This window comes from Talpa occidentalis, unplaced genomic scaffold (assembly GCF_014898055.3).
Source record: "Talpa occidentalis isolate TD23 unplaced genomic scaffold, MPIMG_talOcc4v2.1 talOcc4.15, whole genome shotgun sequence".
Classification (NCBI taxonomy): domain Eukaryota; kingdom Metazoa; phylum Chordata; class Mammalia; order Eulipotyphla; family Talpidae; genus Talpa; species Talpa occidentalis.
The window spans coordinates 640,825-699,424 of NW_023601543.1; the positions used below are offsets into that span (position 1 = coordinate 640,825).

A 58,600-nucleotide genomic window follows, 5' to 3' on the forward strand; every position below is an offset into this window, starting at 1 on the left:
GGGGGCTCGGGCCTCCCGCGCTCAACCGCCCCCTGGAGCCGCTCTGGCCCCGGCCTTTCCTCTCCCGGTCCCGGCGAGAGGCCGCGAAAATCTGGCGGGCGGGCGACGCGCTCGTGAGGCGGGACCCGAGGGTGCTCCTCCCCGGGCGGGGCGGGCGCCGGGCGCGCCCCTCTCGCGGCTTCCGGCGGCGGGCGGTTCCGGCGCGCGCCCGGGGCGGCGGCGCGCGGCGGGGCGGTGGGCGTGCGTACGGGCCGCAGTGGACGCCGCGCGGTCGCCATGCAGCTGACGGTGAAGGCGCTCCAGGGCCGCGAGTGCAGCCTGCAGGTAGCTCGCAGGGCCGGGCCGGGCCGGGCCGGGCCGGGCGAGGGCGGGGCCGGGGAGGCCGGGCGCGGGGGCCGCGAGCGCTGCCCCGCCCGGGACCCGCGGGCTCAACCCCGCTCCCACCCTCGGCCCGGCCAGGTGTCGGAGGACGAGCCGGTGTCCGCGCTGAAGCAGCTGGTGGCGGAGAAGCTGAACGTCCCCGTGCGCCAGCAGCGGCTCCTGTTCAAGGGCAAGGCCCTGGCAGGTAACCGGGGACGGAGACGCCCGGGGCGCCCCGCGGGCCGGTTCCGGCCAAGTGTGACCCCGGGAAGGTGTTGGCCCCTTCCAGCCCGAGCCGCCTCCCCGGGCCACCCGCCGCTGGGCTGACCAACTCCCGGACACTCTCTCCGGCAGATGGGAAGAGACTCTCCGATTACAGCATCGGGCCCAATTCCAAGCTCAATCTAGTGGTCAAACCTCTAGAGAAGGTGTCGCTGGAAGAAAGTGCTGCCAGGAGGCCCGGTGAGGCCCCGCCTGCACCCCCACCCGCCTGGCCGCTGGTGGCCAAAGTGCTGGCCCGCCACTTCAGCGCGGCAGATGCCAGCAGAGTCCTGGACCAGCTCCAGAGGGTGAGAAGGGCAGCCCACCCCCTTGCTAGCTGCTCCTGGCCAATGCCGGCCCCACGTCCCCCGCTGGCGCCCCCTGAACCTCCTGGCCTTCTTTCCTCAGGACTATGAGAGGTCTCTGAGCCGCCTGACCCTGGATGACATCGAACGCTTGGCCAGCCGCTTCCTGCACCCTGAAGTGACGGAGGCTGTGGAGAAGGGGTTCCCCAAATAGGATTCTCCGGGCGTGGGGAGGCGTCCCATCAGGCCGCCAGCTGCATGTAGCATTAAATGTCTTCTCCTCTGGCGATGTGGCTCGTGGTGACGATAGCCGCCGGGCCCCTGGGCCTGGCTCTCCATAGGTGCCAGGCGCCACTCAGAGTTCTTCATCTGGGGTTGCTCCCTCAGGCAGCACAAAAGGTGAGACAGCGAGGCCACGGGGAGCGAGTGGGGGTGCCCGACCTGAGTCCTGCCAGTGTCTAGAAGTGCCTCAGGGTGAGAAGGGGAAAGGGACTCTGGAAGGCTCCAAGAGATGGGCTTGGGATTTCGACTTGAGCCCACAGAGTATAAACCCTCGCAGGGCGCCTTCCCAAGAGCGGAGCAGCAGCTGGCCCCTGCTGCCCAGCCCCATCACCTGACCTTGCGCAGGAGGCCAAGTGACGCTCAACCCGGGGCCCCCACAGCAGCAGCTGCCTGCGCGCCCATGGAAAAGCAGGTTGGGGCATCAGGGGTGTACATGGGCCCAGACAAGTTGACTCTGCCTCACTGCGAGGGCCACAGCTTAAACCCCAGTTTCCTTCGCCCCTCCTCCAGCTCAGACCAGGGGCTCCGCACCCACCCCCTCCTCCTGTTTCATACACAAACAGGCCTCGAGCAGCGCTCCAGCCAGGCATGGCGCAGAGACGAGGCGTCCTGGCTCCTGGCATTGCAGCAGCCCCTGGGCGCCTCCTCTGCCTGTCTTCTCCCGGACAGGGGCTCTTCTCGCCGCTCAGGTGGCAGGTGGCTGACATGAGGCCACTCCGCAAGCGGCTCCCCAGCTCAGCCTTGGCGCCCCTGCCGGCCCACAGCACGGAGTGGGGCGCTTCTCTGCCGCGTGCGTGGACAGGGCTTCCACTGGGCGCAGCCCTCACTGCCTGAGAGAGCTCGGGATGCGGGGGTAGGCAGAGCATAGACTGGGCAACCCCAGTTCTCCCCCTGCGTTGTGCGGGGGCACCAGAGGCCATGTAGGCGCCTGTTCCTCTTCCGAGGGCACCCCGGGCAGCAGAGGCTGGAAGGGAGCCGCTGCGCAGGACGCCAGGAAGACGGACAGACGCGCGGCAGTCGAAGGCTTCAACGAACAGATGAAGCCCTGGCCTCCCCAGGGCTGGGCCCACCTAGCCGCGGCCGGGCAGCTCAGCGACTTCCCAGTGCTTTTCTTTTGAGTCAGGAAATGTGTGTTGAAATTTCAGGTAGCTCTAAAGGTGAGTGCGAACCTTTGACTTCTATCCGGAAGAAACTATGCCAGGCGCCTTCTGGCCTCCAATGACTGGTTCCTCCATAGAGGAAACTGTTCAACAATAAAGGAAACGGATTGGCTCACAAGGCTGAGAAGTCCAAGGGTATTGGCAGATGCGCTTTTCACCAAGTACCTGGTTTCTTCCTACCTCCCCTCTGCGTTCTGTGGTGCCTGCATCGTCCGGCTTAGGGACCCAGAGACAGCCGCCTGCCGGTCCCCCAGTGCCCGCCGCGGTGAGCTGCTTGCTCAGATGCCCAGCAAATAAAAGCTGTCCTCTCAGTGCTCAGAAGGGGGCTGTGCCTGCAGTCATTGGCGCCTGGGCAGGGGTGAGCAGGAGAACAGCTCTGGTCTGGCGGAGGTTGTGCGCGTAGAGGGGCAGTCAGATTTGGGGAGAGCTGAACGGTGGCCCCAAACAGCAACTCTGCTGCAGGGGAGCGACAGCCCGGAGCCTTCCAGACACACTCTGGAGATGGTCACTGAGCAGCGCCTCCCGGGCCTGGGTGACAGCACTCTGCAGGGTAGGTGCTGTGTACTGGGTGACTGTTCCCAGGTGTTGGTGCCCCAAAGGGGCAAAGTCCAGGGTGTTTGCTGCAGCCACACCAGCCAGGACCCAGTATCCGGCTGGGCTATCCCAGAGGCTTTGAAAGGGAGGCAGCTGGCTCTTGAGGAATTGCAGCGTTGGAGACACCAGGGCCCAGGGGCATCCCCACCGTGCCCAAGGGAGACTTGGTGTAGGAATCAAGGAGACATTTCCAGAAAGGGGAGGGGGTCCAGCGCTGCCAAGAAGCTATGTGTGGGCAGGGCGGAGCCACCTCTCCGGCCTTGTTGGGGTGAGAAGTGGCAGCAGGAGTGAGGACAATGACAGTGCCCCTGTGGCAGGAGTAGGGAGGGCACGCCATGAGGCCCCGGCAGGAAGGGGCATCGCGAGAGGAGACAGAATGGCATGTGGAGATGGAGCAGCCAGAGGCTACACCTGGTCTCTGCGCCTTGACACTGGGGGCGGCCCTAAACACAAACACCCACCCCAGGCGGGGTGGTCACAGCAGGCACTGACCCCTCTGAGCCAGGGGTCACCCAGCAGGTGGGGGCTAACTGGCCACTGTGGGGGGACGTGGTGCAGCTCTCAGGCCAGGCTGTCTGGTAACCCCTGCTGATGGCAGGACCCAAGCTAGAATGGCCGGAGACACAAACAGCTGCACCCGCCATCAGGTTGGGGGCGTTTCCCTGGGGCCCGGGGGATGGTGGACTCAGGATGGCAGCATTTGCTGGGAGCTGGGCCCCACTGAATTGGAGATGCCCTGGCAGCAGATTGGCTGTGCCCATAATCTGCCACCTCACAGGCCTCTGGTGCAGACCCGGCCAAAACCTGCTAAGGGGGCCTGCAGCTCCCGGGAGCGGGTACCACAGTCTGGGTGGCCTCCCTGGCACAGAACTGTGCTCCTTGCTCTCTGCCCTGCTCTCCGGCCTTTCCCACCTTCACTTCTCTGCTTGTTCCTCCCATTGCCTTTTGGTTCTTAAGTCCCTGCCAGCTGTTCACACTGGGGGGTACCCAGGCCTAGCCCACAGCCCTCCTCTGCCTCCCCTCACTGTCCTGCGCTCCCCTTGTGCTCACAGCGCCCTTTCTCCCGAGCACCTGCCCGTCTCTCTGGGGCCCAAGGGCACACAGGGCTTGCAGTTGGTAGCTCTGGGCCAGGCTTTTAATGACAGGAAGCCACCTGTGCCTCTCCTAGCTCAGCCTTCTCCACAGGCTAAGGCTGCCCCCCCCCCAATCAGTTGGTGTCCCCAAGGGAAAGGTGCACTTTCCCTTCCCTATGCACAAGGACTCCAGGCGCTTCCTGCAGACCTGAGGCAGCCTTATGTGACTCACCTCTGTTAGCCCAGACCAATGCCTCTGCCAGCCAAGCTGCCCTGGTGGCTGCAGAATGGCTGGCTGTTTTCTGGTTCTTTCTACTTATTCACCAGCATTTCTCTATGGGGACCTCTCCGTTCCTCCTTCTCTCTTGATTATCACAATAGATTCTCTCATTCAGCAACTTAAAATCCCTGAGTGGGGAGCCTCCCTGGTGGCGCAGGGATTAAGTCTCGCACTATCACACTACCACCAGCCACTGCAGCCTGAATTCCATCCCCAGCCAGGAAGCTGACCCACACAGCACAGCAGACCTCTCCTGTCTCCCCGCTGCTCCCCTCAGTGTATTTCAGTGGATCCAACTGTTCTGCTCCCCACTCTGTCTTGGGGAGTCCTCACACACCCCCCTCTGCACCTCTGGCCTGTACCCCAGTTCATCTATGCATAAAGAAATAATCTTTTTTAAAAACCCATGAGTGGGCAACCTTTATTTGGACTTCAGCGTGCACACAGTAAGGGACATAAGCCGAGCGTGCACTGCTCAGTGGAGTTTGAAAGTGAATACACCAAGGAGCCACTCCCCTGCAGAGCAGATAGGGAACCTTGCTGGCACCCCAGTGCCTGCCCTGCTGCCCCTCCTCATTGTCCTCTCCAGAAGATCTCACAGCCTTCCAGGGCTTAAGTTCTGCTAGATCGGCTCCCGGGCCCGCACCCTACACTTCACAAGGTGCTCCAGGCTCGTCTAGTACTTTTTTCTTGGCCAAGCTCTAGAGCCAGCCATTTCTTCAAGGAGCCCTGTTTCCTTTTAGTGGAGAACCTGAGCGTGCAACAAGGTCAGGGGCAGGGCGTGATCACAGCACTGGGTGTCACTGCTTCTAGACTCTAAGCAGACAGAGCTAGGAGACACATTTTCAAGAGTTCATACTGAGATGCCCCATAACAGCCCAGCAGCACAGTTTTTTCTCACCTTCCTTCCCACAGTGAGAATTCTGGCTCCTGACAACAGCGATATATTTATGCATTTGCCCTCCCAGATAAGAGTCTTTTGGAAAGTACATCCCAAATAGTCACACTCCCCTCGGCACTGCCGTGCTGACAGCAAACACGCTTAAAGTAGAATCAGTCTTCTCATCCTTAGGATGTATCCCACAAAGAACAGGCAGACAGCTGAGTTTGAAAGGCACCTGAATTATTTTCTGTGTTTTTTTAATTAAAAACCACCATCCAGGGCCTCCCCGGTGGCGCAGCAGTTGAGCACTGGGCTGCGAAGCTCCCCTTAGCTTCTGCAGCGCCAGTTCGATACCCGGCCGCCAGCGAGAGTCCCACATGGTGCACAGACCTCTCCTGCCGCGCCCGCTCCTCCCCTCGGCAGTGTATTTCATCGGTCTGCCTGTTCTGCTCCCCGCTCTGGCTCTGAATTCTCACCCTCCTGCACTTCTGACTGTACCCAGTGCTTGTATAAATAAATAAATAAATAAATATTAAAAAAAAAAAAAAAACACCATCCACTGTACCCTCTCTGCCCCTGCTCCCACTCCCACCCTGGTAACCTCAGCCCTGTCGTCAACTAGTATCTTTTTATTTCATTTTGTCTGTTCATCTGCTTTGTTTCCTTCCATTGCATATATAGGTGAAATCAGGCAATATTTGTCCTCCTGAATTATTTCACTTTGTATAGTCCCCAGTTCCTTCCATTTTGCTGCAAATGGCAAAATGTCTTCTTTTTACAGCTGAAACGGATGCCATTGTATATATGCACCATGTCTTCCTTAGCCAGTCTTCTCAGTAGGTACTCAGGTTGCGTCCATATCTTAGCTACTGCAAGTCATGCTGAAATAAGCACTGTGGCGCATACAATTGGAGTTGATGATTTCCAATTCTTCAAATAGATGCCCAGAAGTTTATTGCTGGATCATGAGGTAGCTCCGTGTTTAGTTTTCTGAGGAAGGTCCATACGGTTTTCCAAGATGGTTGTACCAATTTTATACCCATCATCAGCGTACAAGGGTTCCTTTTTCTACACACCCTCACCAACACTTGTTTCTAACTAGTCCTTTTGATGTAAACTGTTCTCCCAGGTGTGAGGTGATAGCTCATTGTGGTTTTGATTTGCATTTCCCTAATAAGTGATGATGAGACTTTTCTCATATGTCTGTTGGTCATCTGTATGTCTTCTTGGAGAAGTAGCCATTTAGCTTTTCTGCCCATTTTCTTTAGTTTGTTTTATTGTTGAATCACACAAGTTATTCATACACTTTGGCTATTAAGCCCTTATCAGATGAATATGAACAAATGTCTTCTCCCATCAGTAGGCTGCCTTTTTTTTCCTGCTAATATTGTCTTTCATTGTGCAGACTTTTTCATTTGATATAGTCCCAATTGTCTCTTTTGACTTTCATTTCCTTTGCCACTGGGCTCAACTCCCCACAGACATCTCTATTGCTGATATCATGGAACACAGCTCCTATATTTTCTTAAATATATTTTATGGTTTCTGGTATTTCATGAGGACTTTATTCCATTTTGAATTAATTTTTGTGTATGGAGTTAAAGAGTGATCTAGTTTTATTCTCTTGCATGTGGCTGTGCAGTTTTCCCAACATTTGATGAAGAGAATTACTTTCTTCATCATATGGTTATGGCTCCTCTGTCACAGATTAATTATTGATGCATGTGTGGGTTTATTTCTGGACTCTCCATTCTATTCCGTTGATCCGCGTGTCTCTTTTTATCCAATACCATGCCATTTTAGTTACTGTCTCTTTGTAATATACTTTGAAATTGTGTACTATGATGCCCCATTTTTCTTGTTTTTCTTGCCCCAATTTTCCTAATTTTTTCTCACTTGTTTATGTATACAAATGCAAGGTTTCTGTATATTGATTTTGAAACTGATACTTGACTGTATTTGTTTCTAACAGATTTTTTAATGGAGTCATTATATTCCACTATTATCATGCTGCAGATAGTGATAGTTTCAACTCTTCTTTTCCAACTCTGACTCCTTTTATTTAAGATTTTATTTATTGGGCCTCCCCGGTGGCGCAGCTGGATTGCAAAGCTGCCCGCAGCCTCTGCAGCGCCGGTTCGATCCCCGGCTGCTCCCCGGCCACCGGAGGAGGGTCCCACATGGTGCGCAGACCTCTCCTGCCACCCGCTGCTCTCCTCAGCAGTGTACTTCAGTCCTTCTGCCTGCTCTGCTCCCTGCTCTGGCTCTGGTGAATTCTCTCACCCTCCCGCGCTTCTGACTGTACCCAGTGCTTGTATAAATAAATAAATCTTTAAAAAAAAAAAGTAGTTTCTCCCTCTTAAAAAAAAAGATTTTATTTATTTTTATTTTTTGCATAGAACTGGGGTATGGGCCAGAGGCACAGGAGTATGAGAATTCACCAGAGACAGAATGGGAGCAGAATAGGCAGATATACTGAAATATACTGCTAAAGGGAGTAGTGGGTAAGATAGGAGAGATCTGTCTGCAGGGACATGTGTGTGTCAGCTCCCTGGCTGGGGCTCGAACTCAGGCCATAGCGTTGAAAGTGCTGAGACTTAACCCCTAGGCTACCAGGATGACCCTCCTTTCATTTCTTCTTGTCTAGCTGCTCTAGCTAAGACCTCTAGTACTAAGTTAAATAGAAATGCTGAGAATGGAGAAGCTTGGCCTTAAAGGAAAACCTTTTGAATATCACTTTTGATATATTAGCTGGGGATGTGTAGCATATGGCTTTATTGTGTTGACATATGTTCCTTCTATTCCCATTTTACAGGGTTTTTTAAACCATAAATGTGTGCTGAATCTGCATTGATGTGTGTGTTTTTGTCATCAATTAGATAAGCAATTAGGCTGATTTCTGTCTATTTAGTTTCAGTATTTTTCAACAAATATTTTTGAACATATAAAAATTTTTTTAAAGATTTATTTTTATACAAGAGCTGGGGTGCAGGCCAGAGGTGCAGGAGGGTGAGAGGATTCACCAGAGACAGAGCGGGGAGCAGAACAGGCAGAGGGACCGAAGTACACTGCTGAGGGGAGCAGTGGGTGTGGGAATCTCCCTGGCTGGCCAGGATGGAACTGGCATTGCAGAGGCTGCAGACAGCTTCACAGCGCTGTGCTCAACCCGCTGTGCCACTGGGGAGGCCCTATAAAATATTTTTGAACATATAAAAATATTTACATGAGTTAAAAGTCTAAATTATAGGGCCTCCCCGGTGGCGCAGCGGTTGAGCGCTGGGCTGCGAAGCTGCCCGCAGCCTCTGCAGCGCCGGCTCGATCCCCGGCTGCTCCCCGGTCAGCAGTGAGGGTCCCACATGGCGCGCAGACCTCTCCTGCCGCCCGCTGCTCCCCTCAGCAGTGTACCTCGGTCCTTCTGCCTGCTCTGCTCCCCGCTCTGGCTCTGGGGGATCCTCTCACCCTCCCGCGCTTCTGACCGTACCCAGTGCTTGTATAAATAAAACAAACAAATAAATAAAACATGCCTCTAAAAAAAAAAAAAAAAAAAAGTCTAAATTATATAAAAAAAGGTATAGTCCAAGAAATTCCATCTCCATCTCAACCCCCTGTAAATTACCATTTTCTTTCCTTTAGTGTTTCTCCTTCCTATGGCTTCCTCCTCCCCCACTAAGTGTGTGTGTGTCTGAGAGTATGTGTTCCTTTGCACTGTACTTTTTTCATATAACAATTTACCTGCAAATCATTTTTTTTAAAGATTAATTTATTTATACAAGCACTGGGTACAGTCAGAAGCGCGGGAGGGTGAGAGAATTCACCAGAGCCAGAGTGGGGAACAGAACAGACAGAGTGACGAAGTACACTGCTGAGGGGAGCAGTGTGCGTGGCAGGAGCGATCTGTGCGCCATGTGGGACCCTCGCTGGCGGTCGGGGATGTAACCGGCGCTGCAGAGGCTGCGGGCAGCTTCGCAGCCCAGCGCTCAACCGCTGTGCCACCGGGGAGGCCCCAAATCATTTTTTTATTAAGAGATTTCCATAGCTTTGCTGCCGCTTTTAGGAGTGTTGTATGAGTGTGCCATGGTTTATTTGACGAATGCCCTGCTAATGGACACTGTGTTCATATAGTTTCATGTTATCAACTATGATATAGCGGCTTTGTAAATAGTGTTTCACATTTTTCCGTAGAACTGGGGTGTAGGGCAGAGGTGCGGGCGGAGGGGGCGGGGTGAGAGGATTCACCAGAGACAGAGTGGGGAGCAGAAGAGGCAGATCCACTGAAATCCACTGCTGAGGGGAGCAGCGGGGAGGCAGGAGAGGTCTGCTGCGCCCTGTGGGTAGCTCCCAGGTGGGGTTAGAACTCAGGCTACAGTGGCTGGTGATAGCTTGATAATGGTGAGACTTTAACCCCTGCACCACCAGGGAGGCCGTGATTTAGGGTCTATTTGAGGGGAGAGCTGACAGGACTTAGAGACCTGGGCCAGCTTCCGCTCGGCCTTGTGATTGGAAAGCAGGAAATCAGAAGCAGCCCAACCCTCGCCGTCGGGCCCGCTCCCTTACGACGGGTGGCCCAGAAGGGCACACTGTGAACAATTCGGGGGGCTCCGGGAGAAGGACGCTGCAAACCGGCCCCAATGCCAACCCGCGGGGGGGCCCCTCAAGCGCTCCAGGGCACCGCAGGAAACGCGGCTCCCACGGGACTGTGCGGGGCCTCCCGCGGTGTCAGTGCCGATGTGACCCGTGGGGGCGGGGGGCCGAGCGGGGCCCCGGGGGCTGTCCACGCTCCCCCGTGCCCCGCGATGGCGCCCGCACGGCGTGCCTTGCGGGGCCGGCGGTTTGCTGAGGTGCCTGGGGGGGGGGGTCACATGGGCCCATGGGGCGGGGCTTGGCGCATGCTCACTGGCCGTGGTGCCCGTGGGGTCCTGGCGACGCGGGGTGTTTGCGCAGGCGCATTAGGGTCACCACGTTCCAAGGAGGTGCGCCCAAAGGGATGCGCCTGAGGGGCCGCTAATTGGCTGGGAAGCTGCGGCCTCTGGGGCACCCCGGACGCAGCGACAGCAATGTTCGCGGAGATGCCCCGTGAGTCCGCAGGAGATTGTGCGTCACGCGTGGCGCGAGGGGTGCTCACCCGATAGGCAACCAGGGCTCGCCCGGGCCCGCGGGCATCAAGGTGGGCTCGGCGGAAGCGATACAATGTATGGCGGCATCTCCAGAAGCTGCTGCATACAGGCCAACTAGTGGGTCCAGCTCCCGTCCCCCGGAGGGAGGAAACCTCGCGGAGGCGCCTCAGTGTTCCCGGCGGCTGACGGGAGCGCCTGGCCGGGCGCGAGTCGCGGGGTGGTCGAAGGCAGGAAGGCGGGAAGCGGCCACGCGCCGCCAACGTCTCGGACCCTGTGTGCGCAGGCGCGGAGGGGCGGTGTCGGCGCGGGGGGGGTGGAGCCGGCGGACGGAGCGAGCGGCTCTCTGGGGGCGGAGTCGGAGGCGGAGCTCGGCGGCGATGCTGGCGGCGGGCGCAGGCGCGGGCGGCGCCGAGGGCTCGGACGACCTGGCGGCCCCCGGCAGTCCTGGTGGCGCGGGAGCGGCCGCCGCGGGTGCCGGGGGAATTCCGCGCATCGGGCGAGGCCTGCACGCCCCGGGCCCGGGCGGAGACGCGGCTTCCAGAAGACCGGGACACCGGCTGCACATACTGTAGCCTGCCCCAGGGGGCAGCCGGCGCGGCCGCTGGGGCGGGTCGGGAGTGGGAGGATGGACAGGCTGGGGGCCTGGAGAAGCGGGGTAGCCCAGGCCGCCGGCAGGTGCGTTTTTAGGGCTGCTGAAGACGGAGAACCGGGGCGCCTGAGGGGCGGCGAAACGCGCGCAGAAAGGCGCTGAGGCAGCTAGGGGGCGGGCGGAGCGGGTGGCCTGGGGGGCGGGAGGAGGCCTGAGGGAGGAGATGAGATGGCTTGAGAGGGACCCGAAGCCCAAAATCGTGTGGATGTTGCCTTAACCGTACCCCACCAGCGCACTCAGCGTGCCTTTTCCATCTGCGCTGGAGGCGGAGATCGCCCGCGGGTCCCTGGCCCCAGATGCTGAGCCCCACGGAGCGGCGGTTCGGAAGGAGCTGGCGGTGACCGGCTGCGTCCTGGCAGTGTGAGTGCCACGCGGGGCCCGGTGGGCGTGGCAGCCAGCGTGCGCTCTGTCCGCTAGGGGCGCCCCGCGGGAGACTGGGAGGCCCTCGGGCGTGGGGCCGGGAGGCAGGGGTGCACCAGCCCGCCACCGCCCAAGGGGGCTCCTCGTGGGCTCGGTGCGGTGGCAGCCGGAGGGCTTGCCCGAGCAGGGGAGGAGTTACCACCGCCACTTGGATTTTCTTTCCTTCCCTTTTAGCCACTGGACAGCTGAAGATTCTCGCCTCCTCAGAATTTCCATCATCAACTTTCTAGATCAGCTTTCTCTGGTGGTGCGCACCATGCAGCGCTTTGGGCCCCCTGTTTCCCGCTGACCCCAGCCTGGAAAAGGGGCCTTGCGCGTACCCCGTGTCCCTCCCGAGGCATCCGTCCTAGGGCCCAGCTTCTTGCAGCACTTGCCACTTGGTTGCAGGGGCTTCATCTTTGGCGCTACTGGCCCGCCAGCACTCGGGTTCCCCACATTGTGTTTGCTGCTTAAATGCTAACTTCACAAAGTAAAACTGAGCAACTATTCTGTGTGTGTTTCTTTTCAAATACAGCGGCTCCAAATACTCTTGCCTTTGCCCTCAGAGGGAAGGTTGTACTCACAGAGTTCAAGGTCATTGAAGACAATTTAGGACATGGAAGAAAAGGATGAAAATAAACTGGGCCAGTGTTTTGAATGTGGTGACTATATAGCTTCTCTATAAAGTTCGGCATTACATTTTTAATTTTTTTTTCATTGAGCATGAGCTTTCCCTCTTCTTAAAGTCTTTAAAAACCATTGTGTTCAGATTCTTTTCAATTTTTGCTCCATTATAGGTAATGATTCGGTGGCATTCTTGTATACAAATTCTTGCATGAATGATTGTGTCCTTAGGTAGGCCTTAACAAGTAGAAATGCTATTAAAAATACTTTTTTTAAAAAGGTAGGCTTACTAACTGAACTACTCCGTGAGGTCAGGTCACTGTGGGAGGCGGCCCCTCCCTCCCTCCCGGCTCCGGGTCCCTCACCACTGCATCTCCTCAGTGAGGGATCTTAAGGCCCGCTCGGCCCGCAGGGGCCAGCCCCACAGAGGGAGTAGAAGCAGAGCTTGGGGCTGGCTTGGTTGGGAAGAAGAGGTGCTGGTGCAGGGCTTCAGCCTCCGGTGGGGGTGCTCCCTCCCCGGGATGTGGCCCTGCAGCCCGGAGCTCAGCCCTGGCAGCTGTCTTCCACAAGCAGGTGCACGTTTGCTCCAGGGCGGTCGTGTCGTCTCACCCTGTAGAGCCCACAAGGCACGGGCAGGCTCTCCATCTGCGGGCAGCGGGTGAAGGAGCGTCCTGTTGCCCTCAGTGGCTCTTTCTACCAGAGCCAGTCGTTCTACCGCGCCAGTCGTTGCGCAGCAAGCCCACAGGCTGGCAAGGCAGGGAGGCTGGCGGGCCTCCCAGCCCTGGCGAATCTCCACTCTCTGCTCGGGCTCCCCCTGGAGTCCTGCCCCTCTGCGGCCCCTCGTCCTCTCGTGGCCGTCTCGCCGCAGCCACCTCTGTGATGCCGCCCTCACAGCCCCAGGCGCATCCACTCACGCAGGCCCGCACCACGCTCCAGGTGCCCCCCATCGGGCCCGCGCGCCCCGGGTCCATGCTCCCAGGCGCCTCCTGCATTCAAGGCCGCAGGTGATGGCCACGGAGGCCACCGCTCACCCGACAAGCATCCCGCCGCTTTCCGCTTCCCCTCTGGTCCGGGGCGTTGGGCCAGGATGGTCTGCCGCTGTCCCCGGGAGCGCTCTGCTCTGACTGCGTGTCACCGGAGGCACCTGTCCCTGGGGGCCGGCGGCTCGGCGTTCCCGCACTCGTCCGTGACTGCGTCCTGCCGTGCCGTGAGGCCCCGTGAAGCTTAGGAGTCTTGCCTGGGAGGCGGGCGACATGCCCCCCGCAGTTCCCTCTCCACACTGCTGGAGCCCCAGGCCTGCTGACCCTTCCTCCCCGCCCGGGTGCGTCCCCCTGGTGCTGACCGGTGTTGTCGGGTCGGCCCGAGGGAGCCTCAGCACACACAGGGCTCTCCCTCCGCCCCGCCTCCCGCCCACGGCAGCTGCCGGCTCCGCCAGCCTGTCCCCAAGCGGGCACAGGGCGAACCCTCCAGGCCGCGAGCTGGGGCACTGGCGGGGCTCGCCTACCTGTCGTCAGCTCCCAGAGATCACGGTCCTTCACTGCCTGGCTACACTGTCTTGTCAGGTTTTGGGGGTGCTCCCAGTGGCAAGGCGAGTCCCCTCCTTGTCTCTGCAGATGCATGACACCCCGTTCAGGCATAAAGTCTAAGAGTTTTGGTCATCATGTACTGTCATGTAACCCCCACAATCTACAGCCATGGCGCCATGATGGACTGCTGAGGCTGTGGGTGGCTTTACCCCCCCGGTACAGAACTCCTGTTCCATGCCTCCCCAGGGAACCCCTGCCCACCTCCTGCAAACAGGCCCATTCCTGCAAAAGGGCCCATCCATTTTCAGTGGCTCTTCCCCATCTGGAATTCTCTCAGGGCTCCAGCTGGCTCATTGAAATATCACCGCCGCCCCAAGCAAGGTACTCCTGGCCACCCTATTTTCAGTGGCACCCCACTTTATCCCCACCGGCTGCATGAGGTTAGCCAATGTGGAGGAGTGAGGTCGGGCACGCACCATGACTGTGATGCAGCTTGGGCAGGAAGGTGGCAGGTGGAAGACACATCACAGGGCTCGGAACCAAACAGGGACAAAACCCACCTTTAATCTCAACTGGCTCCCTGGGCCTCCCTGGTGGCGCAGGCAGTTGAGCGCAGCGCTGTGAAGCTGTCTGCAGCCTCTGCGGCACCGGTTTGATCCCGGCCGGCCAGGGAGATTCCCACAGGGCGCAGCAGACCTCTCCTGTCTCCCTGCTGCTCCCCTTAGCAGTGGATTTCTGTCGTCTGCCTGTTCTGTTCCCTACTCTGTCTCTGGTGAATCCTCTCACCCTCCTGCGCGTCTGTCAGCTCTTGTATAAAAATAAATAAATCTTAAAAAAAAATCTTAACTGGCTCCCAGTGACTCCCGTCTGGAGAACAGGCTGAGGGCAGGGGGCAGAAGCAGGGAGACCGACTCACATTCAGGCAAGAGAACAAGGGTGCCTTGGACCAGCTGCAGCCAGGCAGGTGGCAGATGTCAGTTGGATGTTGAAGGCACAGCCACTAGGGTTTGCTGATGCAGCACCTGTGAGCCTGGGCCTCCTCGCAGCCCCAGAGCCTGGCCGTGAGTTCTGAGCTTCTCCCCAAGGACCACGCCACACACTGGCTGTTTTCCCAACATTTATTAGGAAAAAAATTTACATGGAGAAAGAAAAACTCATGCAACAAAAGAGGAGAGAACTGGGTTTCCGGGGCCGGGGGCCGGGAGCCGGGGCCCGACTCATCCGAGGCAGAGGGAGGGAGGAGTAAGGCACTGCCGCCTCGGCCCCTCGGGGTCGGCGCGGGAGGGCAGCTGAGGACAAGGGCCCCGGGCTCGGGGCAAGCAGACAACACCGGGACGTTTGGCAGTGGGCTGTGAGAAGGAGCGTTCTGGAGCCCCAAGCGCAGGTCAGGCCGACGCAGGCCTGGCCTAGCTCTCCAGGTGCCTGGAGAGCACAGGGTCCTCTGAGAAAGGGGGAGTCCCACTCTTCGGGAGAAACTGGGGAGTGCCGCGGGCCAGGTACACAGGGACCCCTCAACACAGCCATATCTGAGGGTGGCTGCAGGGACCTCACCCGCCCCAGGTGCGGCTAATGCTGAGGCCCCCTTCTCAGGACCAGTTGCAGCCAGCCACAGCAAGAGGGGGTGCCATGGCCAGGCCACAGCCGACACTGTCCCAAGGCGTCAGGACAATTCAAGGAGAGAAGATGAGCAAGGGGTTGGCAACCCTGGGGGACGGTGCACAGAGAGGGGGGAAGGAGGACAGTTCAATAAATAGGTGGTTGGGGAGCACATCGCCAGGAGGGCAGGACCACTCACGTCAGCTGGGCACCCAGACAGGAGGCTAGGGGTATTGCTGCTGTGGGGCTGGGGTGCTTGGTCCTGTCACCCCCTCCCCTGCAGGGCCCAAAGCAAGGCACTCATGAAGGGGCCCCGTGCCACCCGACCCGGGGCTCAGCCCCGAGACCCAGCGTGAGCACACAGCTCAGGCCTAAGATGCCCCTCCTCACCCACTGCGCCACCCTTAGCTGTTGCTGGACACGAGGCCGATGATCTGTTCCAGCTTCTGGCGCAACTTATGCTTCCGACAAGAGGCGTCTAGGTCCAGAGCACTGAGAACCTGGGGGAAGAGGCCCCCCGGAGCTGGGCTCTCCTCCTGGGCCCAGCCACTACTCCCCAGTGGGCCCTCCTCCCTCATGCTGTCCAGGACCTGCACGGCACTCTTGGGGTCCCTCCCGGCCATGCTCAGTCTCCAGGGCCTGCTCCTCCTCTTGCTGCCACCTCAGAGCATCTCAGGGCCCAGGCTCAGGGCTGAGTCTCCCCTGAGATGTCACGTGGGTGAGCTCAGCCAGCGCAGGGCGCTCATTGCCCCCTCCCGCTCACGAGTGCTTGTCTCCAGCCAGAATACAGCCTGCGGTGCACGTGCTACGTCCTATATCCCTGCCTGTTGATGTCCCAGGTCACGAACCCCACCAGCCCTCTCAACGGCTGCATGTGCCCGTCTTCTGGTCCCAGCCCCTCTGCTCATCCCCCCATGCCACGCCAAGACAGAACACAGCTCTGGCCAGGGGATCCTCCCCTGAAGCCGTCAGGTCTCAGCGTCTCTGGAGAATGTCAACTGTGCTGGCCTGGGAGCCTGACTGGGGAGGGACTATGACAATCCAAGAGATGGGCACCACGTCCCTCTGCCTCCCGGTGGCACTCCTGACCAACACCCCCCCCAAGCCCGTCTTTGCCACCTGCTATGCTCTCAGGGCTATGCCGCCCAGGGGCCTGTAGGACAGCACGCACCTCCTGGCGGTACTTCGTGACGTAGAAGTAGAGCTCACTGAGCGCGCTCAGGACGTTAAAGTCATTGGCATGGAGACGGGATTGCTCCACCAGGTAGGCATCCATGTCCTGGTCACTGATGGACGCCATCTTGGCGATGTCTCGGTAGTACCTGTGAGGCCGCTGAGTAAGTCACAGCAGCAGGTGTCGCAAAAGCCCAAGACCCTGCTCTGGCTGCCATGCCTGCCTGAGGTGCCCCTTCCTGCAGCCAGCCCCCCACCCAGCCCCTGCATGGGCAACAGGTCAGGGCCCACCTCTCCACCCAGCTCTTGTAGCTGGGGATGTCCTTGGCATACAGCAACTTGTTGGAGGGCGAGTCCTTGCCCAGCCGGTGCTCGGACGTGGAGCAGGAGTCCATGAAGGTCTGGGCCACCACCGACAGGCAGGCGTCCGTGATGCTGCTCTTGTGGATGTCGAACACGAACTGCGGGTTCTTGATCACGTTCACCCAGAAGCGCAGGGGCAGGCTGGACAGATGGGGAAGACATGTAGCTCCCCACTCAGCCAGCCGGTGAGCACCCTCCCATCACCCTTCTCATCCCAGCTCCTGTCTGGTCAGCTTGATGATGCCCAGAGGTCACAACTGTGACAGGCTCAGGGCTACTGGCCTTTGACAAACTGTGTCCATTAGACTTAAGCGTGAGTCGACGGCCCTTGGTCCTCAGAGCCTCCTGGCCCCCTCCACACTCTGCTAGCACCTGGGCCAGGCCGCTAGCATCCCTGCCCTGTGCACCACCCTGGAGGCCTCAAGGCTACCTTGGGTCACCACTCTCCCTTGCCTCAAGCATCACTCCAGCCCGTCCCGCCACCCTGAGGCAGGGCTGAGCCACCGGCCTCCTCCACCCGCCGGGGCCCTGGGTGGCACCAGTTGCTCTTCCAGGTGTGGCGCACATCGGGGTCACTGATCTGTCGCTGGTCAGCCTGCTCATCTAGGAAGTCGAACATGTATTTGATGGCCAGAGGCAGGGCAGAGCCACGGTGGGCTGTGCTGAACACCGTCTCGAAGAGGTCGTCCACGAACTTTTGCAGCGTGCCCTGGGGGCACAGCAAGAGCACCATTGTGACCGCGGGGTCATCCACACAGCACGACAGACCAGACATAGCGGCCTGGTGAGCAAGGTGTCCTGACAGATCCGGCACCAGGAAGACGGGCTGAGTCACCCGGGGCCAGAAGGGCAAGAGTAAAAGCCTTTAGAAAGGCCCTCGGGATTCACATGGCCCAGCACTACCTCCCCAGGCCGGCCAGGCCAACCTCAGGGCCAAGGCCAGGCTAGAAGTCATCTGAGCTCTTTCCCTGCTGCCTGGAGTCGCGCAAAGGCGGAGACTTGGGTGCACTCAAGATCCACCCCTCCCACCCAAGCGACCCATGCCCAGCCATGCAGGCGCTGCAGCTGGAGGCTTCACAGACATTGACATTGCTTGGCAGGAGGTGCTGAAGACACCCCCACTCGCGGTGGCCTAGCCTGTGGACCTCGCGGAGCCGGCCAAGCCCGCCACGAGCACCACGTCTGTGTGCCGCGTCCAGCTACAGCAACCCCGTGGGTGGCGGGCTGCCTGGGCCCTTCGTGCCAAGCACTTAAGTGACTTCTTAAAAGCTGATGCTAAGAAAAAATCCGGGCACTGGGTTCTGTACGCTGGACAGAGTGAACCCGTCGAGGGGCTGATTGCAGTTGTGTGAAGAACAACGGCAGAGTCTCGGGCCAAGGATATCCTCGAGGAATACTTCAAATGCAAGAAATGAGCAAATAAAAAAGTCTGGCTAACCTAAAATAAATAAAATAAATAAACTCGAAGGCATCTGAGCCGAGGCCAGGAGGGCACGGGGCCAACCCACACCTTGGTGGCCAGCAGGCGCGTCAGGTATATCTCGGAGACCATCTTGCTGCCGCGGTCCCCCTCTCGGTGGTCGGCGTGGTCGTGGTTCTTCACCAGGTGCCACAGCTTGGTGCCCGTCTCCTGGTCGGGCGTGATCATTGGGGCTCGAGAGCGGAGGCTGTCAGGGCTGCTGGCTGTGCGCAGCAGGCTCTCTGGGCAGCGGACAGATGTGCCCGTTAGGCCAAGAAGCCATATCAGTCATCGCCAGGGCTCCCATCCCTCTCTGTCCCTGAAGCCCACAGCTGAGGGGCCCACTGACTCTCGGTCAGGCCATCCCACTTCCAGGCTCTGTGGATCTGGAGAGCTGCCAAGGACAGGGTCCAGAGCCAAGCCCGCTGCTCAGCCAGGGGCTCCCCAGGGCAGCTGGCAGGCCTGGAAGGGCACAGGGCCAGCTGAAGACACCTACCGTAGCGGCTGAGGGAGCGGGTGAAGGTGAAAGAGTTGGCCATGTTATAGGCAGACACTTGTTTGGGCACCAGTGCCACCAAGGAGCCATCTGTCACCTACAGCCCCCAAACACAGAGAAGGAGCAGTGCAGGAGGCTGAGCAGCCAAGGGCCTGAGCCTCCGCCTGCCCACACCCTGCAGAGCGCATTCCGGTGGGGGGGGGCACCCTCGTGCGCTCCTAGGAAGCCCTGGGACGACAGGCCCAGCCGCTCACCTGGTAGTGAGCCAGCGAGTTGACCCTCTTCCAGTCGCACTCGATCTTGGTGGTGACGTCCTCGTCCTGGAGGATGACGCGGGCCATGCGGCCCTGGCGCCACTCTGCAGGCCAGAGATGCCACCTGAGGTCCTGCTCAGTCTCCCTCCAGCCCCTGGGTCCACTCCCCTGGGAGGACAGAGCCCAGGTGGGGAGCCTGCGTGCCAGCCACGGAGGCGGGGGCCAGGGGCTCACCCAAGTCCATGTCCTCGGCTTTGGGGCGCTGGGAGTATGGGATGCCCTTGTACACGGCATCGAGCAGTTTGTCCTTGGCCTGGGTGATGCTGTCACAGTTGAGAACCTTTACCGGGACCTGAGCGCTGCCCTCGCTCTCCGGGCACACGCAGTGAAGGGTCTGAAAGCGAAGGGACCACAGGGTGGGTCCTGGGCTGTGCACACATCCCCCGTGCCCACGACCCTGCCCACCTGTGCTCTGCTCACCAGCGTCTTGTAGTCGATCTGCTGGCGGATGAGCTTGTCCTCGCTCAGTGAATAGCGGGCCTCGCCTGTGATGGCATCGATGGGGCCCTTCTCCATCTGCTGCTTGATGGCGCAATAGAGCAGGAAGAGTGGCTCCCCAGCACACTCCTGCAGGGGGGCGGGGATGCACAGCTCGCTGTCTGCCTGACAGCGCCGCGGCCACATCCGCTCCCCAGCCACCCGCCCGCACAGCACACCTTCAGGAACTTATGAAGCAGGAACGTGAACCAGTTAGTAAGCATCTTCTCAGCCACCGACTCAGTCCTAGGGCAAGAGGGGCGCTCGAGCCCTGGCCAGGCAGGGGCCGCCAGGCCGGGGTGGGGCCGGAGGCCAGGGTGGGGCCTGTCCAGGGGCAGCGGCGGCAGAAGGCGGTACCTGCGGAGCAGCAGCTTCGGGTGGTTCTTGCTCTCCAGGTTCTTCTCGATGAGGTCGGCCAGCAGCTGCTTGAGCAGCCCCGTGGCGTAGTCAAGGCGGCTCTGCAGGGCCACCATAGTGAGCGAGGCCACAGTGCCGCGGTCGCGCATGGAGAAGCTGCTCTGGGCCTCCAGCGTGTGGATGAAGGTGAGGACGAAAGCTCGGCTGTGCAGTAGCTGCCCGAAGAGGCGCAGGGCCTTCTCGACGTTGGGGGGTGTCTGTGGGGGACAGCAAATCTCAGCGGGTAGGGCTGTGGCCTGGGGCGTGATGGGGTGCAGGCAGGCCAGGGGGGCTCACGTCCAGCTCCTTGAGCACCGGATGAGCCTCTATGCCTGGGAAAAGCACGCGCACGGCGTAGGTCCGGTAATCCAGGAAAGGGATCTGCACCCCGTCCATGTGGTTGGTTAACTCGTTGATGTCCGTCTGCAGCTCAGCAAAGGCTGGGGAGGGCCGGGGGTGGACTGTGAGCCGAGCAGGAGGGGTGCGGCCCCCACTCCCGCTCCCACCCCACGCTGTACCCCACACCCCCGCCCCGGGCACCTTCCTTGCACTCCAGAGCCACGCGGGACTCCAAGTTATCCATCTGCAGCTGCAGTCGCTTGAGCGTGCGGTCCGCATCCTGCGTCTTCCGCTTGTATGCCACCAGCACGGCCGTGATGGCCAGCAGCAGGAGCCCGCCCCCCGCCGCCAGCCCCACCAGGGCCGGCAGCGTCAGGGCCCGCTCTGCCGTGATGTGCAGGGTGCCCAGCCAGAACTCCAGACCGCCCACCAGCACCTTCGGGGACAGGCACCATGAGTTGACCCCCACACCCTCCCCAAGCGCCCTGGGGCCCTCCCCGAGCCCCACCCACCAAGACAGGCTGCCGGCCAGTCTGGCTGGGTGAGTCGCACAGGAGCTGTGTGTCGGAGACGGTGAGGGCGCATGGCTGGCCTCCGATCAGCACCGTGTAGTTGAGGCGGGAGCTGCCGGCGGCCGCAGGGATCAGGTTCTTGCCCTGGAAGTGTAGGGCACAGTCAGGGAGGGCATCCCCCGGCCCCGCCCTCCCTGCACCTCCCAGGGCCACACCTTCAGCACCACGTGAGAGCCAGGCTTGACATCCAAGACGCCTGCAGGCCCGAGCGGCTCAAAGCTGGGATCGGGGTAGTAGGTGAAGGAGGACCGGTTCAGGGAACGTGCCGTCTGAACGTGGTCCAGCAGGAAGCCGAACTCGTCAGGGTGCTCGCCCTGGGCCCGCGGCTGGGGCCGCCCCGGGAAGATGCCAGGAGCCTTACACAGCATGGCGGTGTCGTTGATCACCTGGCACGTCTGCGGGGACAAGGGCGGGCAGCCCCGCACGTGAGGCCACAGGGGGTGGTGGCGGCGGGGCAGCAGCAGGGGCAGCTGGCACTCACATTGGTGGTCTCGATGCCTCGGTACTTGGCCCGGACCCGAGGCTCCTGAACTGTCAGCAGGTGCGTCCCGCTCACGGTGATGGCAGTGCTCCCGCTGGGGATGGGGGCAAGGACCTCAGGCTCCCTGCCCCACTGCCCCCCATCCAGCCCTGGAGAGCTAGTGAGGCTGCCATGGGACTCAAGGCCCCCCACCTGGGTCACCCAGGGAGGCTCAGACTGCGAGGAGATATCATTTGATGCCCAGGACCCCAGGAGAGAAGCTCAGGGACCCTCCGTGCTGGCCAGGACCCCCATCTTCCCGGGGTCTCACTTGATGATGCTCCAGGCAGGCTCTAGGCGAGTGACGGTGGGGTCCTGGGTGTAGGTGTAGAGCACGCCGGGACTGGAAATGTTGGCACGGTCGATGGCCAGGGTGATGGGGGCCTGGCTGGGGCCCAGGGTGGAGACGGGCGAGATGCACACGATCGCCTTGGCGTCCCTCCTGCCAGCGAGCGGGGTGCGTGGAGGCGGCAGCCCAGGCCAGCCCTCACCCGCTGGGCTGCATCCTGGCAGGCCCTGCCCACGCCTGCCCAAGGTTGGCCAGGCTTCACCCACCTCACAAACTGGCACTCGCCGTCTCTCACGATCACGGTGACCCTGCTGCCCGCGTCCAGAGAGCTGCCAGAGATGGTGAGTCGTGTGCCCCCTGAAGCTGGGCCCCGACTGGGGCTCACGTGGTTGAACGTTGGGGTCTGCGAGACAAGCAGCTTTGAGGGGAGAAGGCAGCAGCCCCGTGCTGGCGCCGGGCCACGGCCCCCTCAGAAGGGGCAGGCTGGGGGTTGCCACGCACCACAAAGTTGTACAGCTGCTCCGACTGCGTGCGGAAGTCAGCAGAACAGTCACCCACGCACAGCTCCACGGGCCCGGGTGGCGGGCTGGGCACGAGCGACTCCTCCATCTCACACACGATCCTAGGAGCAGACACCGTCAGAACCGCAGCGGGGCAGCCCGGCACCCGCACAGCCACACTCACCTCTCGGCGCTGACGTACTCAGCAGGGACGGGGTTGCAGCGCACGCCGGCCACCCGCAGACCCACCTCTCGGGAGGAGAGGCCCAGGTTCTCGCCCATGATGGTGACTCGGGTGCCCCCTTCCTTGGGCCCCACAAGCGGGTGGATCTACAGAGCGGAACCGGAGGCCAGAGGGTGAGCCCAGGTTCTTGGGGGCTGGAAGGGCAAGGGGCGTGGGCAAAGCTGACCTGGGCGATGCGAGGGTGGCTGCAGCGCGCACCCTTCTGGCTCGGGTGCATCCAGTTGCTTTTGGGAACTGGGCAGTGGGCCCGCAGCTGGCACCTGTGCTCCGAGACACACCAGCCACAGTTGAAGCGGGGGTCAGCTTTGAGGCAGAGGCCACAGCTGGGCCGCTGCGCCCAGCACTTGTACAGGAGGGCTGTGGGCACAGAGGGCACTGCTAGGGGCGGCCACCGGGAGCACGCACCAGGCTCCCCCCGCTGGCCCCAGTCTCAGCGCGTGCGGACTCCACCTGGAGGCCCGCGCCTGCGCTCACCTCGGAAGGTGGGAGGCTTGTCGATGGGAAAATCTCCATCCCAGACCACAGAGAAGTCCAGCTCAGCGTCGCCAGATTCGTCGCCGTCGTAGGAGTACTAGGAAGAGGAAGCCGCGTGACCCCCCGAGGCGGGCGGACCCCCGCCCCCAGCTTAGAAGCCCCAAGAAGAAAGAGAAGACTTTGTCCCTGCCCCGGAGGGCCCCAGGGTGAGGTGCGCGGCCTCACCGAGGCATTCTGGCACTGCACGCTGCTGCTGTTGAAGCGCACGGCGGGCACGCGCTGCTGCCGGCCCTGCACACGCACCACACACTCATAGTTCTTCTGGCCCGACTGTGGCTGCGGAAGGTTCTTGGCCCGCAAGGTGAGTGGCTGCATGACACCCACTGGGATGAGGAGGTCCCCACTGGGCAGGATCTCAGGGCAGCCCTAGGAGAGGATGCTCGTCAGCCCTCCCCTGAGGCAGCCCAGCTGGGCCTGCCCTGCCTCCAGGAAACCCAAGAAAGCCAAGCCAGGGCTGGCCTGCGCGCATCGCCCGCCTCACCTCAGGGCTGCGGACCCGGCCCTCCTGGAAGGAGCACTCGTGGGGGTGGCCAGTACACACGTGCCGGTACTTGCACCAGTGGCAGGGGTACGGGCTGCCGACGCACGACATGCACCTGCGGAAGAGGCTGCGGAAATAACGCGGAAGGCCAGGGTGCCCCTAGCCAGCCCTCCCGCCGGACACATGCGGAGCCCAGGAAGAAGCAAAGAAGGCAGCAGCCCCGCCTGTGCGCGTGACCCAGCGGGGCGGCGAGAGCACGGAGCTCAGGGAGCTGGCACTCACGACTGCAGGACGCTGCAGTTGTAGAAGACAAAGTCGGCCTCAGCGAAGCTCATGCCTGTCTCCTTGGAGAGCAGCTGGAGGCGCACGGTGCGCACAGCCCCTGCAGCGAGGCAGGGCCAGCAGTAAGCGAGCAGGGACAGGCCGCCATCCCCCCCCCAGGCGGCCCCAGCCCACTCACCATGTCCCCTGGTGAGAGCCCGCAGCTCCTGCAGGGAGGGTGAGGGGCAGCGCAGCTCCCCGGAGGGCAGCAGGACGGCCTCACTCTCCGTCACCTCCTCAAAGGCACAGCTGACGCCCGCGCTGAGGTCGGGCACATTGCTCATAGCTACAGTCAGCTGGGGAGGCAGAGGACTCAGTGCAGGTGTTCCCCCACCGCGTGCTCCCCCCCGCCACCGCAACACTCACCTGCACCCCAGGCGACGTCACCGACACGTTGTTGGGGCGCACCCGCACCTGGACACACTTGCCCAGCTCCTCGGCAAAGCCACGAGGAGCAGAAGCGCCAGGACAGGCCCCCTCGCGGCAGCACCTGTGGGGGTCGGGGCACAGTCTATCTAAGGCTGCCCCAGGGTCTGCTGGGGGGGGTGCACCGTGGGGGCCTGGACTGGGGGGACAGGGACAGCGGGCCCAGCCCACAGTGCCAGGCAACAGGAGGCCTCGGTCTCCCCTGGGGTACAAGGGACGTCACTCAGGGTGGAGGTTCCGCTCATTAGCTGGGGAAAGCGGAAGGGCAGGGAGGGGGCACTGCAAGGGCCTGGCTGGGAGAAGCGGGAATGCAGACCAGGGCCAGCCTGGCCGGTTCCTCCCATGAAGGGCACCCCCAGTCCAGCGTTCCCCCCAGCCCCACCCCAAGAGGCGACCTCACCTGTGCTGTAGCACGCACCAACCACAGTGCGGGTCCCCGGAGCCCAGGCACGCTTCGCAGCTCAGGTATTGCTCACAGGTCTCCACCGGGAGCTGGCTCACCTGGGGACAGGTACGTCAGCACCCAACCTGCCCCCACCCCACCGCCTATCACCGCCCGCCACGGGCCCACCTGCTTCTCACTCAGGAGGTAGATGTGCCGGTGGTCAGGGCTGAAGAGCAAGTCTCGGAGGATGGGGCTGCCGTCCACCACAGGCACCGTCTCGTACAGGTGGGCCTCCTGCGAGTCATCCACCCGCACCTGGGCCGCGAGACCAGAGCGCGCAGGTGACAAGCCTGCCTGGTGCTGCAGCAGCACCCCCGCACCCAGTGTCTTCTTCTTGAGTCGGGGACCCTCCAGGCTGGGGCCGAGCTGAAGCCAGGACCTGGGGGCTCAGCACCCAACCCACCAGCTGCCACCAGAGACCCCTCGAGGTGTTCCCAGGAGATATGACTGAGATTCGTGTTGCCGAGGGTGGGGAGCAGGGCTGGGTGGGATGGACAGAGAGAGAGATAAGGGTGATGGAGGCATCATGGGGTGAGCCTGTCACACCATTGTGCAAACTGCTAAAAAGCACGAAAATACAGCTGGGGGTGGGGTGGGGCATGGGAGGGGTGTCTCCTCCAAGAAGCCGTTACTCTGCACCCCAGGCATGAGCAAGCGTGGGTCCAAGTTCAGGGGCTCCCGCACAAACCTCCCCAGCGACCCCCAGCGCTCTCCGGAAGGGCTCCGCATCCGGCCCCTTCCAGACTTGGAGCGGGAGGGGCCGCGCCCCGTGTCCTTCCCGAGGCCCACGTGTACTCCCTGTGCATTCGGCCGAGCAAACCTCAGCGCGGCCCTGCTCTCATGGCTGTCCCCAGGGCCACAGCACCAGCAGTCCCGGCGAGGGGGGTGGCTGAGCCCCTTGCCCCATGGGCTGGGCCCTGTGCCGTCTCTCCCAGGGCTGGCCTGCACGTTCTGCCCCTCCAGGCCGTCTCTGCAGCAGCGTCCAGGGCCCCACCTTCTTCAGACTGCCGCTGCGGGTGCCGACGAACACCACGGAGTGCTGCTGGTAGGTGTAGGCGGCCACGCTGGCCATGCCGTCGCTGCTGTCGGCCAGCAGGGGCAGCCCCTCGATCACACGCAGGCCGCCCAGAGGCTGGTTCAACAGCAGCCCGCAGAAGTTGCCATTGATCTGCATGGGCTGGGACACAGGAGGGCACGGTGAGCGTCAGCAGGCAGGGCAACAGCGGGACAGGGGCCATGAGACCCCACGCTCCGAAAGGGAGCAGGGTCTGGAACTCACTCCCCGCCAGCCAAGACTGAGTGTGTGCCCTAGGCCCCCACAGGAAGCTGGGGACTGAGGAAGGAGCGGGAGGAGAGCGAGGACGGTGGCCTTGGGCCTGCAGGATGGGCAGACGCTGGGACGCTGCCGCCGACACAGGCCATCGAGGGACAGCCTGGAGACGGAGCCTGAGCACCAGGCTGGGGCGGCGGGGGTGGGAGTGGGGGGACAGAGCAGGGGTTAGTTGCAAGCGGAGCCCCTGCAGAAGCCAGAGGAATGGCTAGCAGGCGGAAGAAAGACGCCACAGACACAGGGAGAGCATGAGAGAGAGTGGGGACTCCTGAACAAGCAAAGTGGGGTTCCAGGGCCAGGATGCCACCTCCAAGGCCACACCAAACCCGGGACAAGACCGGCAGCAGGCTGGACACTGCAGGCTGGCCAGGGCAGTGGGCCCGCCCAAGCGCGGGGGCGGGGCTCACGGTGTTGATGCAGGGCAGCTCCTTGTTGAGCAGCCAGGGCAGGGCCAGCGTGCCCTCCCCACGGTAGCACGACTGGATGCGGCGGCGGATGTGGGCATTGATGTCGCTGAGCGTGAAGAGGCAGAGGATGGTCTGCCGAGGCGGGCTGGCCCGGTTCTTCTGGCCCTGAGAGAAGACGGTGAAGAGCACGTCCTCGTCGGCCGGCACGCCCAGGGCCTGGGCCAGCAGCAGGCCAGGCTTGGCCAGGTGGGCGCTCTGCACCAGGCGGTACTCCACACCACGCCAGGAGCAGCCGATGGGGAACTCCACGTACGAGTAGAACTCCGAGTCCCCGGCACACATGCGCACGATCTTGGAGGTGAAGAACTTCTCCCCCGCCGTGTCCAGCAGTGTCTGCTGCGTGTCCAGCTGCAGCGTCAGGAAGTAGACAAAGGAGGCGCTCACGAAGCTGTAGACGTAGTAGATGTCGAAGGCAGGGTACAGGGACAGCGTGTCCGAGGGGATCTTGATCTGAGAGGAGACGAACTCATCCTGGTACACCTGGGCAGCAGGTGGCGGAGAGCGCGGGGTGAGGTCCAGGGTCGTCACCCACTTCCGTGGCCTACACGGGCCCTGCTCCCTCGATGTAGCCCACCCAGGGCGCCCCCACGGCCCAGCACCGCATCCAAATGGTCTTGGGGATGAGGCCAGAGAAGCCCCAGAGGGCAGGTAGCTGCCCCATGCCCTGGGCCTGCCCGTCCTCCCACCCTCAGCAGCCTGCCCTGCCCCAGGGACCTTCCGGAGGTGAGCTGGGCAGGGCAAGGGAAGGGGACGAGGGAGGGGGAGGCCGCGCGGTGGCGGGGGGCGCCCACCTACCAGACTGAACATGTCGGCACCGCCCTCGTCGCCGACAAGCTTGCGGGAGCTCAGGGTGGGGAAGTACTCGGACTTGCCGTCCACGGCAGTGCCCACGAACAGCTTGCTGGGTCCCTGGCCCTGCTCCACGATCACACCGGCCATGGAGTCGGGCTCCTGGGCCCCCGACAGGTAGTGTTCCTTGCGGTGGTGGGGCTCGCCCAGCTTGAAGAGGTCGTCCAGGCGCAGGAACTGGCAGATGCCTTGCCAAACGCTGCCACAGGCCACCAGGCGGCGCGCCGCGTAGTCAATGAGCAGCAGCTTGTTCACGTTGTCCACGGGCGCCAGGTGGTGGGCACACACGCGCATGCTGGGGGCGGGTAGCACCGGGCGTTGTCCTGGACGGGCCCCGTGACGTGGGCCCGCAGCTCAGTCAGGTTAGGGGCCAGCTTGAAAATGCGGTTCACCGCACCCACGAACACCTCACCAGTCACCCGGTGCACGGCCAGGTGGGTGAGCGTAGTGTCTGTGACTGAGAAGGTGCGGAAGGGCCTGCGGCTGCCCAGGACCCCCTCCAGGGCCAGGAGGAGCAGTGCAAGGAGGCAGACAGTGGGCATGGCCGGCAGCTGCTCCTGGGGACCGACCTGGGGGGAGACAGCCAGGGTGAGTTGGAGGGACCGGCCCAAGCCTCTCACCCTCCTCCAGCCCCACCAGGTCCAGGCCCCCAGCAGGCCAAGTGACCTGCCAGAGGTGGCGGCCCCTCATCTCATACCCTGCCAGAGCCCCAGATGGTGACCGTGGCTGGGCGAGAGGAGGGGCCTCCAGCAGGGTGCATGAGTGAGCAAGGAGGCAGGCAGGCTTGGGGGCCTGTCCATCATCTCCCGCCCCTGCTGGAAAGGAGCCGAGAGACTTGGCTGGGCCACAACCAAGGGGGCAGCGAAGGCAAATGCTGGGAAAGGCAGGGCAGGAGGCCCTCCCAGAAGGAGACCCTGAACGCCAGCACTGAGGGCAGCCAGCCGCACACAAGAGTGACCGCAGGTGCGCCCCAAGCCACGAGAAGGCGACACCCCAGCTGGGGGAAGAGGGGAGGCAGGCAGAGAACAATCAGGGGGCGAAGGGGGGCCAGTAACATGGCCCCAGGAGCATGGCCCCAGGAGCTGGGGACAGAGGTCTGGGGAATCAAGGCTTGGGACCTGCCGACACCATACCCCACTGCTGGTACCCGCGGACTCCTCGCCCCAAGGGCCAGCCCGGGGGCTGTCTGGGAGCCCACAGCCTGCCTACCGCAGCAGCACAAAGCCACGCACGCCTGGCCCATGCCACGCACACCACAGGCAGAAGTCAGCATGGCAAGACGGCAGCCTGCCGGCCATGAGCGCTCGCCCCCATCCAGGGGTTGGGTGTGGAAGGGGGCCTGCTGGGGGACCCGACTCCCCTGCACCCTGGGGAGTCCCAGGAGTTCTATGAAAAGGCAGCAACATCCCGCAACAGGGCCGAGGCCCTGGGGAGATGGGGTGGGGGCCCTGGGAGCAGATGGCTGGACCAAGGCTTCACCCCCAGGCCACACCCAGCTCTTCAGCCATCCCAGGGGGCAAAGACAGCAGAGCAGTGCCACGGCAGTGATGGGCAGGGCTCTGCACTTCCCTCTCAGCACCCAAGCCCCCAAGGAGGCAGAAGGAACCCCGTTCAAGGGGTGCAGGAAACCAGAAACCCAGGAGGTGAAGAAAGGAAAAACTGCAGTTGCCAGAACAAGGAGCAGGCCCAGCTTGAAAGAGCCCAGTTTTAGCACAGACCATGCAGCTCTCTGGCTTTTGTCAGGTTCACATCCTGGACCCCGAAGGCAACCACCAGAGAAGAAAGGAAGGCCAGAGAGAAGGGAGGCCGGGCCCCACCCTCGCCTCCTTCACTCCCAGCAAGGATCCAAACCTAGGCATGGGGACAGGGACAGGTGGGGGGAGACCCCAAGACACGGTTTGCCGACCCAGCTTCCAGCCCAAGCAACCCCTCCAAGTGGGCTCCAAGGCACACAGGCACACCCAGAGCCTCAGCGTCAGCCCCGCCGCCCAGAGCCTGAGGAGGGGCGCCCCTGGCTGAGATGCGCCCCAGCGCCTGCCCCCACCGCGCTGCCGGCCGCCTCCTCTCGGCCGCCTCCTCCCGGCGCCCTCCAGGAGCACCCCCGGTAGCCCCGCGGGGCAGAGGAGCCGCAGCGGTTCTTGCAAGGGTCACTCTGCGCCACAAAGGGTCCCCATGTGGCAGGGGGCTGGGCGGGGAGTGGCCGTCTCTGCCCGCAGGGCCGGGAGTGCCAGGCAGGCCAGCGCCCGAGGAGCAGGGTCCGACCCCCTCTAAGCCGAGTGGAACCCCAAACTGCCCGCGCCCCGCACCGCCGAGCAGGCGGGCTCCGCATGGGCAGCGGGGGAAGGCGGCCACCTACTTGGTCCTTCGCCGCCGCAGGCTCCGGGTGGCCGCTCGCTGGACACGTGGACGCGACCCCGCACCCCACACCTGCCTCGCTGGCGCGCCCCCGCCACCGCACCCCGCGCGACGCCGCCGCCGCCGCCCACACACTGGGCTGGCCCGCGGCCGCCGGGCCTTTTAGAGGCGGACCGTACCACCGCGCTGGGCGGGGGCGTCCGGGGAGCGCGGGCAGCCGAGCGCGCGCGCGGGGGGCCGCACCCCACCGGGGCCGGGCAGAGTCCCCCGCGCCGTCCCGGGCCCGGGCGAGCAGCCGCGGCCCCGGACCGACCGGCCCACCCCCCTCCGCAGTGGCCGCGTCCGCGGCGCGCGCCCCCTCGCCCCGCCCGCGGCCTCGAGCCACCAGGGCCCGCGCGCGCCCGCGCCACACCCCCTCGGGCCTGGGAGCGCGCCGCCGCCTCGGCCGCGCGCCGGCCCCGCCCCGCCCCGCCCCGCCCGGCTGTCGGAGGCGCGCCCCGGGCCACCCGCGGCCGGCTGCCCAGACCCCGCGGCCCCGCGCGCCCGACGGGCCCCAGGCTAGAGGGCCCGGCGCTGGCAGCAGGCAAGCGCCGGGCATCAGGCCGCCGGACCGGCGGCGCCCACACCTGGCCGGCGTCTGCGGTCCCCGCCGCCTGCGGGCTTTCTCCTTTTCTTTCTCGTGGGCGCGGTGGAGACAGGATTCCGCTAAGTCACTCGGTGCGGACGTGAAAGCCGGTGGCTTGCAGTCCCTTCGCAAGTCGTGGGGGCACCATCGAGGGCGAGTCCCCTTATTCCTGACCTGCACCGCATCGGCCCCTACCCCCATACCCCTGGCGCCCCCGCTTGTCCTTTTTGCCCCTGGCTCCCCGTTCTGCACCCGTGGACGGTATGGGGCCAGGTGGCCCGCTTGAGCCTCGGTGGCCTGCGGCCGTCTCCCTGTCAGCTGCGTCCCCACCGCTGCCCGACAGGCCCGCTCATCTTTTTCCGCCCACAACGTGCCGCTCTGTTTTCCGTTGACCCCGTCGGCGGGCACCAGCGTGCGGGGGTTTCTGTGCGGACACGTTTTGTTCTCTTCCTGCGACCAGTGCGATCGCTGGCTCTCAGGGCAACTCCATTTTTGACATTCTGACAAGCTGGCAATCTCTTTTCCAAGGTGGCCGCACCATTTCACACTTCCCTCGGCGGTGCTCGCCGGTCTGGTTTCCCCCACACCCTGGACAGCACTTGTCAGCCCGCCTGAGTTCGATCCCTGGCCACAGGAGGCAGCAGCCCTCTCCTGTCTCCCCGCGACTCCCCTCAGCAGTGCATTTCAGTCAGTCTCCCTGTTCTGTTCCCCACTCTGTCTCTGGTGAATCCTCTCACCCCCCCCCACACCTCTACCCTGCACCCCAGTTCTTGTATGCATAAATAAATAAATCTTTTTAAAAAACAGTAGAAATTGAAGTTTCCCAGAAAAGTAGAAATTCTTCAAGACCGTAACATAAAAATCCTGCCCGAGTCTCCTTGCCAACCCCCACATTCACATGAGCGAAGCCCTCAATATAGAGTGTGTGTGTGTGTGTGTGTGTGTGCATGCGCGCGCGCGCGTGTGTGTGTGTGTGTGTGTGTGTGTGTGTCCTGTTATTTCTCCAGAGAGCTCTGACTAAAAGGGTGTCTTTCCATTTGTTTAGGTCTTCTGTACTCTCTGTCAATGCTATTTTGTACTTTTCGATCTGCAACTCTTACACTTCTTTGTTAAATTTATTTCTATTTTTTTGTTTTTTAATACTCCTCAAATAATTGTTTTCTTAATTTCATTTCAGATTTTTTTTTAATAATTATCTTTTATCCTACAGCCATGCCAAAATCATTTGCCAGCCCTAATGGATTTTTAGGGGATTCCTTAAGATTTCAGACAGCCAGGGTTGCACCATTCGAGGACAGAGGCAGTTTTACCCCTTCCTCTCCCAAATCTGGATGCCTTGTATTTAATGTTGTGGCCTCAGAGCCCTCCGAGCCTCTCCCGCCCACTGTTGCTTTCTGTCTTCTTTATTTCCTTTTAACTTATTATTTTTTTAAGATTTATTTTATTTCGGGCCTCCCCGGTGGCGCAGCGGTTGAGCGCTGGGTTGCGAAGCTGCCCACAGCCTCTGCAGCACCAGTTCAATCCCCAGCTGCTCCCCGGCCACCAGAGGAGGGTCCCCCATGGCGCGCAGACCTCTCCTGCCGCCCGCTGCTCCCCTCAGCAGTGTCCTTCGGTCCTCCTGCCTGCTCTGCTCCCCGCTCTGGCTCTGGTGAATTCTCTCACCCTCCCGCACTTCTGGCTGTACCCAGTGCTGTATAAATAAATAAATAAATCTTTTAAAAAAGGGATCTATTTTATTTATACAAGAGCCGGGGTACAGGCCAGATGCATGGGAGGGTGAGAGGACTCACCAGAGACAGCGGGGAACAGAACAGGCAGACTGATGAAATCCACTGCTGAGGGGAGCAGCGGGGAGACAGGAGAGGTCTGCTCGCCACATGACTTGCTCCGGGGCTGGCGGGGATCGGACCGGCGCTGCGGAGGCTGCGGACAGCTTCACAGTGCTGTGCTTGACCGCCTGCGCCACCAGGGAGGCCCTTAAGTTCTTTTTCTTCTTCTTCTTCCTCTTCCCCCTCTTCCTCTTCCTCTTCTTCCTCTTCCCCTCCTTCCTCCTTCCTCCTTCCTCCTTCCTCCTTCCTCCTTCCTCCTTCCTCCTTCTCCTTCTCCTTCTTCTTCTTCTTCTTCTTCTTCTTCTTTCTTTTTTCCCCTCTAAGTAACATTGGTATGTAACACCCGAGATGTTCCAGGTGTACAGACGTATATCTCAGCATCTGTATTACTGCTCTAGGCTTGTCCCCAAAGCCCATCTGTCACCACACAGTTCATCCCTTCTGCTTGACCTCTCCCCCTCCCCTGTTCTGGTCCCCACTATTTTGTTCTTGTAGTGTAGGTGTTTTTGTATTTCTTTCCCTATCTTCTGCCTATGAGTGAAATTATAGTGTTCCCTTCCCTGCCTGACTGATCTCACTTAGCATAATCCCTTCTAGGACCATCCATGTTGGTGCAAATCCAGGATTTCATCTCTGTTTATAGCTGCATAGTATTCCATCCCAACAACAACAAAATAGACCACCCAATTAAAAAACAAGTAGCTGAGGGCCTCCCCGGTGGCGCAGCGGTTGAGCGCTGGGTGGCGAAGCTGCCCGCGGCCTCTGCGGCGCCGGTTCGATCCCCGGCTGCTCCCCGGCCACCGGAGGAGGGTCCCACATGGCGCGCAGACCTCTCCTGCCGCCCGCTGCTCCCCTCAGCAGTGTCCTTCGGCCCTTCTGCCTGCTCTGCTCCCCGCTCTGGCTCTGGTGAATTCTCTCACCCTCCCGCGCTTCTGACTGTACCCAGTGCATGTATAAATAAAAACAAACAAACAAACAAATAAATAAATAAAAAACATGCCTCTATAAAAAAAAACAAAAAACAAGTAGCTGATCTGAATAGACACTTCTCCAAAGAAAACAGACAGCCCACGGACACAAAAAACAGCGATCCTCGTCACTCACTATTACGGAACAGCTCGTCAAAACTGTGAGACATCGCCTGCCGCACACAACGGCTGTCATGAAAGTGACAAGAAACAAGTGTTGGGGAGGATGGGGCCGGAAGGGAACACTCGTCCACTGCCCCTGGGCTGTAAATTGCTGCAGCCACTGCAGGAAACACGGTGGTGATTCCTGAAGGAAGTAAGAATAGGAGCCCCATATGATTCACTTACCCCACTTTGGGGCATCTGCCCTCCCACATTATCCCTCAGCAGCTTGCCGTTGGGAAGAGCTCCTCTGTGGCCCCAGCGCTGTGATTAGCAGTATTCATTAGCAGTGCTCCCTCTTGTTCATTATTCACCTCGATGCCCGACATCCCTCCCAGCTGGCCCCTACGGGTGGCGCCTGTGCCCTTGGCACGTGATACCATCGTCTTTATTACTTTTGCCTCAAGAACTTCTGGGCTGTCTCCTTCCCTTCGCTTGCCCTAGACCGTAATCAGGCATATTTTCAAGGAGGCCTGGTTCCTGTTAGGGAGAATAATATTTAGAAATCAAGACCAGGGGCTGAGGCGTGCGCCGTCAGTGCGCAGAACTGGGAAGTGTGCGTGCGTGCGGCATGGCCCCTGTGCCCGCCAGCCTGGGTGTGCCTGCCAATTCCTGTCCTCACGCTCCAACTCCCCGACCAAGGCGCTTAGCTGCCCCCAGGCCAGCAGTGGGAGAGCCATGTGGGCTTTGGGGACATTTGCCGATGGCTCAGGCCAGGCGAGCAGCTGCCTGCCAGGGCAACCCAACCTACTAAGTGGCGTTTGGGGGTCTTTGCGGGTTTGTTTTTCAGCTTCCATTGCCCTGAGACACAGGGCACACAGTAAAAATGCTGCGTTCAGGCGTTGCTTGGGTTTGTTTTGATTTCCTCTGTAGTTATGTTATTCATACGAAATACACTTAGATCACTTCTTTCTATTTATATTTTAGCTTTTTGCCCATCCTGTTCATTTTTATTCTGTGAAACTTCCAGAAGAGGCAAATGCATAGAGACAGAAAGGAGCTTCGTGACTGTGAGGGGCTGGGGACGGGGGCTGGGGACAGACTGTTTCATGAAATGGGCTCTCCATTTGAGATGAGGAATATTCTGGAGGTAGACAGAGAGAGTAGCGGCACCATGTAGTGAATTACTAAGTGCCCATTTAGGAGCGGTGGACTTCCACTTGTTCAGACATCAGCCTCAATGTCACCATGCCAGAAAGTTCTCATCTTCCTTGTTCATTTGTTGTTTCTCTATTTGTTGTTTATATAATACACTGGCGTGCACGTGCTTCCCCCCCCCCCCGCCACCCCAGAATGAAGCACAGCTGAGCAAGACTGGCTGTGCTCTCCGTCATGTCTTCAGGACTTAGCTGGCGCCCACCCATGCTGGTTCTTGGAAATACCAGACAGCACCTGTCCCCGTCTCTGCGGCCAGGGCACCAGACACATTCATCACGAACGAGCAAGCCTCTGGGATGAGGCTGGATGCCTGCCCAGCCTCGCTATCCACACTGGCCCAGCCCTGGCCTGGGATCAGGCGCCTCCCTCGGCGGCCATGGTGCAGCCGCCTCCCCCCACACACACCTGCCTTGAGGAAGTGTGGATCTCCATCCCTGACACTCCCCCTGGTCCTCTGGGCTCCCTCCCACCCCCAGACTCCCAGGGGTGTCAGGCTGCCTCCAGAAACCAGGTCCTTCCTGGGCCTCCCCGGTGGCACAGCGGTTGAGCGCTGGGTTGTGAAGCTGCCCGCAGCCTCTGCAGCGCCGGTTCGATCCCTGGCTGCCGGGCAAGGGCCCCGCATGGCGCGCAGACCTCTCCTGCCGCCCGCTGCTCCCCTCAGCAGTGTGCTTCGTCAGTCTGCCTGCTCTGCTCCCCGCTCTGGCTCTGGTGAATTCTCTCACCCTCCCGCGCTTCTGACTGTACCCAGTGCTTGTATAAATAAATAAATAAATCCTTAAAAAAAAAAACCAAACAGGTCCTTTCCTGCCAGAACCCATAATTCGACCTCAAGGACCTCGTTTTCCAGAAGCCACAGGGTCAAAGGCAGCTCTCTGGGAAGCCATGTGCTATTGGTTAGCCTGTTCCGGTTGCTTCTCAGAGGGCAGGGGGAGCTGGTGCCGTCGGCCAGACAACCCGCCCCAGGGTCCCGGAGCCCAGCCAAAGGCCCTGCTGAGGTTCTCTGGGGCTTAGGGTCAGGCCTGGCCGCCCGGGCGTGCTCTGACCTACTCCACCCGCCCCCCAGACATAGGACACAGACATCTGAGAGCTCCCGGCTGCCAGCTGGGCCTGCCTAGGTTGCAGCTGAACGGGACCCAGGTCCCTGCCATGGAAGAACCTGGCACAAAAGTCCCCACATGGGCCAAGTCTCCAGGCCCTCACTGCTGTCCGGCCTGTGCACTTGCCACAGTGGGCCAGACCAGAGCTGGGGCACTCCCTGGCCCTCCAGGCAGGAGCCGCCACCTGCCTGTCCAGTCAGCTCTGCCTCAGGCCAGCTTGCCTTCCTCGGCCACTTGGAGCTGGGCCTACCTGCCTCAGCTTACCCAACGGGAAAGGGAACTGGCTGCTGAGGTGGGGGCTGGGGAGCAGGGGCCACTGGCACTGTGAGAACAGCACACACCCCCATGCCAGAATGCCCCCTTGAGCAGTGAGAGCGACAGCCCCAGGGAGGGTGGCCCACCGGGACCATGGGCACTGGGGGCAGATGCTGAGAAGGGCCCGGAGCAAGGAGGCCGAGGGCGGGTTTGCTGAGCTGTGCTCAGGGTGCGGAGCTGTGGGGCAGCCAGGAGACTGAAGAGGAGCCTAAGGACGTGGGACACCCCTCCTCTCCCGGAGGATGGGCACCCACAGCAAAGAAGCACAGTGCCATGCGGGCGCCTGTGGAAGGCAGGCTGGCCGCAGGGACAGCTGGCCCTGTCCACGGCCCAGTGGGTCACAAATGCCTCCTTCTGCCTCCAGACTCATGTTTCTGCCGACCTCCCCCCAGCATCCCAGCCCTGCCAAACACGCTTTCGCGGCAGACACAAGACCAGAAACACTGAGTCCACGTCCATGTACCATCCAGAATAGGTCAGCGGAGACACAGAGACACAGAAGGGGGGGTGGGGCTGGAGGGAGGGGAAAGATGAGAGACTGCTCATTGGGATGGGCTTCTTTTGGGGGTGATGGAATGTTCTGGAACTAAAGCTCGTGATTACACAACCCGGTGAATATACAAACCGCCTGTGGGTTCCAGACTGTGAAATGGTCAAAATGGTGTATTTTACATTATATGAATCTTATCTAACAAAAAAGTGTTGCTTTTTTTTTTAAAAAAACAAAACCGCACGGTCACTCCAGCTCCAATGTAGACATTTTTTTGTCATGAGACGAATGCTGAGAATGCCAGGGTCAGGGGGTCAGTCCTGTCCTCCTTGGAGTGGCACATCGCGGGAGGGGAGCTGGGCACCCACAGCCGGGAGACACGATGGGGGGACTGGAGGAACCAGGCTGTGTGCCTCCTGTTCACCGGATCTGGGGTGAGGACGAGGGACAGGGAACAGCTGAGCTGAGCAGGGGTCCCCTAGCGGCCCCCCGGCCGGCACCACTGCCCCTCGGGCCGCCTCCTCACCGTGTACTTGTCCCATTTCTTCTCGGGGTCGTAAGGCTCCCAGCGGCTGGCAGGGAAGATGTGCTTGTTCTTCTCGTACCAGCTCCTCAGCACCACCTTGCCCGCGTGCGACTGCAGGGGCAGAGAGGGGTATGGGGGGCCGCTCAGGCCCTGCTTCTCCTTGCCTCTCGCCCCCCAGCCCCAGCCTCGGCCCCGGCCCCTACCTCATCCTTCTCCACGGTGGCATCGCTGAGCAGTCGCACGTCGTCGTGGACGTCAAAGTTAAAGAGCGGCCCTGGGGGAGAGGCAAGCGTCCCAGCTGGCACGCGCTCTGGCCTGCGCGTCCGGGTGAGGTTCGGGGGGAAGGGCGCGGGCACTCACCACTCTTCCCTCGTGCCTTGGTGACGATGAAGTCGTAGAAGCTGTGGTGCTGGCAGCAGAGGGCAGGAAGGCACAGTTGAGGGGCCACCTTGGCCTCTCCCGCTGTCCGTCCACCAGTGGCTGACCCGCGGTCCGAGCCCAGGCCCTGTCACCCCGCTGCGTCTGCCCGCCGGCACTCACATGGGGAATGATGAGGTCCTCCTTGATGTACATGAGCTGCTCCACCCCTGCCGACCTGCGGAGACGACGGGGAGGGCTGCTGGGGCAGGGCCAGCTGGGAGGCCAGCCCGGGAGCCGAAGGTGGCAGTTCAGGACATTTGGCGGCGAGGTCTGGGGAGCCTAGGACTCAAGTCCCAACGCCTCCACCTCTGGCCAGAAGAACTCCGAGTAGGTGGGGGGCAGAATGGAGCCTGCCACTCCTCCCAGGTGCTGGCACCCAGCGGGCCACTGCCCGGGCAGGGAGCTGGCCCACAGCAAGCAGCAGCCCCATGGGGCTCTGGTCGGAGCTAGGCCTGTGCTCACACGAGTCCTCAATGGTGCTACCTGAGCTCGCTGAAGTCCTTACGCAGGATCTCGAGCGCCTTCTGCAGGAACTGCTGCATCGTGTTGCCCTTCTTCATCTGCGAATCAATGGCCAGAACACCAGGCGCTGGGAAGGGCTGGGAAGGGCTGGAGCCGCAATGCCCCGCACCTCCCTGTGGGTGTCCCAAGGTCAGACCAAAAGCTCCTTCCCAGGAAACCTAAGGGTGGCTGAGCCCAGGATAGGCCCTGTCCCGCCTACCTTGACGGTGCGCCGGTGGCCTGAGCCGTCCCAGTAACTGAAGGTGATCTCGATCTCCTCGCCTACAGGGAAGAACCGCCTCTGGGCCTCCAGCGCACAGTGTCCCCAGCCCACCAGCTCCCAAGGGCTTGGGGCACTGCCCGAGGAGCTGCTGGCAGGAGAGCCAGCCGGGCCCCCATCCCCTGACCCCCACAGCCTGGGCAACCCGCAGAACACTCACTCTTGATCTTCTCCTGTTTGGCCTCCCACTCCTGACGCAGCTCCTCCCGGAGCCGATTCTCTTCCTCCTGGGAGAAGACAAAGGCGGGTGGCCTGGGATAGCTTGGGGGGCACACAGGGCGCCAGTTCCTGAGCAAAAGCCTCTGCCAAGGCTGGAGTCAAGGTTGGAGTCACATTTACCTCACGATCTCGGTCAGGCAAGAAGCTGGTGTCCACATCTGGGTTCTTCCCCAATTTCCTCTTCTTTGTGGTGACCTCTGGAGTAAAAGGAAGCAGCGGTCAGTGGCACCACAGCCCCCGACCTCTGCTGCTCGGGCCTCAGTTCAAACGCCACCCCCTTGGAGGCTTCCTGGACTGTCCTGGCTCCTCACAGCACCCCTGGAGACTGGAAAAGCACTCTTGTTTGGGGGCCTTGGCCTCGGTCTCCAGTGCTGCAGTCTGGACAGAGACTGGAGACCGAGCACCTGGAGCGCCTCAGAGACCATCTGGAGTGCCTCAAGGGCCCTGGGGCATGAGCGCCAGGGCCCAAAGGGGCATCCTCAGGGGCTGGGGCTCATTCCGGTCACAGAACTGATGCCATCCAATCTTCACGACCGCCCCCAAGGACATGACCTGCCTTTCTCCAGGGCGAGGGAACTGAAGCCCAGAGGCCCACAGCTGCCAACACTGGAGCTAGCAGCAAGAAGGACAAGTTCAGGCTGGCTACCATCCTGGACGCTGAGACTCAGTTTCCCCAAATAGGACACGGATAAACAAGTGACTGGGAACTCTGCACAGCTGTTATGGGAGGGGTGTAGACACGGAAAGCCATCGAATTAGAAACAAAACCTCCAGAACAAGGCAGCATGTGCTATATTAGCTACTGAAGCCACAACTTTGTCAGTCAGATGATCTGTGGAAAATGCTGCTGCCCATTCGTGAGAGAACGAGTGTGCCAATGGCAAAGAACATCTCAGTTAGATTATGAAGTTTTGACAAGCAGGCCCCCTAAGTCTCAGACCCCTGGAGTTCCACCCCTGGAGTGCTCTTTGGGAAGCGCAGGCCTGGCGGACTGGCCTCAAGTGGCCCTTGTGGACCCAGGGCAGGGCTCCCTGAGCCTGGCTGTGCCAGAGAACCACTCAAGCTTGGGGCTGAAGACCAGGCCCTAAAACAAAATCTCCAGAGCACAGAGGCACCCCCCAAGCCTCCCTCTGGATCTACACTGTCCATAGTGGCAGCCCCTGGCACACAGACATGCAGCTTATGCTCATAGGCTCTTCTTGACAGTGTGACTCCTTTCAAAGCTGTCCCACCCAGTGTGGCCCCCAGGTCCTCAAACAAGCCCCCCCAAACTCTGAGTGCACTTGCCTCCACCAGTCAGCCCCAGTACCAGCTGCTGATGAAATGCACCCACCCTCGGGCCTCCCCGGTGGCGCAGCGGTTGAGCGCTGGGTGGCGAAGCTGCCCGCAGCCTCTGCAGCGCCAGTTCGATCCCCGGCTGCTCCCCGGCCACCGGAGGAGGGTCCCACATGGCGCGCAGACCTCTCCTGCCGCCCGCTGCTCCCCTCAGCAGTGTCCTTCGGTCCTTCTGCCTGCTCTGCTCCCCGCTCTGGCTCTGGTGAATCCTCTCACCCTCCCGTGCTTCTGACTGTGCCCAGTGCTTGTATAAACAAATAAAAATAAATCTTTAGGGCCTCCCCGGTGGCGCAGCAGTTGAGCGCTGGGTTGTGAAGCTGCCTGCGGCCTCTGCGGCGCCGGTTCGATCCCCGGCTGCTCCCCGGCCACCAGAGGAGGGTCCCACATGGCGCGCAGACCTCTCCTGCCGCCCGCTGCTCCCCTCAGCAGTGTACTTCGGTCCTTCTGCCTGCTCTGCTCCCCGCTCCGGCTCTGGTGAATCCTCTCACCCTCCCGTGCTTCTGACTGTACCCAGTGCATGTATAAACAAAACACACAAATAAATAAATAAATAAATAAAACATGCCTCTATTAAAAAAAAAAAAAAAATTAAAAAAAAAAAAAAAAAAAAAAAATAAATCTTTAAAAAAAAAAGAAACAATTATAAAAAAAAAGGGTATAAAGAGTTTAAAAAAAAAAGAAATGCACCCACCCTCAAGGACCAAGCCACGTGGCCTCTGGGATGCTTCCCTGAGCTCTGGGCCGGCTTGGGGGACTCCCATGAGAGGGATGGTGCCTGCTTCTGCCTGCCTGCCCGGTGCTGCGAGGAGCAGGCACAACGTACCCACTCACCCCCACCTGCCGCAGGCGCCCGTTGCCCCATCCCCTCGGCCAAGATCTGCACTGCCCGTCAGTAGCCACCGAAATGCTGTGGGCATCCCCAGTGCCATGGAAACCGCCACAGAGGGATCCCAGTCACGCCAGCTCCGCGCTCACGGGCCACCTGGCAGCGCCCATGCAGTTCCGTTGCCACACCAAGGCCTACAAGCCGGCCAGCTCCAGTCTGTCCACGGCGCATACGAAGAGCAGCTTCTGAGGTCTTCTAGGTGGGCCCCAGCCTGGCCATGGCCGCCTCCAGCCCATAGGCCGGAGTCCCTCAGCCGCAGGAGGGTCGCTGGGTGACGTGGGGCCAGGGCAGAGCTCTGCGGGCCAAACTCCAAGTCTGTCCTCACCTTCCCTCTCCAACTCCTCCTCTTCCACAGCCTCCTCGTCCTCCTCGCCTGCATCCTCCTCTTCCTCCAGGGTGAAGGACAGGCTGGAAATCTTCCGCTTGGCCTCTTTTTTGCGCTCTTTCTCGCGCAGCTTCTCTAGTTTCCTGCCAAGAGGTAGAGAGGGGTCAGGTTCCAGGGCCAAGAGCCGCTGTTGCTCCCTGTGGGGGCTACTTGGGGCCAGCCCAGAGAAGGCTGCTGGCCTGGGCTGTGGTGACCACACAGGCTGACCCGGATGGCTGGTGTGCGGAAGGGAGGGCCCAGACATGACTGGCTAGCGTTTCAGGGGACCAGAACACGCGCACTGACAGGGGGCTCTGGAAGGGGGCTCACAGCTGCAGTTCCTTCGACTGCTCCTTCTTGGCCAGCTGCTTCTCCCGCTCCTTCACCAGCGCCTCTTGCTTGGCCTTCATGTCGTTCAGGGTCACGAGACCTGTGGTGAGGGGATGTGCGGGGGTGTCAGTCCCGCAGGTGGCTTAGCCGCGCCCCAGGAGGGCAGCGCTGCTCACCCACGGTGCTGGACTTGAGCTCGGCCTCCACCGCGTCGTAGTGCGCTGAGAACTTCTTGTCGATGTTGGACTTCATGATGTTCTCCTGTGGGGTGTGGCGAAGGCTGGGGGCGCGCGGTGAGAGCCAGCGCCAGCCCCCAGGCCGCAGGACTGGCCTCTGCTCCCGGGCTGCCTGGGCTCTCACTGCTGTGACCTTGGGACACTGGCCCCTGCCGCCAGCACGGAGGGAGCCTCAGGCTGTCCCCCGTCACGCCCACACTGAGGACCCTGGCTGCCTTGGCCTTCTGCATGCCCAGCATCTGGGCGGTGGCTCTGGGCACCCAAGCCAAGAGGTGACAAGGGAAGGGTGGCGGGGGCCCTGTCCCACCGCTCCCACCGAGGTCCCCTCACGCCTGTGGCCTTGAAGCAGGCAGCCAGCGGAGAAACGGGCCTCGGGAAGGACAGAGTGAGCACGGTGCCCAGCTGCCGGCCACGCGCCCCTAAGGCGGGCCTGCTCTTTCGACAAGTCTCCCCCAAGGACCCAAGCGCGGAGCTGCCCCCTTCCTGACTGGCCGCCGCCGCCAGCCTCTCGCTGGGGCCCTGACGGAACTGCGGGGGCTCCTGCCCGCCTTCCCCGGGCAGAAGGCTCGGGAGCGAACCCGGCCGCGGGTGGGCCCAGGCTCGGGACTGGCCAGCTCCAGGGCACAAGCGCAGAGGCCTCGCTGTCGGGGCAGAGCGGCCTGAGCTTGGATGCCCCGCGCCCGCGAGGGGCGCTCCAGGGCCCCCAAGGGCAGCGCGACCGGCGCCCTCGGGATGGAGGCTGGCCGCGAGCTCCCGGACCCAGGTCACCCCGAGCGGACGGGCGCGGGCGCGCTCCTCCCCGGGGGCCACCCGCGCGCAGGAGTCCGGAGCCCGGCGCGCCGCCCCGCCAGGCGCCTCCCGCCGGCTGGGCCCTGGGGAGCGGGCGGCGCGCATGCTCCGGGCCCGGGCGCGGCCGCACCTCGGCGATGCGCTGCTTCATCTGCTCCATCTGCTCGCGCTGCTTCTCCCGCTTCTTCATCAGGTGCATGGCGCGGCCCGCCTCGCTCGCGGCGCCCTTGTACTGAGCCATGGCGGCGGCGGCAGCGGCGGCGGCGGCGGGAGCGGCCCGGCGAGACTCGGGAGCTCCGCGGCGGCCGCGCAGTCAGCTGATGCTCGCGCCCGACGTCGGCCGCCCGGAGACGCACGGCGCCCGCCCCCACGTGACCCCGCCGGCCCCGCCCCGCGCCTCGCCGCCCGGGGCCCCGGTCTCGCGGGCTCCCGCCAGGGGCACCCTCGTCCGGAGGCCGGGCCGCCTCGCGGCCTCCTCGCGTTGACTCCGGGGCCGGCCCCCTCACTTCCATGACGTCGAACCCCGCCCGTGGGCCGACCCCCGGCACCTCGGCTCTCTCCCCGCCCCCGCCGCGCCGTTCACGGCTTCTGGGACTTTGACCGCCATTCCAGACTGGGCCCGTTCCCTTTCCCCAGGCCCGGAGGCCGCGCCGGGCTTCGGGGCCTCCTCCACGGCGACCCCCCACCCGCGGCCGGAGCCCTCTCCCACTTCCCCCACCCGGGCCCCGCCCAAGCCAGCACTCCGCCGCGGCCCTTTTGCCTTGGGAGCTCCAGTGACTGGTGCCAGAGCCCCAAGCTCCGCAAACAGCCTGGGCCGGCCCAGCACCCAGCTCTTGGAAAATAAAACGGAGATGGGCTCGGGTTTCAACACAGTTTTATTGGGAGGTTTGCTTTCTGTGAAATACACTAGAGTCGGGGAAGGGGTCACGTCCACTTTGCAAGATAAGGGTTTCCCACCACAAAAGGAAGATGCGGGGCGGGGCGAGGCGAGCACTGGAGTGTGGATCCTTCTCCCACTGCCTCCTGCTTAGCTCACTTTTCTTTTCTCAGCAAGCACCAGACACAGTCACAGGACAAGAAACAAACACGGCAAGATCAACCTCCACAGGGGCCTGCCCAAGCCCTCCCCCCTTGGGCTGTGGCGGGGCAGGGGGTGCCCCAGCCCCAAGGCCAGGCTTTGGGCCAGAGCCAGTGCTCCCTTCTCAGAGTGGGCCCAGGTTAATAAATTAGAATAAATTATGGGGGTGGGGTAGGGTGGAACACAACTTTGTGCTGGGAGGGCCCCTTCTCTCCAACAAGCAAGAGTTGGTGGGGGGAGGCAGGGGGCATCTCCAAAGGCCACTACAGTGGGTGTAAGAGCGGTGGGGGCAGAAGTCAGTTTTTCCTCCACTTTCTTCCCAAACAGCAGAAGAATTAAGGGTGGGGGGAGAGACGAACACAAGGAGCAGAACCCTCTTTTCCAAGATAAGGAAGGGTCAAGAAAGAGGATGCTATCCAGCCTCCCCACCCCCATGTCCCAAACCATCACTAAGGTTAAGGATTTGGTCAGTGAATCAATGAGGTGGGTAACAGGAATGTGGTGGGGGAAGCAGAGGGTGCTGGAGACAGGGGTGCCCAGCCACACCCATCTCCCCAACCCTAGAGAACAGACTTGGGTATGGGGAGAGGGCATCAGGGCCGGGGGTGGGGGGTGGTCAGCAATCACTGATCACTGATCGGCTTCTCCAAAGACATCGTTCTGTTTGCGCTTCATGTTCTCAAAGTCAAAGGCGGAGCCTGCCATGCGCTTGTAGATGTCTTTGATGTCATTGCAGGTTGTCTCGAAGTGTGTGGTAGCGTCATAGGAGCAGGAACAGAACACCTGGGAACAGCCAGAGCCCGGGGCCCGGGTTAAGCCGGGCAGGGGCTCTGGGCACACAGCCAGGAGCCAGGGCCGGGACTGGCTGCTTACCTGGCTCTCGGCACCATCGTCGACAGGCTCATACAAGTCACTGATGGCCACGAACCTGAGGGGCAGGGGGAGGAGCAGGGACGGGTGTCACAGCCAGGCTGGCCTTCCCTGGCCGCTGCCCCCAGCCCCTCAGGCTCCTCCCTCCACCCAGCCTGGCTGGCCCCTCACTTCTGGTCAATGGGCTCCAGCAGCTCCAAGGCAGGCTCAACCTCTTTTTCGGGCTCTGCGGTCTCCACTGTGGTGCTGGCGATGGCGATGTACTTGCCCTGCGCAGCCACGTTGTGCGCGTAGGAGATCATGCACACGTAGATGTCTGGCCACAGGAAGGGCGCGTGAACGCCAGCACGCGGAAGACCCACCCCCACAGCAGGCAGCATCCACACCGCCACGTGCACCGAGGGGGAAGAACCCGAACCCTAGGGCCCAAGGCATGGGAACTATGACGTGGGTCCCCTTTCGCCCATGGAGGCAGAGCGCACTGGAAGAAAACCTACCTGACTTCCTGTTGACCTGGTTCTGGGGGATGATGATTTGGCAGGAGTTGGCATCGTTGGTATTCTTGATGGGGTGGCTGAGGATACAGATGATGCGGATAACCTGGCCAGCCTTTCGCACACGGTCTGGGATGTAGCTGGGGTCACAGATCAGCTGCTTGCAGCGGGCCACCTACGGAAGCACCAAAGGACTCGTCCCTGTCCAGTCACTCCCTGGGCAGACACAGGGTTGGGCCCAGAGAGGGCTGGAGGCTCTGGCGTCAGGGCACAGCTCTGAGCAATCACCACTGGCCCGCCCGGAGCACACAGCTGTGGCCTGCGCCTCAGGGAGGGGGCCCAACACGCAGGGGCTAGGCAAAGCCACTCTCGGCTGAGACCGCGTGATCAGGAACGCTGGCTGGACCCAACACGGCCCGTGGGCACTGAAAAAGCTCTCTCGGCAACAGGAACTACTAAGGAGACTCCTGGAGCCCCACTCCCCAACCCGAGGCCTACAGAGTCAGGGTCGCTGGGACAAGCGCCTCCAGGGCAGGGACTGAGCTCCCCCCGCCCCCCAGCCAGCACGGCGGAGCGAAAGGCTCACCTCTCCCTCGGACTTCACACCCACCACCTTGCCGTTCTCCATGATGATGTCATCCACGGGCTTGTTCAGCATGTATGTCCCCCCATAGATGGCGCTCAACCTGCCGTGGGGGAGAGTGCCGTGAAAGCCCCTCCCAGGGGAAATGGGGACCGGTGCCACGGCAGCCCCCCACCCGCCGCTGAGACAGGGAAGGCCAGCATGAGGGCACAGATCCTCATGGAGATGACCTGGGGGAACAGAACAAAGGGCTCTGGAAAAGACCTCACTGGGGGAGGTTCCGGAGCCCTAGACCCAGGCGCAGCACTGCCGGACTCAGACAGGGAGCTGAGCAAGTCCCTCTGCGGAGCCCGGGCGCACTGCCCGTCACCCTGAGGCGGTGCCCAGTGAACTCGCGCCCTGATGGGAAAGGAGGAAAGGCCGCAGAAATGCCCACGGGGCTGTGTCCACCCTAAACTTGAGTCCTGCTAGATGCTGCCAACGGAGAGAAGCCAGGCGCTCACCTCGCAAAGCCCTGAGGCAGCTCGCCGAGGCCGTAGAGCGGGTACAAATATGGACTCTTGCCATACCGGGCCAGGGACTCGCTGTACAGCTTGATGCGGTTGATGGTCTCAAGACAGGGCTGATCTAGGTAGCTGGAGGGACAAGGGTGGGTGAAGAGGCCCCGCCAGCAGCACCCCCACTTCACCCCCACCCAAGCATCAAGCCAGCCTTCCCCCGACCCTCCACGGCCTGGGGAAGACCGTGGTTCAAACAGAGGGAAGGAACGGAAAGGGGCCCGCTGGCCAAGGAGCAGCGGGCGGGGGTGGAATGGGCAGGCTGCAGCCCGAGCCAGGGCTCCTCCGCCAGGCCGGCTTCCCCTAACTCATCGGTGCGGTAGAGCGCCAGGGCGTGGCCAGTGAAGTCGATGACATCTTGACCCAGGTCAAACTTCCGGTAAACATCGCGCATGCTGGTGTTCTGGGGGTCGACACCCTCAAAGGTCTTGGGGTCATTCTCATCAAAGTTTGCCACAAACACCAGGAACTTGCGGAAGCGTCTCTTCTCAAACATGCCCATCAGGTCTGTGGAGACGGGGAGGACAACTCGCCGACTGCCGCGCGCGCACCTGGCCTCCTCCCGCCAGCCAGGCGCCCCAGCTCCCGGCACGCTGCTGCTCGCTGTGTGGGTTCACGTTGACCTCTCTGCCCTTCCCGGGCTCCGTGACCCTTTCTCTCCCAATGGGGAGTGGGCCTGGACAGGTTCCGAGGGCCTTCCAGGCTCTGACACGTGCGGATGCTTCACAGGTGAGGTGGGGCCCCTATCAAAGCCTTTCAAGAAAGAGCCTCCCCTACCCCCCAAATCCTCCTGTCTGTGGACGTCCCTCCCGGCCACAGCATTAGTTAGAGGTCAGAGCATAAGAGGGAAGACGAGGCAAGGGGCTTCTGGAGCTGCATGAGGAATGTGACCTTGGGCAAGGGACACGCTGGCCTGGACCACTGGCCCCGTGAGTCTCTGCCTCAGGAGACCCGCACTCACTGGATGCCAAGGCTTCAGTCTCGGTGGATGGCACTTTGTAAATCTTGCCACCCTTGTAGACGAAGCTGCCCTCCACCACCTTGAAATCCAGGTAGCGAGTCACCTCTGTGTACAGCAGCATCTTTACCAGCTGCCCTGTTGGGGGGTGGCAGGGGGAGACAGCAACGTCAGCAGGGTTCGCTCCAGAAGCTCCAGCTGGTCTGGCTGTCCCTGCTCTGGAGCCGAACCCTCCTCCGGTTGTCCCACTCACCCCACCCCCCTCACCTCCCTCACCATTGGCCATGAGGAACTTAGGGATCAGGTCAACATTCCAGTCTCGGCCCCGGCCCATCGCCTCAGGGGGGCCCTCCAGCAACTGAAAACGCTTATACAGCTGCAAGCAGGAAGGAGAGAAAGAGAGGCACCTTAAGGACCGCCTCTTCCCGCTCCTGCCCCCCCCCCAAGAAACCCTGGGGAGCAGCTTCAGATTTGCCAGGGATGGGCAGGACCCTGGCTGCTCACCTCCTCCAGGGGTGTGATGGAGGAGCTCTCACCCCCATAGTAGGGGTTCCGGTCCATGTGCAGCACCTTCTTCCCATTCACAGACATGATGCCCGACAGGATGCATTCCTGGAAAAGGGGCGACACTCGCTGCACTCCCAGCTGCCCACCGGCGGATTTGTTCCCGCCCCAAACGTGAGCGAGAGCAAAATCAGAACTCCGCGCCTGTGGACAGCTCCTTCCACCGCGCGTCTCCTCCCCTAACACCCCCGGGAGCACTTCAACCGGCCAGTGACTGTGACCCGCTGGGCAAACAGGTAGACGCGCTGCAGAGTAACGGGGTGTCAAGGGAGAGGGAGAGTGAGCAGCAGACACGCGGAGGGGCTCTGACCACTGAGATGCCAAGAAAAGCACCTATCTGCGCCGAGTGGGAAGAAAAGGCAGCCGAGACAGACACAATGAGCCACGGAGGGGACACTGCAGAGCGCCGGGGCCGGAGGGGAAATGACAATGAGTCCACAGGCGGGCCCCGCTCTGGGGTGCTCCCATTAGCGGGCAGGAGCCCCCGACCCTGCCTTCACCTCCATGGGAAGGGCTTCTGTGGCCCCCGGGTGGGGGGGGAAATGAGCCTCCCGGGTAGCCGTGCAACAGGGTATGGGGACAGGGGGAAGACACCCCCACCGGTGACTGTCACCAGCCCAAGGACAAAGGATGTAGATACTACTCAGCGTGAGGTCTCCATGGGAAACCCGGGTGGGGTAGCGGAAACGTGGTCACTACCCCCACTGCTGCTCCTTCTGGAACATTCCCCGGGTTCCTCCGGTCCCGGCAGCAGCCAGAGAGCCAGACTGAGGGCCCACCCTGGCGAGGACGCCCGATCCGAGGTCCTTGGGCCCCACCCCCACTAGGCTTAGCGCAAGATGGGAGGGGAAGCTAGGCGGGCGGCGTCGGGGGCCCTGGGGGACAGCGGGCCTACCGGGGGTGCGTTTCCCGGCTCAGCAGGTCGGGGCAGGGGGCGCGGGAGCGGGAGAGGCCGGAGCCCGGGAGTTGAGGGGGCGTCAGGAAAAGGATGGTTTCTTGGAGACGGGGCCTCGGCGGCGGACAGAGACTGGAGCCCTCGCGGAGGCGGGGGGCTCCGGCTGTCTTCGGGGAGCCGAGACGCGAAGCGGCCGCGCCGCGGACGGCAGTGACGAGAGGCCGGGGACGGCCTCGCAGGGCGGGCTGCGGCGCCGCGGCGCCTGGGGGCCGAAGCCGCACTTACGGTGAGGCCGGTGCCCAGCACGATCACGTCGTATTCCTCGTCCATGGTCAGGCTCGGTGCAGCGCCGCGCGGCTCCTCCTCCTCCTTCGCCTCAGCGCCGCCGCACTGGCCAAAGATGGCGGCGCCGCGCCCGACCCCTCCGCCGCGTCAAAGAGTCCCGCCCCGCCCCGCGCCCCGCCGCGCCCGGCGCCTCCGGGAAGGGCCGCGGGGTCCGAGCGCCGGCACCAGCGCGGCTCCGCGGGACACGCCGCTCGCCGCAGGCCCCGAGGGGAGCGGCGGGTGGGGTGCGGGGGGTGGCGGGCTGACGGTGGGGCGGGGCGGGCGCGACCGGTGCTGCGGCCGCGAGGGATCCGTGCGCGGGAGCCGCGCGCGCCCCGCCCCACCCCGCCCCTCGGGAGGCTCGGCGCGGCCCCGCGGGCCGGGCGCGCGCCGCTGCGGCAGTCGGAGGCGGCCCCATGGGGCGGGGAGCTTGCGGCCCGCTCCCCCACGGTGGGGGGCCCCGCGGGTGGGGGGCCCCGCGGCCGCCGCGCTCCGGACCCCTGGCTCGGGCCGGGGGCCCCAGCGAGGCCTTGCCCGCCGGTCTCCCCCCCCCACACACACCTGGCACCGCTACATCCGGGCGCCTCCTCCTGCGCATCCCTTGTGCCCACGGCAGGAATGAGTGACAAGAGGCCCAAGCATGGCGACCCATCTTTATTGTATTAGGAAGGAAGCCCCCACGGAACATGCCAGAAATCCAGCAGTCACCCCCAGCCCACCTGCCTTGGAGGTCCCTTCCTTCCCAGGCCACAGAAATAAGCCCCAGTGCACTGCTATGGCTAGCACATCACCAAAACACGCTAAAGACAGCCAGGCAGAACAGTTACCTAGTACTTCACACCCCCCAAACTCAGGGACCCTTCTGCTCCTGACTGCCACCAGGAGCCCCATCAAGCCCGGGAGGGCACAGTGGCTACACAAAAGCACTATGAACAGCAAGGGGTGAGGCGCAGATGAGAATAAATAAGGAGGGGACAGAGGGGCCCTACAACACAGGCATCCTGCCCTCTCGAGGACAGAGCCGGGGAACGCCACCTACTATCTAAGCATAATATGTACACCTTGTCTTAGAGATCAGGACGGCAGCCCCGGGGAAGCCCCTCAGCGGGGTGAACAGGGAGCAAGGCAAGCTGGGAGGACATTGAGGGTCATGCTATGGTGGGAGGAGGGAAGCCCTTGGGTCCCGCATGCCTCAAGGTGGGAAAATGACAACCTGGACCCCCTCGTGCCCTCAACCCCCCCACGGGTGCAGGGTCACACGATCTGGGTCAAAGAGATGGTAGGGCCCTTGTGGTCATCGAAGCGGTCCATGGTCTTGAGGCTGAGGATCATGTGTAGGCCATAGGTGAAGATGAAGAGCATGAACAGGGAGGTGAGCAGCCCCATCCAGATGCCCGGGGAGAAGAAGCCAGCGCAGTCGCTGGCATAGGAGAACTGCTCGCCTGTCACGTTGAAGGCCTGGATCTGGGGAACATGCAGACATGGGTCAGAAGGAACTATGAGGCCCCGCGCCGAGGGGGCCCCAGTAAGGGCTGGGATGCCTGAGTCAGTGGGTAGTCCAGACGTCCAGTGACGTCACCCAACTGCGTTCCCCAGCCCCCACCCACACCCAAGCGACACCGAGACCAATGGGCCTCTCCTGTGGCCCCTCTACCAGTCCTTTGCCGCCTGCAGTGGGCTCCCCCTCTGAGGAACAGACCCACCCCACGCCATACCTGGAAGTCCCGCAGATTTATCTGCCAGAGAGAAGGCTGCGTGCGGGGCACGAGGAGGTTGCCATTCTGGCTCAGGCTGCTGACATACTCGCAGTGGAAGGAGTAGATGCTAGGTCCCGTGACCTGGGAGGCGTTGAAGACGACAACGGAGCCGTTGCTGTGGATTTCAAGGCGCTCCATGGTAAACCAGCGCCGGGCAGACACCGGGTAGAAGCGGCTAGCCAGCACGAACCTGGGGACGGCTGGAGGGTCAGCGGCTGTGCCAGTCGCAGCCACGCCCGCTACCCACACCTCCCCACCCCCTGGACTCACTTGAACATCACTGTGCTGCCAAAGAGGCGATCGTAGGTCAGTGCCAGCCTGCGGGCCAGAGTGAGGGGCGACGTGAGAGGCTCTGGGAGGGCACCAAGCGGCTCAGAGCAAGTGCCTCGGGTCTAGTCCCAGCAAAGCTGCCTTGGGCCTTCACTGCCACCCAAAGATGCAACAGCTCCACTCGACAGATGGGAAAACTGAGGCCCTGTCACATCCTAAGTCAGGACAGCAGCAGGGCGCCCCTCTGGCCAAGGGCTACTCCCCTGCTTCCCCTGAGCCTGCTGGCCCACCTTCCAGCTCCCTTTTGGTGTTCCTGGGCTGTCCAGGTTTGGCTTTGGGGTGAGGGAATATCTCCAGCCATACCCTGGGGAGGGTACGGGAGTCCCAAAACTGTCTCGGGCCTGGTAGGCATGCGCCCTCAACCAGTTGCCATGAGGTGGCTTGGGGGGGCAGCGGGGAGGGGCCACGGTGCCAGGTGACTGATGTGTTAACCACCAAAGTCCCAGCCAAGGACGAGAGAGCAAGGGGAGGCAGAACTTGGAGCAAGCCCCAATCCCACACCTTTCACCCCTCGCCACCACTCACATGCCCCCAACACACCCACCCACAGCAGTGGCAGGTATGTCATGCTTACCCGGCAACAGAGTCATTCCAGAAGGAGCCGGTCAGGTTGAGGCCCTGGATCCCAAAGGTGACGGAGGTGAGGTCCTCCCACTGGTCCTTGTATGCCACAGAGAAGTTCTGGGCCCAGAACAGGATCCGGGGAGCAGTGTCATTGTAACTCACAGGGGGGTGGATCACCGCTGACTCAGACTGTCTCTGCAGCAACTGGCGACCCAGCCCCCCGGCCACCACGGCGACATCGCGGGCCACCTGCAGAAACAGCCGACAAGCCTCCCATCAGCACCCCATGAAGGCCTGAGCCCAGTGGCCTACCCTCTGGCGCCACAGCACCCTCCCTCATCTGCAGTCCCAGTGGTCACTCAGCAACTTTTGCCGCTGGCCCTGAACCCTTATGATATTCCTGGTCCCCCAACTTCAGTGGAACACATGGACTGAGTGCCCAGGGCTGCCAGCCTGTTAGGGCACAATGGAGGGCTGCCCCAGGTAGGACACAGGAGCCACAAGTCAGCCTCCCCCGCAAAGTTGGCCCGACACCCCAGCTCCAGGCAGACTCGGCCTGCAGCCCCTGCCAGAGGACACTCACCCTGGAAGGGCGAACCGCCGTGAGGGCTGCGGTGTACGGGACATCTTCGGACTGGAGCGTGCTCAGCACCTGCCCGATGACCTCGTCTGGGGACAACAGGACAGCAGAGAAGGTCAGTGACAGTCAGTGGAACCACATCATCAGGGTGGGGACGAACAGATGTCCCCACTGTGTAGCCACCGCACCCTGGGCGCTGGCACGTCCCGGCAGTGGACACGCACCCTCGGCAGGCTCCCCGCACCCCTTGAGCCACTTTGCTCTCCTGCTGTCACCACAGCCGGCCCTCAGGTGCCCGCCCCACCTCCTGGGACGCCCGTGGCCTCAGCCTCGACTCCCTAACGCCAAGCCCTAACTCAGTGGTGCGAGGAGACACAGATCTTGAAAACGCCACGCCCGCCCACGGGAGGCACCCAAATACCTTTCTGCGGGGAGTGACCACCTTTCTGCGGGGAGTGACCACCTTTCTGCGGGGAGTGACCGCCCTTGTAGTAAAAAGGCAAGTTGTTGCTGGCTTGTTAAACCCGAAACTCGAGGAGCCGCACGCCACAGGCTCCCACATGGAGGGCCCCTTGACGGCCCGTAACTCGGCCAGGCAGGGCTCAGCTTAGGGGGGAGACCTGGGAGGCAGCAGGTCCCAGCTCAGCTGCCTTGAGAACCAGGGGGACCACCCTGCAGGGAGGTGGGGCCAAGGGCTGGACAAGGAAGGGGATGTGTACCCTGCTCCCACCCCACTCACCGTTGCCTGTGAGGACTTCCCTCGGCGCCATCAGACCCGAGCTGCGGGAGAGAGGCAGTGTTGAGGACCCTTCGGCCACCCAGGCCGACCTCCCACCAGTCTCTGCAGCGGCTCCTCGCTCCAGGCCATCCTCTGGCTGGGGCTGGGGACCCCGGGGTCCCGTGCAGGTGCCAGGTCATCCCTCCGTACCCTTGCCCCCTCCTCACCTGGCCTGGAATCCCTTCTTCCTTCCTCTCCTTCACAGCCCTGCTCCAGCCTCGGCCCACCCCCTCACCATGAAGGGGCCTGGCTAGGCAAGTCAGCACCCACAAGCAGGGCCTTCATGGGTCTCATCTCTGGCAGCCCGACCAGTACAGCCACAGACGCTGATCCTGGGGTCGCAGTGCACAGGCCCTTCCAGCCTCTTCAGGCCACACAAGGCACCTTCTGGAAAGACTTCAAGGTGCCGAGTGGGAGGACTATCATCTTTGCTGAATTGTGGCACCAGGGCCTCAAGGCTGTAGGCTGGGTCATACCTGGCTGTGTAGGGCAGGCGGATGAGCAGCAAGGCAGGGAGGCTGGCATTGAGCTTCAGCTCCCGCAGGGTGGCCAGGTCCACATGCAGGGGGCTGGCCCCGAGCTTCTCCTGCAGGTAGGAGGTCAGAGTGCTGACTGCGTACCAGTCGACGGCAGGAAGGACCAGCGACGAGGGGGCCAGCTCCAGGGCATTCTGGGTTTGAGGAGAGACCAGAGGATGAATTAGCAAGGGATAGGTGGGCCTGGGCCAGCACCCCCCCCACCAAACCTCTCTGGCAGCCCTCTCCTGTCAGGGTCTCATCCACAGCCAGAAAGAACACACCCCAGGGGCCTCCCTGGTGGAGCAAGGGGTTAAGCACCATACTATGAAGCAATCCGCAGCCTCTGCAGCATGAGTTTGATCCCTGGCCAGCCAGGAAGCAACCCACATGGCGAAGCAGACCTTTCCTGCCTCACCCCGCCGCTCCCCTCAGCAGTGTGTTTCAGTCAGTCTGCCTGTTCTGCTCCCCGCTCTGTCTCTGGTGACTCCTTTCACCGCCCCACCCCCACCGGCATCTCTGGCCTGTACCCCAGCTCTTGTCTGCATAAATAAATCTTTAAAAAAGGAAAGAAAAAAAGAACACACCCCATACCTGGCCCCTGACCCTCAGCTCTCAGGCCCTTCCACCCCCAAGTCAGCGTGGCTAAGGGCACAGTTGCTGTGGTGCTGGGGAGGGGCATACACTGGGCCCGGGCCCTCAGCCGGGAAGGGACTCTTACCTCCAGGTTAGAAAAGGCACTGTCCTGCTTATTTCCAAACACGCCGCCATATGCCGTAAAGTCCTCGACGCTCAACTAGCAGGGAAGCAGGGGAGACAGCCTCAGAAAGCTGGGTCAGGCGGGACGGACCCCTTCTGTGTGCATTCTCAGGGCCAGAAATATCTTACTTAGAGTCCGATTTGGTCTGATCAAAAGAGTGAGTAGGGGTGTACTTGATTGGGGTGGGGTGTGGAGAGTTTTCCATTTTTTAATCACCCTCCCTGCAGGGCCAGAAAATACGGAAGGCAGTCATGGGGCTGGGAGGAAATGTGTGGGCAGCTGACTCCATAACCTCAGGAGTAAGAGCCAGCAGCTGCCTGCCCACAGACAAGAGAACTGTGGGGAAGGCAGGGGCAGCCAGTAGCATTCATTGCATGGACAGAAGTGGGAGCCACCTCTGTCCAGTCTGGACCAGCCCCTGTCCCTCACCCTTCCATAGGGTGGAGGGAGCTGTGAAAGCTTGGACCCTGCCGGAGGAAGCACTACGTCTTGAGCTCTCTGGACACAGGAAGCCAACCTCCCTTTTCCTCTGCAACCTAGAGACGCCCTTCAGCTCCCTGCCTCTCCACCCCACAGCTAGCTTCCTCTGGCTTCTCCCAGTTAGGCCCAGAGGCAATTTGAATCAGCTTCCCCCAGCTCACTCTGTTTAGTGTACACACCTGCCCGGCCTCCTATCCCTGTGGGCAGGACCCTTAAGCCAGTTTGGCTACATGGGTTCTCCAGGAACAAAGCTTCCAACCAACCATTTCCCAACTCAGTCTCCTGGCTGACCACCTTGTCTACCCCTTCCTGTGGCTCACTGCACCCCAGCCACACCAGCTCTTCCTTGGTTTCACTAAGAGCACTGCTTGCCCAGGGCATTTGTGCTTGCTGTTTCCTGCTGATGGCAACACCCTTCCCCCACAGCCATGTGGCTCCCTCCCTCCATTGTGGATCTCACTGAGCTCTCCCCTCCTCAGGGAGGCCTTGCCTGAGTCACTCTGTCCCCTTAGCCTGCTTCCTTCTTCTCTAAAGACAGCAGCACTGACACGCCATCACTTCCGTGTTGCCCTCAGGAGAATGTCCGCTTCCTTAGGGTAGGGGCTTGGGTCACTCTGCTCACTGCGCTGTACCCAGCACTTACCAATACCTGGAACTCAGTAGTAGGCATATGAATGATTGGGTGAATGGCACAGGGTGGGGGGCTGACAAGATGTTGTGGATGCTGAGAACTGCTCCTACAGTACCCCAGTGTTGGGTAGTGTCTTCATTTTATAGAGAAGCTGGCTTTGAGGAATGATTTCACATCTCCAAAGCTGAGAAGTAATAGAACTGAGCTCCTGTCTAACTACAATCAATATTTACCACATGGAAGGAATGCAGGGCAGCATGAGTGCCACCACCTGCCCACAGAACAGCAAAGCACAAACAAGAGGGAGAAACGGCATGCTGGTTATGAGCACACAAAATCTAGGGATGTGGGGTGGGGTGGGGGGAATCTGACAGGCCAAATGTGGTGTGCATAACCTGGGGGACTTCAGCCTGTCTTTGCACTTCCATGAGCCTTAATTTCCTTGGCAGTCAAACCAAGATAATGACATCAGCTTTGCACAGTGTAATAAATGATCATTTCTCAGTCATCTCTAGTATGATTATCACACCTAGAATCGCAACTCTGCCGCTCATTGAGTGGCTGTGTGACCTTGGGCAAGTCACTTACCCTGATTGGGCATCTGGTCTTTTAATCTGTAAACAGGGTCCATGAACAGTAGGTCAGACAAAACCGTGGTACTTAGTAGGCATCTGGCCTCTGACCCCTGGCTTCTAATCAAGTCAGTGGCATTTGGGGGCGCTCACCATTCCCAATGAACCTTCTCCTAGAGAGAAGCCACTCTTCCCTACAGTTGCAATAAGGTCAGGGAAGCTTCACCAGGAGAATGGGCCTCAGTGTCCTGGGGGCAGGGGCCGGCCTCCCTCCTGATGACGAGGGATAGGGCTGGGACAGGCGCACCTTGTCCTGCAAGAACAGCAGCACATTGCGGGGGCCCAGCTCCAGGGCGGGGTCCAAGTAGGTAGAGAGCTGTATGTCGTTGGTGATGTGGCCCTCATGAGCGTCGGCGGCCGGAGTCCACAAGTCCCTGCCGGGGGACAGAAGCGGGTGCTGTCAAGCGGGGGCGCACGGCTGGAGATCGAAGCCCCTGGACTCCAGCTGGATGCCTGGGGCTCGGAGTCCTAACCCGGCCCACTCGCTACGCGCCACCGAACAAGCTACAGTCCCCACTGGGCCTCGCCGCCCTTCGTCGCGGACAGTTCAGGAGTGGGGCGAGGCCGTCTCCGCCGCCGCGGCGCGGGGTGCAGCCCGCCCTGCCCGGCCCGCCCTGCTCACCGGTCGCTCGACCACAGTACCAGCGGCACCTGCTGCTCGGCCGCCGCCGCCGCCGCCGCCGCCACCAGCAACAGAGGCAGCCACTGCATCTGCCAGAGCTCCGGGGCCCGCCGCGTCCCAGCCGGCACCCGAGCCGCCGCAGTCGCCGCCATCATAGCTTCGCTCTCCACAGCCTGGGTCTCCACTGCCGCCGCGGATCAGGTGACCGTCGCCCCCGCCCGAGCTCCGCCCCGCGCCGTCATTGGCCTGGGCTCAGGCCTGCGCTGCAGGATCAACGGTGATTGGGCCAAGTGTATGTCACTCACGGCCGCTCCTTTTTTGCTGATTGGCTGTACGTGTCTCGGGTACGCACTCTCAAGTGGGAAAGGGGGCGGGCCGAGCTCGGCCGGTTCCCACCACCCACCGCCGGCGCGGGGCGGCGCGGGCTCCGCGGTAGCGGCCTCACCCCGCGCGCTGCCCCTCCCTGTTCCACTGTTCTTGCTGCTTAAAGCGGCAGCAGCGCTTCCGCGTCCCCGCGCCTGCACCTCGCTGGACCGCTGCGGGCCGCGGAGGGCCCGGGATGGGAACCGAAGACCGCGAGGCCGGGCCCTGCAGACAGGGGCGGAGCCGCCGAAGGGCGAGGGAAAGCCCGGGAAAAGCGCGCCTCGAGGACGCGGCGACGGCGCTGGCGCTGTCCTCGGCGCCGGGACGCCGCGAGAGGAGCGCGGGAAACTGTCTCTTGCACTTCGCACCCACAGCAGACGTGCCGCCGGCGACGTGGGCTCGGGAAGTGCAGCCTCCAAGGTTGCCGTACGGAGCGGACAGAGACCGTGGCCGCTGCCGCGGGCACCCGGGAGGCCCTGCCTCGAGGGGATGGACGCCCATAAAGACCTTCGTCTTTTTCGGTGCCGTGTCTGAGTTCTCAGACCGCCGATTGTTACAAACAAACAGCAACCAGAAAACATCCCTGAGGGAAAGTTGCGATTGGGTTTACTTAGGAGGAAACGAGCTGATGTCCCAGACTTAGTTTGAAATGCGCCACGCAGCAGCCCTCTCCTGTCTCCCCGCTGCTCCCCTCAGCAGTGTCCCTCGGTCCTTCTGCCTGCTCTGCTCCCCGCTCTGGCTCTGGTGAGTCCTCTCACCCTCCCGCGCATCTGGCCTGTACCCCGGTTCTTGTATACATGAATGAATAAATCAGAAAGAAATAGTAACGTTCAAGGCAAAAGGCAAGGGGTTTTTGCGAGTATGGTCTTACTGGCCATTGTTTTCTTGGGGAGCAGCTTCTGCCCTTGGAGGTGACCCTCACCTGCAGCTGCTTTTACTCACCCCTGAACAGCAGCAGATTCCTGGAGTGGGGGCTCTCAGTGTTTCCTAAGTCAGTCTGACACCCCACTCTACCTCAAGTTTTCTTCTGGTCTGGAGGAGATGGAGGGCAATGGGTCACAATACAAGTTAATGTATGGGGCCTCCCTGGTGGCACAAGGGCTTGAGACGTAACCTATGAAGCTGTCCGCAACCTCTGCAGCAAGAGTTCCATCCCTGCCCAGGGAGCTACTCACATGGCACAGCAGACCTCTCCTGTCTCCCTGCTGCTCCCCTCAGCAGTGCATTTCAGTCAGTCCACCTGTTCTGCTCCCCACTCTGTCTCTGGTGAATCCTCTCACCCCCCACACCTCTGGCCTGTACCCCAGTTCTTGTATGCGTAAATAAACAAATCTTTTTTTTTTAAAAAATAACAAGTTAATGGATGTTCCAAAGGAGGAGATACAGGCTGGCAGAGAGTGCCACCCCCTTGCTGCTTGGACCACAGAGTGACTTTTTTTTTTTAAGATCAAGACTCTTGTGAGACCCTGGAGCAGGAGCAGATGGCGCTTGTTGGTGTAGCTCCTTAAGTGCTTCTACTCCATATGAAGATTTGTAAAGGACAAAGACAAGTAATCTGCACCCACCAGCCCCACATCCAGCACGCAAGAGAACACGCACCCCAGAAGGCACACCCTTCACGAAGACCAGTGAGAGGTGCAGTGCAGATCCTGAAGTCTGCTCTGAATGCTTCCAGCTCCTGGACAAGGACTCAGGCTCACTTCCTGGGAGGCCTCGGACACTTGACTCCATCCGGGGACTTTTGCTTCCCTCTCTGAGTTATCCTTCCAACTCCATCAGCACCGGCTGTGGTGCCAGCTGCTTTTGGCCTATGGCAGCTCAGGGATCTGAAGTCCTCTCTGCATGTTTTAAGGCCTCTGTCCCTTTTTGTCCAAACCAATACAATTTCTTTTTTAACTGGGCAGGTTTCTTGTAAATCAATTTATTTATTTATTTATTTATGTATTTATACAAGCACTGGGTACAGTCAGAAGCGCAGGAGGGTGAGAGAATTCACCAGAGCCAGAGCGGGGAACAGAGCAGGCAGAAGGACCGAAGTCCACTGCTGAGGGGAGCAGCGGGCGTAGCAGGAGAGGTCTGCGCGCCATGTGGGACTCTCGCTGGCGGCCAGGTGCTGTAGAGGCTGCGGGCAGCTTCTCAGCCCAGTGCTCAACTGCTACGCCACCAGGGGAAGCCCTTTATTTATTTTTTATTTATTAACTTATGCATACAAGAAGTGGGGTACAGGCCAGAGGTGTGGGTGGTGAGAGGATTCAGCAGAGACAGAGCGGGCAGCAGAA

At 61.6% G+C, this 58,600-nt stretch overlaps 6 protein-coding genes across 6 annotated transcripts; 2 read left to right on the forward strand and 4 right to left on the reverse strand.

Moving 5' to 3' along the window:
• The first annotated feature begins 240 nt into the window (after window positions 1-240).
• Window positions 241-2,875, forward strand: UBL4A (ubiquitin like 4A). Its single transcript, XM_037511747.2, has 4 exons — window positions 241-324; window positions 460-565; window positions 715-929; window positions 1,030-2,875. Exons 1-4 carry the CDS (start codon window positions 277-279, stop codon window positions 1,138-1,140), a joined length of 480 nt encoding a protein of 159 aa, XP_037367644.1. The 5' UTR covers window positions 241-276; the 3' UTR covers window positions 1,141-2,875.
• Window positions 2,876-9,991: 7,116 nt separating this feature from the next.
• Window positions 9,992-12,075, forward strand: LAGE3 (L antigen family member 3). The gene is made up of 4 exons (XM_054695949.1): window positions 9,992-10,036; window positions 10,204-10,271; window positions 11,193-11,321; window positions 11,556-12,075. The coding sequence occupies exons 1-4, from the start codon at window positions 9,992-9,994 to the stop codon at window positions 11,668-11,670; spliced, it is 357 nt and encodes a 118-aa protein (XP_054551924.1). The 3' UTR covers window positions 11,671-12,075.
• Window positions 12,076-14,630: 2,555 nt separating this feature from the next.
• Window positions 14,631-29,506, reverse strand: PLXNA3 (plexin A3). Its single transcript, XM_037511748.2, is given in 34 exon segments — window positions 14,631-15,606; window positions 16,278-16,428; window positions 16,571-16,783; window positions 17,182-17,351; window positions 18,153-18,343; window positions 18,598-18,694; window positions 18,852-18,955; window positions 19,086-19,245; window positions 19,332-19,478; window positions 19,568-19,634; window positions 19,746-20,002; window positions 20,082-20,224; window positions 20,325-20,559; window positions 20,636-20,779; window positions 20,851-21,090; window positions 21,177-21,270; window positions 21,487-21,657; window positions 21,771-21,907; window positions 22,006-22,126; window positions 22,189-22,334; window positions 22,415-22,605; window positions 22,723-22,819; window positions 22,948-23,148; window positions 23,264-23,378; window positions 23,546-23,645; window positions 23,724-23,880; window positions 23,951-24,074; window positions 24,411-24,511; window positions 24,582-24,710; window positions 25,450-25,632; window positions 26,193-26,732; window positions 27,048-27,400; window positions 27,403-27,670; window positions 29,458-29,506. Coding segments are annotated over 33 exon segments (5,616 nt in total). The 5' UTR covers window positions 27,644-27,670; window positions 29,458-29,506; the 3' UTR covers window positions 14,631-15,510.
• Window positions 29,507-35,941: 6,435 nt separating this feature from the next.
• On the reverse strand, window positions 35,942-42,305 carry FAM50A (family with sequence similarity 50 member A). The gene is made up of 13 exons (XM_037511749.2): window positions 42,117-42,305; window positions 41,138-41,222; window positions 40,962-41,061; window positions 40,593-40,735; window positions 38,167-38,243; window positions 37,988-38,054; window positions 37,768-37,829; window positions 37,530-37,606; window positions 37,167-37,221; window positions 36,987-37,035; window positions 36,830-36,900; window positions 36,627-36,737; window positions 35,942-36,529 (listed from the first exon to the last, which is right to left on the reverse strand). The coding sequence occupies exons 1-13, from the start codon at window positions 42,225-42,227 to the stop codon at window positions 36,521-36,523; spliced, it is 1,017 nt and encodes a 338-aa protein (XP_037367646.1). The 5' UTR covers window positions 42,228-42,305; the 3' UTR covers window positions 35,942-36,520.
• Window positions 42,306-42,848: 543 nt separating this feature from the next.
• On the reverse strand, window positions 42,849-48,364 carry GDI1 (GDP dissociation inhibitor 1). The gene is made up of 11 exons (XM_037511750.2): window positions 48,271-48,364; window positions 47,031-47,138; window positions 46,803-46,902; window positions 46,530-46,664; window positions 45,877-46,075; window positions 45,515-45,646; window positions 45,015-45,114; window positions 44,432-44,603; window positions 44,106-44,250; window positions 43,938-43,992; window positions 42,849-43,847 (listed from the first exon to the last, which is right to left on the reverse strand). The coding sequence occupies exons 1-11, from the start codon at window positions 48,313-48,315 to the stop codon at window positions 43,695-43,697; spliced, it is 1,344 nt and encodes a 447-aa protein (XP_037367647.1). The 5' UTR covers window positions 48,316-48,364; the 3' UTR covers window positions 42,849-43,694.
• Window positions 48,365-48,923: 559 nt separating this feature from the next.
• On the reverse strand, window positions 48,924-56,167 carry ATP6AP1 (ATPase H+ transporting accessory protein 1). Its single transcript, XM_037511752.2, has 10 exons — window positions 55,959-56,167; window positions 55,584-55,710; window positions 53,555-53,629; window positions 52,795-52,988; window positions 52,280-52,320; window positions 51,544-51,629; window positions 50,971-51,209; window positions 50,337-50,384; window positions 50,025-50,256; window positions 48,924-49,773 (listed from the first exon to the last, which is right to left on the reverse strand). Exons 1-10 carry the CDS (start codon window positions 56,111-56,113, stop codon window positions 49,564-49,566), a joined length of 1,407 nt encoding a protein of 468 aa, XP_037367649.1. The 5' UTR covers window positions 56,114-56,167; the 3' UTR covers window positions 48,924-49,563.
• Between the last annotated feature and the right edge of the window lie 2,433 nt (window positions 56,168-58,600).

Bases quoted from the DNA above. Each gene is read 5' to 3' on its own strand.
- UBL4A (XM_037511747.2), top strand. From the start codon at position 277: ATGCAGCTGACGGTGAAGGCGCTCCAGGGCCGCGAGTGCAGCCTGCAG. The intron at 566-714 runs GTAACCGGGGAC...TCTCTCCGGCAG, and splicing joins CAAGGGCAAGGCCCTGGCAG to ATGGGAAGAGACTCTCCGAT. The intron at 930-1,029 runs GTGAGAAGGGCA...TTCTTTCCTCAG, and splicing joins TCCTGGACCAGCTCCAGAGG to GACTATGAGAGGTCTCTGAG.
- LAGE3 (XM_054695949.1), top strand. From the start codon at position 9,992: ATGGCGCCCGCACGGCGTGCCTTGCGGGGCCGGCGGTTTGCTGAG. The intron at 10,272-11,192 runs GTGAGTCCGCAG...GTACCCCACCAG, and splicing joins AATGTTCGCGGAGATGCCCC to CGCACTCAGCGTGCCTTTTC. The intron at 11,322-11,555 runs GTGAGTGCCACG...CTTCCCTTTTAG, and splicing joins ACCGGCTGCGTCCTGGCAGT to CCACTGGACAGCTGAAGATT.
- FAM50A (XM_037511749.2), bottom strand. From the start codon at position 42,227: ATGGCTCAGTACAAGGGCGCCGCGAGCGAGGCGGGCCGCGCCATGCAC. The intron at 38,055-38,166 runs GTAAATGTGACT...GTCTTCTCCCAG, and splicing joins TGCCTGACCGAGATCGTGAG to GAGGAAGAGAATCGGCTCCG. The intron at 36,901-36,986 runs GTGAGTGCCCGC...CCTCTCCCCCAG, and splicing joins CAAGGCACGAGGGAAGAGTG to GGCCGCTCTTTAACTTTGAC.
- GDI1 (XM_037511750.2), bottom strand. From the start codon at position 48,315: ATGGACGAGGAATACGACGTGATCGTGCTGGGCACCGGCCTCACC. The intron at 44,604-45,014 runs GTGAGCCTTTCG...GTGCTTCCGTAG, and splicing joins GTGTGAAGTCCGAGGGAGAG to GTGGCCCGCTGCAAGCAGCT. The intron at 43,848-43,937 runs GTAAGCAGCCAG...GGCTGTTCCCAG, and splicing joins ACGATGGTGCCGAGAGCCAG to GTGTTCTGTTCCTGCTCCTA.
- ATP6AP1 (XM_037511752.2), bottom strand. From the start codon at position 56,113: ATGATGGCGGCGACTGCGGCGGCTCGGGTGCCGGCTGGGACGCGGCGG. The intron at 52,321-52,794 runs GTATGACCCAGC...TCTCTCCCGCAG, and splicing joins CGCCTGCCCTACACAGCCAG to CTCGGGTCTGATGGCGCCGA. The intron at 51,630-52,279 runs GTGAGTGGGGTG...TGTTGTCCCCAG, and splicing joins GGAAGTCCTCACAGGCAACG to ACGAGGTCATCGGGCAGGTG.